General features: G+C 37.1%; 2 protein-coding genes and 1 pseudogene across 5 annotated transcripts; all 3 read right to left on the bottom strand.

The window, feature by feature from the left end:
• Positions 1-40,088: 40,088 nt before the first annotated feature.
• Positions 40,089-42,704, bottom strand: LOC131159974 (cytochrome P450 CYP72A616-like). The gene is made up of 5 exons (XM_058115236.1): positions 42,211-42,704; positions 41,816-42,036; positions 41,302-41,546; positions 40,797-41,160; positions 40,089-40,688 (listed from the first exon to the last, which is right to left on the bottom strand). The coding sequence occupies exons 1-5, from the start codon at positions 42,485-42,487 to the stop codon at positions 40,263-40,265; spliced, it is 1,533 nt and encodes a 510-aa protein (XP_057971219.1). The 5' UTR covers positions 42,488-42,704; the 3' UTR covers positions 40,089-40,262.
• Positions 42,705-54,279: 11,575 nt separating this feature from the next.
• LOC131160961 (cytochrome P450 CYP72A616-like) lies at positions 54,280-55,512 on the bottom strand (annotated as a pseudogene).
• A 4,432-nt stretch (positions 55,513-59,944) lies between these two features.
• On the bottom strand, positions 59,945-62,944 carry LOC131159973 (cytochrome P450 CYP72A616-like). Of its 4 annotated transcripts, none has more exons than XM_058115234.1 (5): positions 62,615-62,906; positions 62,220-62,458; positions 61,177-61,421; positions 60,645-61,008; positions 59,945-60,536 (listed from the first exon to the last, which is right to left on the bottom strand). In XM_058115234.1, the coding sequence occupies exons 1-5, from the start codon at positions 62,889-62,891 to the stop codon at positions 60,111-60,113; spliced, it is 1,551 nt and encodes a 516-aa protein (XP_057971217.1). In that variant the 5' UTR covers positions 62,892-62,906; the 3' UTR covers positions 59,945-60,110. The 4 variants fall into 4 exon arrangements, with proteins under 4 accessions (XP_057971217.1, XP_057971218.1, XP_057971216.1 ...); XM_058115235.1 differs by having other exon boundaries at positions 62,220-62,440; XM_058115233.1 differs by having other exon boundaries at positions 59,945-61,008; positions 62,220-62,440; positions 62,615-62,944.
• Positions 62,945-72,089: the final 9,145 nt, after the last annotated feature.

Here is a 72,089-nt window from a genome sequence, read left to right as displayed (position 1 = left end):
CACATTATACTTGAATATTGAAGCTCACTGAAATACTGATTTTGATCAACATATAATTCAAGAAACTAATTGATTGTGTTATGAATACTGAGTTTTTGGAAACACATCTGAGATCAATCTTGTGAAGTTTTATCTTTGATATATTCGAAAGAGAAAATTTGATATGAATTATTATTTGCTAAAGTATGTTGAATACATCTTTATATTATTGGTTGGCACAATGTTCGGTAAAACCTATGTTGATTGGTTGTATTGAGTAATCATAATCAAGTTAATTTGAAAAGGGATTGCGTGACTAAAATCAAAATTAAAAAGGATATACTTAACTAAAGAGTTTAAAAATAAAATTTTAAAACCCAATTCATCCCCCCACCCCCCCCGGCTTTTGGGAGTACACCTTACTTCTCAATTGGTATTAGTATTCTGCTTGGATTCTTCATCCTTTTTTTTTTTTTATTTGTGGCATTTTAGACTTGGTCATGTGTTGGCCTCTCATTTAAAATTTTTTGTATCTAGTGGTGTTTTGTGTGACTTATAGAAACATGATATTTCTGATTGTAGTAGTTGAAAATTGACAAAGTTTTTTGTATTACCTTTTAATCACAACATGTCTAAGTTTGTTGCACCTTGTAATATAATTCACTCTGATGTGTTGGGTCCTACCCCTGTTGACACAAAAGGGGGTTCTAGATACTATATTTCTTTTATTGATGATTATACTCGGTATTGTTGGGTCTATTTAATGAAACATCGATCTGATTTCATCTATATCTATATTTGTTGACCTTATAGGTCACACCCAATTTTGATAATGACAAATACTCTAGTATTTGATGGCTTTCAAGTTTGTGTGCAGGTTTATATCAGTAAATTAATGGCACGCGAAGTAAAGCCTGAAGACCCTGAAGATGACTTATTGTTGTAATTTATATTATTTGCGTCTGTAATAATTTATATCGGTTTGTAATAATCTCTGCATGTCATGCATATAGGTATTTGTAAGCTTATAAATGCCATAGGCTAACCATAGAGACCAAATGACCTTAGGGCACCCTTCGGTCGACCGACGGCAGGTTTTTTGGTGTACTTGAAAAAACCCTACGTCCTAGCACATATGCACAAAATAAGTCCCTATATCACTTGCATAATCAGAGGAATCAATTGGTTTAAAAATGGACAAAATAGGCAAAATTTGTGAGAGGTCGGGTGACCCAACCCGTCGTGTTCAAAACACCTCGGGCGCCCGAACCGCTGAGAAGTTAGTGGGTTGACCTTGTTTCGGGCAACCGACCCAGAAATGAGCGCATCACCCTCAGGCGACCGAACCCATCTCAGTGTGCTTCTCACCAACTCAGGCGACCGATCATTTTAGTTCAAAAAGGACCCCGGGTGATCAAACACATGGATTCGGGCAACTGAATATTTAACCGGGCACTTGAAGTTACGTAGCATGGCTACTGACTTTGATTCGGGCTGCCAAACTTCTATCCGGGCGATTGAACTGTTTAAAAATGCTTTTTTAATTGATTCTATTCGGGCACCCAAACCTCAAACTAGGCACCCGAACTTCTCGGGTTAAATTAATTTTTACTGGGGTCATATTTAAGTAAATAGGGTTAATTTTTGCTAAACTTTTTTAACAAATTTAAGAATACCCTATGTGTCCCCCAACGGTCATAATGTACCCATTCTCTATATATAGGGATTTACTTGCAAAAATTAGTGGTGATTAGCAAATAGGATTAGCCAAAGATTCTCTCAAATTTCATAAACCCTATTTGTTCATTCCAACCCCATAACACTCAAATACCTTCATTCTCTTGAGAAATCTTACTTTGTGAGTGTTTATTTATTGCTTAGTATTGCTTATACTCCCATTGTTCTTATTGATTGATTGTTATTGTTTTTGGGAAGTCAAGCAAGAGTTTTCCCACAGATTTTTATTTGATAAATCTAGTGTTGGGAAAAACTCATTAGCTTAAGGATCTTTGCATTGTCATTGCAAAGATTCCTACAGCTTGATTTTTGTTGTGCAAAAATATTTTCAAGCAAGCAAAATATTTTCAAACTAGTAGTGTGCCTATTTCATTGAGAAAAATCTCATTGAACTAGTTTGATTATCTGATTCATATCTTTGGAATATTGATGTGCTATTGAAATAGTTTTGATTCCAAGATATTGCTTGTTGTGAACACTCTTGAACATTATTGTGATCATATCTTATTGAGTATTATTTGCAAAATATATACACATCACTGAGCTTACATTTACCTACATTGTTGATGTGCATTTGATTGATTAAGTATACTGCGCGTATCTGGGTACACATCTGCTTCACATGAAAGCATAATCACTGTACCATTTCAGTGTATTTCAAATACTGTTGTATTTCCAGGCACGGGCCTAAAGAGGGAGACTAGCCCTTTGAAATAGTCCCGAATTGGCTTAGACCCAGTTAGGAAAGCTAGCTGCGCCATCCTGTTGACTCACTCGAAAAATGAGCAGCTCGGAAGCTATCCCAAGTATAGGAGTTCTGTTATGTAATATTAAGCCCAAGGGCTAGATCGTCTCCTCAGAGAATGCGTTTAATCTCAGATTTTACTTTCTTCCAATCGAAATTAAAAATGCACTGAACTCAGTTCAGATTCGGGTTTTCAAGATTGTGAAGACTTAAATGAAAACACAAATTAAAGTCCTAAAACTATCACGCATGGAATTAAATAACAAAAATGAAAACCCTAGTCTACTTAAGGAAACACTAGATCATATTAACTAAAAATGGAAATTTTAAACATGGAATTAAAATAACAATAATGAAAACCCTAGTCTACTTAAGGAAACACTGGGACACGCGTTAATTAAAAATGGCAACCTAGAACATGGAATTAAAAACACACAATGGAAACTAAACTAGACACATACTAAAAAAAAACCGAACCTACTAAAAATCGAACCTTTAGCATAATTAAGAGATCAAATCAAGACTCACAATTTAAATGCAAACATGAATTCAACGGAAATTTAAAAAACGTAAATAATAATGGAACACAATAAAAACACAACCTTTACTAATCATAGACCCTAACTAAATCGAATTTTGACAAAAAAAAATATATGAATTTAATTAAGAATGCTAAATTAAAATAACTATCAATTAGATAAACAAAGAGATTAATTTAACAATAATGAAATACCCAACATTACTCAACTTAAACAAAAAGAAGGAAAACTCCAATAACATTAAAAAAAAAAACTAAACTTTCTTCAATATTCCAAGATTCAAAGAAAAGTAAATAAAAGAAAGAAAGAAAGGAAAAGAGAGAGAGAGAAACAAATCCACGGAGCCGTGAAGTTGCTGCTGTGCTGGAGAAGTTGCTGCTGCGCTTTGGTGGTCCTGCTATGGAGTCGGCTAGTATTCTGCTATGCTTGGGGACTGCTGAAGATGGTGGAGGAGGCTGGCCGTACTGCAAGAGGGCAAAGGAGGCCAAGAGAAACAGAGGAAAGGGGGAGAGTGAGGGAGGAAAGACAAAGGGAAGGAAGAGAGACAAGGGGAGAGAAGCAGAATTGAAAAGAACAAAAAAAACAAACTAAAGAAGAAGAATAAGAAGGAGAAGAGGAGAATGGGGAGCCATGGGGGCTGCCTACGCAGGAAGAGAAAGAGAAGGGTTAAATAGGATAAAGGGGGAAAGCCCTAGACCCGAATAGGAAACCCGAATTGCTATATTTTTTTCATTTTTTTCATTCTCTATTCATCGCAAATCTGACTCTTTTGAAGCCCATAGATCACAAAACTCAAAACACAAAAGTTGTAGATAATCCTTTTCTCTTTCTCCAGAAATTTGAATTGTCTCGATCGAAACTCGGAAGGAAAAGTTATGCACAAAATACAAACAGGTATTGGTTTTGATTCCCGGGAATTTTCCTGCGACAAAAAATTAGCAAATTCTCATAAATAGTGCAATAAAATTCAAGAATGATGATTTTGACACTTTATTAAAATATTGAATAAATTTGGACATTTAATTAAAAATATAAACGGTAAAGCCCGGGTTAAGCGTCCAATTACGTAGTTTCGGCGCGTAATCACCTGTTAAGGCGTGTAGGTTGAGGTTAGCCCCGCTAATTGACCTAATTAAGATTGAGGTAAGCCCTGTGTTAATTGAATTGGTTGTATTAGGTGCCGCTCCATCCGTTAAGTGAGCCAATAGTGGAATCCTCGGGCTTGCGAGCTAGAGGCGGGGACGTAGGAACAGTTAGCCAAACCCCGATAACATATCGTGTGTCTATTTATATTTCCGTACTTTATATTTACCGCATGTGTATGTTATTGTGTGAATGATGCGCGTGATTTAAATTCTGCATATTACACTTATCTGCGCATTTAGGTAGACAGACCTAGGTTGCGAATGTACTATTGATAAAACTAGTTAACCTAGGAGAAAAAGTTTAAATACCCAATTCACCCCCCCCCCCTCTTGGGAATACACCAAAGCTAACAATATTGCATTCCGATCATTTGTTCATACTCAACACTCTGATGTAGCTATGTGTTTTTGTTTCGATTGGGTGGGGAGTATACTTCTAAGGTACTTTTTGAGTTGCTCATTTTTGATAATACTGTTCATCAATCTTTTTGTATTGACACTCATTAACAAAATGGTGTTGCCGAAAGAAAACATTGCAATATTGTTTAAATTGCTCGCTCTTTTCTCTTATTTGCTAAGGTTCCTAGTGAATTCTAGTAGTTCTTATTGCGGTACACTTGATTACTATAATCCCCAAATCCCACAATTCTTGTCTCTCCCCTTAGGAAAAATTATATGGGTCCCCCCCCCCCTGATTACTCCTCTCTAAATGTCTTTGGTTGCCTATGTTTTGTCCTTCGTCCCATTGTTGAGCGTACTAAATTATCGCCATGTTCTGCCATGTGTGTCTTCCTTGGTTATGGAGAGGTATAGAAAGGTTATAGGTGTTTTGATCCTGTTCCTCCTAAATTATATGTCTCTCATCATGTTGTCTTCCTCGAACACATTCCTTTCTTTACCCTTCATACAAGCACTCCTTATATGGTGCAGCCAGACCTTATTCATATTGACCCTTTCTCTGATGATGAAAGTGGTGGCGATGGTGGTGGTGATGATGATGCCCCCTCTTGCGATCCCCCAAGAATATCATGTGGTTGTGGATTCTCATCAATCTCTGAAAACTAAGGTGTAGTCCCAAGAGGGGGGGTGAATTGGGTTTAAAAATTTTCTTTTAATTCTTTTTAAGAATCCTTAGCCTCTTTTACTTATTTTAATGAATTCCTAACTTCTTATTGATTTATCCAATACACAACAAATACTTAAGTCTTTATACAATTCTAATCCACAACCATACAGCAACAAAGTAACCAACAATCAAACATTCAATCAATCAACCATTCAATTAAGAAAACTTTAAAACAATTCTTAGTTTTTGTTAACAACCATGTGTATATAAATTTGATTTAAGCCCTGTAGTAATGAAAGTTGTTTCTTCAATGCAAACCACAACTCAAATTCCCAACAACTCAGAATTTAAATAAACCCTTAGTTAATTTGCCTTTGGGTGTTTACCAATCAACGTACTCTCTTTGAGGATTTCAGAAAGTATTGATTAACCAACGTACTCCTTTTTAGTTTCCGCAATCCCAAAAATAATTTACACTTTAGTTTATTTAATTTCCAAACTTTGTAGTATTTATGATTAAGAATTTAAAACATCCATGCAGCTTATATGTATGCTGGAAATTAAAGAGAGTAAAGGGAAAGAGAGTGAAACCACGATTTTTAGAAGGTTCGGCTTATCCCTAGCCTATGTCCTCGCCTTTGGCAAATCACCAAAAGATTCCACTAAACCAGTTCCTTTCTGGGTGGAACAACACCGTTACAAGCGATACCCCATGCTCAACACTCCTTCAATAGGCTAGAGTAGTCACCTCTCCAAGCTATACCCTATGTTTGATCCAACAATGATTCAAAAACCTAAACCGTCTACAAAACAAAAACAATATTCAGTGTACAAAGACACTCTCAACAAAGCAAATTAGTACAACAATTCAGCACTATAATATACTTCAAAGTAAATAACAATATGGAATGAAATTGAAGCTCAATATAAAGACATCACTGGTATAACCTTTGAATGATTGAAAGATTCAGATTTTATTGCTCAATTTTGGTGGAAGAAGATAAGCAAAAACTCAGTGGAGAGAATAGCAAGATGTGAGCAAGATGGCCTTTTAGAATTGAGAGCACTTGAGAGTATTTAATTGCTGAATAATTTCTTGATATATGATCCTTGGGTTTAATCATGTATTTATAGAGTTAAAAATCATAATTTTCGTGTTGTCCAAGTTGCTTGGAGTATCCCTCAAGTTTTCACGAAGTTTGGAGCTCAAGAAACCAATTTTGGAAATTTTTCCCGGCTGTTAAAATTTCAAATTATACAAAGGTTAGGCTTATGTAAAAAATGGTTAGGCTACTGCCCAGCTTTTTTAAAGAGGCAGTAGGGTGTCAAATGACTAGTAGAACACATACAGGCTTCTCAGATTGCCTTGTCAGGCTTCAGATTGCCTTGTCAGGCTTCTGGGAGAACAAGGTCAGGCCGCTGTCTTGTTGTCAGCTTCGAGTACCCTTTAGTGTTTTGGTCATAACTTATTCTACATAACTCTAAATTTTACGTTCTTGGTGTCAATAGAAATCTAAAAGAAAATCCCATAACTTTAATGTTGATCACTTTTTAAAAGAAGGAGTGTGTCATAGATAAAATGCCCATCAATGCGGATATATAAAAATTAACAGCATTTGGAAAATCCTCTTTTTAGTGCTTTTCATTCCAAAATTGATTTTAACCTTTTTGAAATAATTGTTGACCGTATAAAAATATTTTCCAAGTATTTTAAAAGGTATCTAGTTACAAGTAATTAACCTAAGAGTTTCATGCATCCATATTGAAATTATTTGAAGTATTTATATAAAACTTCCTTAAGATTCTAAATCCTTCAACTCTTGAAGTCTTAATGTATGTCCTTGCTTTGAGTCCATTTTTTTTCAAGCTTTCAATGTACTTAAGGCTTTTAGCAAGTTCGCTTTAATTTGCATGCTCTCATAATCTTTTAAGCTTTATTAAATCATCTTTGAATCCATGCCTTAAGCTTCATATGATCATCCTTCTTTGATGTATAAGCTTTCAATGGTTCCTTGTGAATACTTGACCTTGCATTTTCATAGTTGAGTCCTGAAATGTCATCACTTAACCAAATATGTTAAGTTCCTCTTGTTTGTTATCATCAAAACAAGATTTTAAGCCTTATAAGGCCAACAGTTTCGCTATCCCAAGCGTGCTCCTAAGTCCACTCAGTTACCATATTTTGCTTGTTCTTGTTATTTTGGTTCTTTCACTTCCTTTTTAGCAGTTATTCACCTACTTTGTGAGCCTACCTTATACAAGGAGGTTGACTCACTCGAAAAATGAGCAGCTCAGAAGCTATCCCAAGTATAGGAGTTCTGTCGTGTAATATTAAGCCCAAAGGCTAGATCGTCTCCTCAGGAAATGCGTTTAATCTCAAATTTTACGTTCTTCCAATCGAAATTAAAAAGGTACTGAACTCAGTTCAGATTCGGGTTTTTCAAGAGTTGTTCAATTTTACGTTTGCCGAATTAAATGACACGTAATTTAAAAACCCTAAAACTAACATGCACTAAATAAAAGAAAACAAGAATAGAAACCCTACGTCTACTTAAGGAAACATTGGGACACGCACTAATTAAAAATAGAAACTACAAATAAGGAATTAAAACACGCTAGAATATAAACTCTAATCTACCTAAGGAAACATTAAAGCACGTGTCAATTAAAGAAGGAAACTTTGAATATAAATTTAAAACACGCAAAGGAAACTTAACTAGATATGAATACACACAAAAAAACGAACCTTTAACAAGGAGAACCTTGAATTAAAACTAAATTATTGATGAATTAAACGAAAACAAGACACGATAAAAACACAGACTTTGATAAAAACCGACCCTAAACTAAATCAAGTTTCGAAAAATAAAAATTAGATCTTGAAAAGATGACTATTCTAATTTCGTTAGAAACAAAACACTTCCTTTTTTTTCTTTTCGTATTTTATTATTTTATTATTTTTTATTTAAGAAACAAAATCAAAATTTAAAGTAAGTGAAGATAAAAAAAACAGGACTAATTTAAATGCCTTAGATCTAATACTAACTTTAATTAAGAACAATAAGAGTAAACAAAAAAAATACACTTCAATAAAAAAAATTAAGTCCCTTAACAAATACTCAAATCCCAAGTCTCAAATAAACTTAAACAAATAAAAAAAACGCATCATTCATTGCAACTGAAAAAAAAAACAGCAAAAAAAAGAAAAGATGAGAGTGAGAGAGAGAGCAAAACAGAGTGTGGTTGCTGGAGTGAGTGAGCAGCAGCAGCAAGGAGGCTCTCGGGTTGGCCTTGGAGGGCAGCACGCAGCAATAGCAAGGAGGCTCTCGGGTTGGCCTTGGAGGGCAGCACACAGCCACAGCAAGGAGGCTCTCGGGTTGGCCTTGGAGGGCAGCACGCAGCAACAGCAACAGTAAGGCTTCTCTCGGGTTCAGAACAGCAACAACAATGGAGGACAATGGCTTCTCTCGGGTTTAGAACAGTAGCAGCAATGGAGGACAACTGGGCTGTTCACAGGCAGCAGTAACTGTGGCTATGGCAGGAGCAAAGAGCAGTTGTAGCAGCAGGGGAAAGCAGATTGAGGCCGACTAAAAGTTAGAGAGAAGAGTGAGGCTGAGATGGAGAGAGGGGATTCGGGTAAGGGAGAAGAGGGATTGGAGAAGGGAAGGAGAAAGAGAGAGTTGAGAGAAGGAGAGGGAAAGAATGCAAGGAGCAAAGAATTGAAAAAAAACAACGAAAAACAAACTAAAATGAGAAGAAGAAGAAGAAGAACAGAGGAGCCGTCCAGCCTTGGATGGAAGCAGCGCTGGGGGGTTTAAAAAGAGAAAGAAAAAAAAAAAGAAACCCTACCCAATTAGCCAACCCGTCCCGGCTATGCATGGCCGGGTCACATCAACTATCTAATTTTTTTAATTTTTTAATTTTATTTGTTCTCTGTTCGTCACAAATTCTGCTCTTCTGGAGCCCATATCTCACAAAACTCAAAACATGAAAGTTGTAGATGATCCTTTCCTCTTTCTCTGGAAATTTGAATCGTCTAAATCAGAGCTCGGACAGAAAAGTTATGTACAAAATACGAACAGGTGTCGGTTTGGATTCTCGGGAATTTTCCTGCGACAAAAAAAATTACCAAAACTATATAAATAGTGCAATAAAGTTCAAGATTGATAATTTTGGCACTTTATTAAAATATTGAACAATTTTGGGCATTTAATTAAAAATATAAACCGTAAAGCCCGGGTTAAGCGTCCAATTACGCAGTTTTGACGCATAATCAGAGGCTGCTTGTGATCCTCTTGGTAACAGGCTATGGCTGAGGAAATTTCTGCATTGCATAAAACTTATACTTGGGACTTGGTGTCACTCCCTCCTAGTAAGAAATCAATTGGTTCTCATTGGGTTTGCAAAATCAAAATGAAGTTAGATGGTTGCTAAGGGTTTTATCCAAGATTATGGTATGGATTATGAGGAGACTTTTGCCCTGGTTGCCAAGATGCAAATGTTCGTGCTTTTGTTACTATGGCTTTTGTTTGTCGGTGGGCTATTTTTGAGTTTGCTATTAAAAAATGCCTTCTTGAATGGGGATATGAAGGAGGAAATTTATATGGTACCTCCGCCTGGTGTCTCTCATAACCCAGGTGAGGTTTGTAAACTCTAGAAGACTTTATTTGGTCTTAAACAAGCCCCTCGAGCTTGGTTTGAGAAGTTTTCGATAGTTGTCACTTCTCTTGACTTCTTTTCTAGTGCTCATGATTCAGATTTATTTGTTAAGCATACTTCTACTGGTCGTATCATTCTTTCTTTTTATGTTGATATAATTATTATGGGTGATGATGTTGATGGTATTGTGGACTTGAAAAAGATGTTGGTTCAAGAGTTTGACATGAAGGATTTAGGGCCACTCCACTACTTCTTGGGAATTGAGGTAGCCTACTCCCCCAAAGGTTACTTGCTCTCCCAATCGAAATATGTTGCAGATATTGTTGATCGCGCTCATTTCACTAATAGTCCGACTATTGATACTCCTTTTGAGGTTAATGCCCGCTACACTCCCACTGAGGGTATTTTCCTACCTGATCCTACCTTGTATAGCACTATTGTTGGTAGTTTGGTCTATTTGACTATTACTTGCCCAGATATTGCTTATGTTGTCTACATCATGAGTCAGTTTGTTGCTTCACCTACATCTGTGCATTGGTCATCAGTTTTGCGCGTCTTGCGATATCTTCGAGGCACTCTCTATCAAAGTCTTTTATTCTCTTCAACCTCATCCTTGAAGCTTTGTGCCTACTCTGATGTGGATTGGGCTACTGATCCTATTGATAAAAAATCCACTACTGAATTTTGCATATTTTTAGGTGACTCCCTTATTTATTGGAAAAGAAAGAAGCAGGCAGTTGTTTTACACTCTTCCATCGAGGCTGAATATCATACGATGACGTCTACCACGACTGAGCTTGTTTTGCTACATTGGTTGTTGTCTAATATGTGTGTTATATTTTCTAATCATACTCCTCTATATTGTGCCAATAGGAGTGCTATCTAGATTGCAAGTAATTTAGTGTTTCATGAACAGACCAAGCACATTGAAATTGATTGTCATGTCATCACACAACACCTTCAGCAAAGGACTATTACTTTGTCCTTTGTTCCTTACTCCATGCACGTTGCTGCATTCTTTACGAAGTCCCACCTTATCCAAAGCTTTTGTTTTTTGGTTGAAAAACTCTTGATACTTCTTGTTGCTACATCATGAGTTTGAGGGAGAATATTAGTGATAATAATTATTTGTGTTATATCAAGGTAGAATAGCCTTTTTCCCCTTTTATTCTTGTCGTCTATGTAAGCCATTTTTATCTCTTGTAGAACTCTAATGATCAAGGCATATGCATTTTCCAAAGACTCAATTAAATAAATATCTAACTCCCAAATACATCCAAAGATTCAATGGAAAATTGTCTTCTAGGATCTTGGAGCCTTTTGTGGAGAAGTGTTGAGTTTGGTGTGATCCCAAGAGGGGGGGGGGGGGCGGTGAATTGGTTTTTAAAATTTTTTTGGCTAATTAAGCATTTTTCCAATTCACCACTAATCATATCTTGTTCATTCATAATGCAAATGTGTATGTAAAATAATAGAAATGTGAGTGCAGGCATACACGTGTGCAACATATCTCATTTAAAATAAAGGTGTGCATGCAACTAATATGACAATAAATAAATAGGCATACACAAATTGAATTTAAAATGCAGGAATTAAAATAAGATAGGGAGAGAGTGACACAAGATATTTGTTATCGAGGGTCGGCCAAACCAGCCTACGTCCATGCCTTGGGCATACCCCCCTAGGATTCCATTATCCCTACTCACTTAAACGGGCGGAGCAAAAGCCATTTACATCCTTTCCTTACGGGGCTAGGAAAATCCCAGCTCAATTACTAGGCTGAGCCAAACTAGTCTCACTTACTAGGTTGAGACTCCCCAGTTCAATTTTCGGGCTGAACCAAATCGGTCTTATTTACGGGGCTGAGACTCTCCAGTTCAATTAACAGGCTGCACCCAACTGGTACATGAAAAATATTTTTGTACATGAAAATGCTTCTAAAACATACAAGCAAAAATATAAACATTAAGCTCATAAAAATATACACTCCAATGATATGAAATAATGCTCAAGGAGTAAGGGTGCTTTCAAAATAATTTTTGTAACCTTTGAATATAATATATATGATATGCATCTCAAAGATTTAAACCCTAAACCAAATATTTTCAATAAAACAGAGGAGAACCTAGGGTTTGAATGTAAACAAAATCCCTAAATAATACTCTATTGTTAAAATGATTTTCAAGGGTAAATGAAAGAGAGTGTTTGGAGAGTATAAAAAATTTTAACCCCAATAAAAGAGTTTTGCAATAAAAATGTGTTTTGGGGGAACTTTGATTATGATAAAATTAGAGAGAAAAGTTGGATAATCAAAGTTGCTAATTTTGACAAATGAAGGGGTATTTATAGTTTTTTCTAAAAATTATGACCGTTTGGGACCTATTGGGAATATTGGAAATGTTTTAATTGGGTTTTAACCTTATTTACCCTGGTAAAAAATTGGAAACCCAAGAATTTCAGTTGATCGAGCTATAGGTTCGGTCGCCCGAACAAACACAAAAGAAAAAGACAATTTTGAATTTATGGTGCCTGAAAAATGGTTCGGGTGGCAGAACTAGGCAATTTTCAAAATGTTCGAGATTCGGTCACCCATCCTTAAGTTTGGTCTGCCGAACTTACATTTTCGATTGTCCGAGGGTATTATGAACATGTGGTTCAGGTACTCGAGTTGTTGGAAAAAGTAAGGGCTTGAGTTCGATCGATCGTGAATGCTACGATCATTTGAGTTTGGTCGCCCGAAGTCACAACTATTAGACTAGTCCATGGTTCGGTCGACTGAGGCAATTTGACTTGCTTGGTTCAGTCGCCCGAAACCCTTTCAATTTTCATCCTAAATTATATTTTACCCATGTTATTTTCCTTAAGTCAAATGCAGGGTGCTAGGGTCTCTCTAAGGTCTAGGCATTTTAACTTAGCCCAAAAAACCTGGTGTTGGTCGACTGAAGGTCGATCGAAGTCAACCCTAAGGTCTATCTACGGTTCTATCTGAGCATTAAGATATATCATGCATGATGTATGTAGTTATTATAGACCAACATATAAATATAAATGCAATACAAATAAACACACAAATGTCTTCTTCTTCTTCTTTTACTCTTTCGTCTTAATGGAATATGCCAAATAATGTGTTCTTTGAGCTCCATCTAGCTTTCATCTCATACGTCTTATGTGTGTGTTAAATTATAACCTGTTCAACCACTAGAACCATATATAAGTGACTTGCAGTTTGTCATTATCAAAACCAAGGATTAGACTCAAAAAGCTAACAAGAAGATTATGAAGAAAATTGGAGGGAGGAAATTTAAGTTGCTCTCGCAAGGTGGAAGATTGATCTTATTAAGACATGTGTTTTTTAGCATGTCGATACATTTGATGTTGGTTATTCATGTTTCACAGGTCACGGTTTCTCGCATCAACTCTCTTCTTGCTAATCTTTTATGGGGAGAGGTGAAAGGTAAAAGGAAGATTCATTAATGCTATTGGGAGAAAATTTGTAAACCCACCTCAGAATGGGGTATGGGCTTGAGAGATCTTAAAGAAGTCCAAAAATCGCTTCTCATGAAATTTGTCTTCAGACTGCTCACTTCTAACAATCTATGGTCAGGTTTTTTTCAGGACAAAATATTATAGAAATTATCATTTCTTAATAAGGAATGGGAGATCAAATGATTCTTGGTTCTGGAAATCAGTGATGGCCACTGTTTTGGAAGTTATGGATAATGTTAAAATTTTGGCAAGAGGTGGGAATTCTTCTTTTTGGTTCGATATGTAACTTACATCAGGCCCGTTAGCAATGTGCATTGAGGATATTTCAAATAAGGAGCTGTGTATTAAGGATTGCTAGCTAAATAACAACTAGAACTCTAATTTATTAATGGAATTGGTTGGGGCCGACATAACAATGGAAATGTAACGACCTGAAATTTCATACCATTTTTTTTTTCATACTGGTAAAATAAAATACTCTGGTACTCCTGATAATATTTTCTATAACCTCTCAGGCCCCATATGGGCACTAAGGAAATTCCTGTTTACAGAGTAACATACCTATGCAACGGAAAACATAAAGTCATACATCCATATAAACAATACCAAAATCCAGAATTATCCCAAGTTATACATATATAATTACACAAAATCCCAGTATATTCTACCCAAAATTCTTGGAATACTATTCAAAAACACAATTCCCTAATAACACTTACCCTACAGATAGGGTAGTGTGGTCGACCTCTCTACCTACAAGTCTGATCTGCTCGCTTAGCTGGATCACCTGAAAAATGCTGATATACTGGGATGAGACAATGTTCAGTAAGAAGAAATATGTTATTACTAGTGTGTGGCAACTAAGTTTACATAAATAATTTACCGATAAATAACTGAACTGAAATATCATGTAAATACTGTGTATCTCACACCTATATGGCTTAAAACACAATAGTGTTAGCTGAGTTTTCTATTTATTCATACTGCTAAGAATATAATATTTATCTGTTGTTATTCTGTAAATTTATATATATATATATATATGTATATAAAAAAAACAAAAAAAAAAGACAAAACAACCAAAGCTTCTTGAAGCTTAAAAGCTTCAGGAAGCATCTCAAATATCCAGAGACGCCCCCCCCTTTTTCCTTCTTCTTCTTTTCTTCTTCTGCGCAGGACACACACTCTCTCTCCTCGTTCTCTCTCCCTCTCTCCTCTGTTTCGTGACAGATTCTCGCCTGATCAGAAATCGGAAGATACCGTTGGACTCCATTCTCCACTGCCATCAATTCTACCGGAGCGGATTGGTGGTAGGAGTGGCATAAGTGTATCTCCTGGGGTAAGCCAAATTCTTCTTTTTTCTCAATTTCTTACAAATTATAAGCTCGATTGACGATCGGACACCACCACGAGAATCTATGGATTTTCTCTACAAGTCTAGCTGGATGAATTTCTCGTGGGGTCGTCGTGGGCAAAACCCCAAATTTGGGATATGGGGGTTATTAAGGGGCTTATTTTTAATTAATTAGTATTAATTTAGAAATGCTAAAATATTGAGCATCTGGAGTTGAAGTAGGATTTCTGAAATTTAGGGTCCGGGTGAGTGTCGCAGATGTAATTTTGGGACCCACAGACATAATTTAGAAAACTAAGTGGGGGTGTTAAATGTTAGTTTAAATATTAATTTGGGGTATATGAAGTTTAGGAAAGGTTAGATGAGTATTATTTTAGTGAAATAAGTTAATTAATTTAGAAAAAATGTAAATTGCAGGAGTTGAGTTTCGAGCACCAAGGGCGTAGGATTTGGGTGTTAAGGAAACTCTCAGTAAGCCAGGTAAAGGGAATAAATTAAAACAGTATTTTTAGAATTACTGTTTAAATTAATATGTGAAAATGAGCATATGGTATTTTGTCTAGAAATTATTATGATATAAATATTAGATAAATTGTATGGCATTTGAGTAATTTTAAATTGTGTTATTTTGGAGTATGAAATTAATATTTTATGAATAATAGGTGAAGACTGTGTGGCATATGATGTATGTTGAAAAATGTGAAATATAACGATGAGTACTTTCTGAGAAAATATTGAAATGAGAATTATTGATGTGATTAGTGAAAAATAATGAAATATGGTATTTATATGTGAGTAGAAATGTTTTGTCTGAAAAATGAGTTTTTGTGAATTACTGAGATGAGTATTTTGAGAAATGTTGAAATACGTGAATTGCGATGTATATTATTATGAGATGATGAAATGTGTACAGAAAATGATGAAAACATTTATGTTAAAATGAATTGAGATATACTGATATGAGATTAATGATATATATTGATATGAAAATATTGAATTGGGAAAATGAGAATGTGAATTCTGAAACGTATATACTGAAATATGATTGAGGATATGTCAATACTGCATAATAATTTCAGGTAGGTGGTATTCCTTTCCTACAGATGTCGTTGGGGAGGTATGCTCAATAGGGAGATTGTGTGTGTGACATTCCTTTTGATGCCGTTGGGGAGGTATGCTCAGTATGGAAATTGTGTGTGTGAAATTCCTACTGATGTCATTGGGGAGGTATGCTCAGTATGGAGATTGTGTGTGTGAAATTCCTACCAATGTTGTTCGGGAGGTATGCTCAGTATAGAAATTTTGTGTGTGAAATTCCTATTGATGTCGTTGGGTAGGTAAGCTCAGTATGGAGATTGTGTGTGTGAAATTGCTACTGATGTCGTTGGGGAGGTATGCCTAGTATGGAAATTGTGTATGTGAAATTCCTACTGATGCCGTTAGGGAGGTATGCTCAGTATGGAAATTGTGTGTGTGAAATTCCTACTAATATCGTTGGGGAGGTATGCTCAGTATGGAGATTGTGTGTGTGAAATTCCTACTGGTGCCGTTCAGGAGGTATGTTCAATATGGAAATTGTGTGTGTGAAATTCCTACTGATACTGTTGGGGAGGTATGCTGAGTATGGAAATTGTGTGTGTGAAATTCCTACTAATGCCGTTGGGGAGGTATGCTCGGTGTGGAAATTGTGTGTGTGAAATTCCTATTGATGTCGTTGGGGAGGTATACTCAGTATGAAAATTGTGTGATGAAATTCCTACTAATGCCGATGGGGAGGTATGCTCAGTATAAAAATCATGAATGGGTTAAAAGTTGGAATTATGTGATCTATTGTATTTTGTAAAGTACATAAATGTGAATTTATGTATACATAAATATATAATGAGTTAGAATGTAAAATAATTATGAGATATGAAAGAGTGTGTGTTGTATAACATAAATAATGGAAGCGAAGTAAAACTCTCCGTCTGAGTGCTTACTGAGTAAGGTGAGGGCCCTGATAGGTATCAGATGTGGTCATTCCTGGTAGCATAACATGTTAGGGCAGAGGGAAGCTACCTGTATGGGCGGGTAATCTTTCCTATTCTCAGGAACTTCATGTGTAAATATATGTTGGAAATCATTGAATTTGGGCAATGGTTTTAAAGCTTATAAAAGCTTGTGTTGTATATCTATATGATTGTGAGAACATATTTATCATTATATTTTTCTCAAATGAAATGTTGATTTGAAAAGTAAGTGTATTATAACTGAACTCATATGGCCATACACTTTAAATAATTTATTCCTTCTTACTGAGATGTGTCTCACCCAAATTATCTAAATTTTTTCGAGAAAAGGGATAGGCCAGGTGTTTGAGCTCTAAGACCATAGGGAGTTGGGACCCTGACACACAGGGTGAGTTTCTAGACTAGGGGAGGTGTCATTCCCCTAGAGTTAAGTTGTGTTTGAGTTTGTGATGGTGATATATATATATATATATATATGTTGATACTCTGGGTATTGTATTTTTACTTTTATGTATAAACTGTCTTCCGCTGTTAGGTTGTATAAATGAAATAACTTTTTACCCGGTACCTAGCGTGGGTCGGGTCATATGAATGATAATAGGGTTGTTTACGTGACCGATTTATGGATGTTGTTGATGGCGAGTGAGCATTTAATTATTATTTATTGTTGGAAAAAAAATTTGTACAAAAATTGGGGTGTCACAGTTTGGTGTCAGAGCCTAGGTTGCTAGGTTCTGTAGACTTTAGTAAACGGCAGAATACAATACCAGAGTGTAGGAGTGGATTTTGAGGGAAATAGGAGATGGGTAGATTGAAATGTGAGTAAGTGATTGTTAGAGGATGAGGTGAAAGTTTTGGGTTCTATCTTGTGGCCTAGAGACAGGAGTACCGAGGTTATTTCTATGTTTTTCCTGGGGTGACGATTTCAGGAAAACCATGGATACTATCATTAGGTCTTGTTTCTGAGTGGTAGGACTGAATCTTAAATGGGGATTATGGGTGTGGTGATAAATGATTGTAGAAGAGTAATTTATGAGGCATAGCAGTGTATTGGTTGTGTGATAGTAAGTGTGTGCTGAGATTAGTTGTTCCCTTTGCAGGATGGATTCGAGGAACAGTAACACGAATGCGGGAGGTGATGGAGTAGGACCTTCTAGTATGGGTGGTGCAGACCTTGATGTAGTGTTGCATAGCATCACTCAGCAGGTGATGACTGAGATGGCCAGAAGTTCGGGGGAGTGAAGCTGCACGATCTAGCAGTTCATGCACATACGACCCCCATCTTTTGCTAGAGGGGCGGACCCACTGGTAGTAGGGAATTGGGTTCAGTGCATAGAGGATATACTGACAGTCCTCTCATGTACAGACGAGCAGAGGGTGTTATTTCCCACATTTAAATTTACTGAGGAAGCAAAGCGCTGGTGGAGGTCAGTGAAATTACTGGAGGAGCAGAGGCCTCACCTTATAGCGATGATGTGGATTCACTTTAGGGAGATTTTTTTTTTCGAGCGGTACTTTACCACTACAGTCAGGAGTGCAAAGGCGTCAAAGTGTTTGTATCTGACACAGGGGCCTTTAACGGTGCAGTAGTGTGCAGCAAGATTTGTTGAGTTGTCTTAGTTCGCCCCGTATCTGGTGCCAAATGAGGAGAGGAAGGCGAGGAAGTTTGAGGAGGGCCTGAGGCAAAACCTGTATGAGTAGGTGGTAGGTTTCCGAGCTCAGAGCTTCTCAGAGATAGTGGACAGGGTTGCGGTAATTGAGAGCGGCCTATAGGGAGGCGCAGTAGCACAGAGCCAGCTCTGACACGAGTTTATGCACTGACGCTAGGAGATGCTAAGGCGGTAGGAGATGTGGTGATTGGTACTGTTTCATTACTGTCATTTAAAGCTACTGTATTGTTTGATTCTGGGACGACTCATTCTTTTATCACCCAAGAATATGTAAAGTTGTGTGGGTTTGAACCTCAATAGTTAGATATAAGTCTGTTTGTTGTTACGCCGACTGGGGCTGTAGGGATATGCAGAAAGGTACTTAGAGACTGTCCAATGGGTATTCAGGGGAGGTCTTTGTCAGCGAATCTGGTGGTTTTAGACATGCATGTGTTTGAGATAATCTTGGGTATGGACTGGCTAGCTGCCCACTATGCTAGCGTTGATTGCCATCAGAGGGAGGTAGCATTCAGACCTCTGGAGGGACAAAAGTACATATTTGTGGGATCACATGTACGCACCCCACCTCAGTTACTATCTGCTTTTCAAGCGCATATATTGCTATCAGAAGGCTGTTAGGGATATCTAGTATGTGTGAAGGCAGTATCAGAAGGAGAGCTGAGGGTGGAGGATATCTCAGTGGTGAGGGATTTTTCCTGATGTATTCCCCGATGATTTGTGGGGACTATCTCCTGATCCTAAGGTAGAGTTTGTTATTGATCTGGGATTTTTCCTGATGTATTCCCCGATGATTTGTGGGGACTATCTCCTGATCCTAAGGTAGAGTTTGTTATTGATCTGGTTCCGGGGACAACATCGATTTCGAAGGCTTCGTATAGAATGGCAACGACAGAGCTGAAGGAATTGAAAAAACAGTTGTAGGAACTGTTAGATAAGGGGTTTATTCGGCCTAGTGTGTCGCCTTGGAGAGCACCAATTTTGTTTGTGAGGAAGAAGGATGGGTCGATGAAGTTGTGCATTGACTACAGGGAAATGAACAAAGTAACTATCAGGAATAAATACCCGCTCCCGCGTATCGATGATTTGTTGATTAGTTACAGGGGACACAAATCTTCTCGAAGATAGACTTACGCTTTGGGTACCATCAGGTGAAAATCAGGGCGGTTGTTTACACATTGAAGATTCGGAGGCACTATCTATATCGGGGTAGGTGTGAGATATTTATTGACCATAAGAGTTTAAAATATTTCTTCACGCAAAAGGAATTAAATATGAGGCAGAGGAGATGACTGGAGCTAATAAAGGATTACGACTGCACTATCCGCTACCACCCAGGAAAGGCTAATATGGTCACTGATGCTTTAAGCCAGAAATCAGTGGATTCATCTGTGTCTGTAGTGGAGATTCAGCATCTAATCCAGATGGATCAAGAGAGGCTCGGTGTGGAGTTGGTAGAGGATGATCACCATGCATTCATTGTTGACTTGGTTTTGCAGCCGACTTTATAGGAGAGGATTACAACCTAGAGAAATGATGCAGAACTAGTGGAGCTTATGGGGAAGGTACAGGATGGTTAGGAAATGAAGTTCAGTATCTTAGATGATGGAGCCTTGAGGTTCCATACCAGGTTATGCTTTCCTACCGACCATGAGATCAAGAAGGTTATTTTGGAGGAAGCACATCGATCCTTGTATACTCTATATCCAGGTAGCACTAAAATGTATAGGGATCTTTAAGAGTCCTTCTGGTGGTGCAACATGAAGAGGGAGGTAGCCCAGTATGCGGATCAGTGTTTGACATGCCAGCAAGTGAAAGCTGAGCATCAGAGACTGGTGGGATCATTGCAGTCACTCCATATTCCTGAGTGGAAGTGGGAGCATATAGCGATGGATTTCGTCATAGGATTACCGCCAGCATTGCATGGATAGGAGAATATCTGGGTAGTGGTAGATTGATTGACAAAGACTGCCCACTTTTTGCCGATCAGAGTTAACTACTCCATGGACAGATTGGCTGAGTTATATATTCAGGAGATAGTTAGGCTTCATGGCGTCCCAATGTCCATAGTTTCAAAAAGAGACCCACGGTTCACATCTCGTTTTTGGAAGAGTCTGCAAGGGGCCATGGGTTCTCAATTATTGTTCAGCACAACTTTTCATCCTCAAATAGATGGGTAGGCAGAGAGAACAATACAGATTCTGGAGGATATGCTGCGAGCATGTGTGCTGGACTTTGGAGGTCGTTGGATACAGTATTTGTCACTAGTCGAGTTTGCGTATAACAACAGCTACTAGACCAGCATTAGGATGGCACCGTATGAGGCGCTATATGGTAGAAGGTGCCGATCCCCGTTATATTGGGATGAGATTGGGGAGAGACAAATATTGGGGTCAGAGCTAATACAACAGACTAAGGATAAAGTTAGACTCATCAGAGACAGGATCTGAACAGAACAGAGCCGGCAAAAGAGTTACGCAGATACTTGCCAGCAAGAATTGGAGTTTGACGGAGGGCATCACGTGTTTCTAAAGGTGGCACCGCTGAAAGGGGTTATGAGGTTTGGGTGGAAGGGTAAGCTGAGCCCTAGGCATATTGGGCCATTTGAGATTCTTGAAAAAGTGGGTCCAGTTGCCTATTGGCTGACATGATCACCAATCCTATCTAGGATCCATGACGTGTTCCACATTTCTATATTGAGGAAATACGTCCCATACCCCTCCCATGTGATCAGTTATGAAGCACTGGAGTTGAGAGACACTTTAGCTTATGACGAAGTGTAAGTGCAGATTCTTGACTGGAAGGAATAAGAGCTACGCACGAAGAAGATTCCACTAGTAAAACTTTTGTGGTGCAATCATGCCGTTGAGGAGACTTCCTGGGAATTGGAGGATCAGATGCGCCAGAGATATCCACACTTATTCAGTGGAGTTTAGAGTTGAGCTAATCAAAATAAAGGGAAAAATACTGTATATTTTTATTTGTATAGTGTAACGTAGGATAAATAGAGTTTCTAGTTTTGAAACGTGAATGGCTTTGGGAGAATTTTGAATAGTTGTAATCTCCCAAAACCCTCGTTGTAACCACGGTGTTCCTCCGCCATAAGTGAGGGTAGTTAATAAAGTTGGAAATGTTTTCTCTAAGAATGGGAAACAAACGAATAGCAAATTTCGAGGACGAAATTTTTATAAGGAGGGGAGAATGTAACACCCCAGAAAATGATAGGCCTGGGAATGAAAATAATAATAATAATAAAATAAAAATTAATTAAATAATTATTATCATTAATTAAATAATAATACTATAATATACATTAGATATATATGTATATATATATATATATATGTAAAATTTAAAATATTAATATATATATGTGTATAAAAACAAAAACAAAAACAAAAAAAAGACAAAACAACCAAAGCTTCCTGAAGCTTAAAAGCTTCAAGAAGCATCTCAAATATCCAGAGACGCCTCCCTTTTTTCCTTCTTCTTTTTTATTTTCTTTTCTTCTTCTACGTAGGACGCTCTCTCTCTCTCTCTCTCTCCTTGTTCTCTCTCCTTCTCTCCTTAGTTCTGTGATGAATTCTCGCCCGATCAGAAATCGAAAGATACCACTGGACTCCATTCTCTGTTGCTATCATTTCTACCGGAGTGGATCAGTGGTAGGAGTGGGGTAGGCGTATCTCCTAGGGTAAGTCAAATTTTGCTTTTTTCTCAATTTTTTACAAATTATAAGCCCGATTGACGATCGAACACCACCACGAGTGTAACGACCTGCTTAATAAATTGAGTATATATTATTATTATTTTTTTATACTATAACATTCTACATGCTCTGATACCATGCTGGGGGTAAATCCAGCCATAAGCCTAAGCAGCAAGAAGCGGAAATCATATAAACTTAACCATAAACCATTACATACAATACAAAACCAATACCAGAGTACTACCATGTTCCCCAAAATATACACATATCACTGAATTCCCAATTTACCCTTATCTAATTAGGGCAAATACAAAAATCCACCACTGTACTCACTTTGCTGTCAGGGCACTACAGACGCCCCTCTACCTGTGAGCCTGATCTGCTCGCCTACCTGGATCACCTGAAAAATGTTTCAACACTGGGATGAGCCAACACTCAGTAAGAAGAAATATGCTATTACTAGTGTGCGGCAAATGAGCTACTATATATATCATGAAATTTGTTTTCATATAAACATGAATAACTGAACACAAAGTACAGTACCAATAATAAAGTACACCACCCCTTTTCCATGTTGCTTAACATAGCAGTATTATAGATTATAATTCAAAGTTCTTCTAGTGTACATAAATATGGTCCCTGTTTCTGTAAATCTGTACGTATGTAATAGTAACTGAAACTATTCCCTGTGGCTATCTATGTCATGACTTGCCCCCTCATGACAAGGATATGCGGCTTGTAGGCTGGATTTACCCTGATTGGCCAACCAGGAATAAATTACTGAACTTCGTCAGTCGACCTGCCTACCTCAACTCATATCTGGATGGGGAGCCTAACCTCTTCAAGGGCCTAGGTGGTCGACCTTACCACGTATTATCTGAATAGGTGGTTGCACTCATAAAGTAACATAATATCTGTAGCAACGGTACCGTGCTCTGTAGTTGCAAGTCCAATAGGGTCTGATATCATATAATATATTTCTATACATATCTAACTGATTTACCATGATTCTGAAATAATCGTAATAACCATGATGCTGCATAGCTATATTGTAATTCATATGTCGTAATACTGAGAACTGTATAATCATAACACTGAACTGCATAATCATAATTCTAGAATTCATCTAATCATGGTACTGAGATCCGTATAATCATGGTACTAAAATCCATAAAATCATGGTATTGAAATTCACATAATCATAATACTGAAATTCGTAAAATCATGAAACTAAATTCGTAAAACGTATCTCCATACCATATTCATATTCACAAGCCACACCATACTAAATACATAATTTTCATACTTAAATAAACTGTATAATATTTCTAAAAATACCTAACATAGCATATTTCCCTTACCTTAACTTTGAAAAGCCCATATGAGATATTAGCCTAACACCTGCAGGGCCTTCTACAAAACACCTTGAAACCAACATATGCCAGAACATAATATCATTATTTTTCTGCTTACATTATTTCCTATGACTGCCATAAGGCCAAAAATAGGTTAAAAGGCCTTACCCTGAATTTGGGATGAAATCCAACTCTATTTTCCCCATGATCTGCTCTGGCAGACTTGTAAAGAACTCCGTCAGGAGCGTCGTGGTAGCTTCGGATCGTCGATCTGACGACTGGTGAGGCCGGAATAGAAGAGAGAAGGGAGAGAGTGACGTAGAGAGAGAGAGAGAGAGAGAGAGAGAGAGAGAGAGAGAGAGAGAGAGAGAGAGAGGCGTGGTGAAAATGATAAAAATCCTGAGTTTTCACTATTTATAGGGTCAGGTTTGTCGATGAGACACGTCACCTCATCGATGAGTTTTTCATAAAATTCGTCGACGAAGCCTTGTATTCATCGATGAAATTCAGAGCAACCGGAAACCTCTCTCGGTATTTTCTCATCAACGAAGCCCTGTATTTGTCGATGAAACCCTGTATTCGTCGACGAAGCCCTGGAAATTTTCTGAAATTTTTATTCCCCTCAAAATGCAATTGCGTTCATTGACGAAGTCTACGACTTCCTTCTGTTTCTGTATTTATTTTCTCTCCCTCTTATTATTAAAATGCTATTATTCTTCAGGTCACTACAACGAGAATCTAGTGATGATTCTGTACAAGTATAGTGGGACAGGTTTCTTGTGGGGTCATCGTGGGCAAAATCCTAAATTTGGGATATAGGGTTATTAAGGGGCTTATTTTTAATTAATTAGTATTAATTTAGAAATGCTAAATAATTGAGCATCTGGGGTTGAAGTAGAATTTCTGAAATTTAGGTCCGAGTGAGTGTCGTAGGTGTAATTTTGGGACCCACAGACCTAATTCAGAAAACTAAGTGGGGGTGTTAAATGTTAGTTTAAATGTTAATTTGGGGTATATGAAGTGTAGGAAAGGTTAGATGAGTATTATTTTAGTGAAATAAGTTAGTTAATTTGGAAAAAATGAAAATTGCAGGAGTTGAGTTTCGAGCACCAAGGGCATAGGATCTGGGTGTTAATGAAACTCTCAGTAAGCCAAGTAAAGGGAACAAATTATAACAATATTTTTAGAATTACTGTTTAAATTAATATGTGAAAATGAGCATATGGTGTTTTGTCTGGAAATTATTATGATATAAATATTAGATAAATTGTGTGGCATTTCAGTAATTTTAAATTGTGATATTTTGGAGTGTGAAATTAATATTTTATGAATAATAGATGAAAATTGTATGACATACGATGTATGTTGAAAAATGTGAAATATAACGATGAGTACTTTCTGAGAAAATATTGAAATGAGAATTATTGATGTGATTAGTGAAACATAATGAAATATGGTATTTATATGTGAGTAGAAATGTTTTGCTTGAAAAATGAGATTTTGTGAATTACTGAGATGAGTATTTTGAGAAATGTTGAAATACATGAAATACGATATATATTATTATGAGATGATAAAATGTACACAGAAAATGATGAGAACATTTATGTTAAAATGAATTGAGATATACTGATATGAGATTAATGATATATATTGATATGAAAATATTGAAATGGGAAAATGAGAACGTGAATTCTGAAACGTATATACTGAAATATGATTGAGGATATGCCAATACCGCATAATAATTGTAGGTAGGTGGTATTCCTTTACTACTGATGCCGTTGGGGAGGTATGCTTAGTAGGGAGATTGTGTGTGTGACATTCCTACTGATGCCGTTGGGGAGGTATGCTCAGTATGGCAATTGTGTGTGTGAAATTCCTACTTATGTTGTTGGGGAGATATGCTCAGTGTGGAGATTGTGTGTGTGAAATTCCTACTAATGCCGTTGGAGAGGTATGCTCAGTATGAAAATTGTGTGTGTGAAATTCCTACTGATGCCGTTGAGGAGGTATGCTTAGTATGCAGATTGTGTGTGTGAAATTCCTACTGATGCCGTTGGGGAGGTATGTTCAATATTGAATTGTGTGTGTGAAATTCCTACTAATGCCGTTGGGGAGGTATGCTCAGTATGGAGATTGTGTGTGTGAAATTCCTACTAGTGCTGTTCAGGAGGTATGCTTAGTCTGGAAATTGTGTGTTTGAAATTTCTACTGATACTGTTGGGGAGATATGTTCGGTATGGAAATTGTGTGTGTGAAATTCCTACTGATGTCGTTGGGGAGGTATGCTCAGTGTGGAAATTTTGTGTGTGAAATTCCTACTGATGCCGTTGGGGAGGTATGCTCAGTATGGAAATTGTGTGATGAAGTTCCTACTAATGGCGTTGGGGAGGTATGCTCAGTATAAAAATCGTTAATGGGTTAAGAGTTGGAATTATGTGATCTATTGTATTATGTAAAGTACATAAATGTGAATTTATGTATACATAAATATTTAATGAGTTAGAATGTAAAATAATTATGAGATATGAAAGTGTGTGTGTTGTATAACATAAATAATGGAAGCGAAGTAAAACTCTCCACCTGAGTGCTTACTGAGTAAGGTGAGTGCCCTGATAGGTATCGGATGTCGCCATTCCTGGTAGCATAACATGTTAGGGCAGAGGGAAACTACCTGTATGGGCGGGTAATCTTTCCTATTCTCAGGAACTTCATGGGTAAATATATGTTGGAAATCATTAAATTTGGGCAATGGTTTTAAAGCTTATAAAAGCTTGTGTTGTATATCTATATGATTGTGAGAATATATTTATCATTATATTTTTCTCAAATGAAATGTTGATTTGAAAAGTAAGTGTATTATAACTGAACTCATATGGCCATACACTTTAAATAATTTATTCCTTCTTATTGAGATGTGTCTCAGCCAAATTATCTAAATTTTTTCGGGAAAAGGGATAGGTCAGGTGTTAGAGCTCCGAGACCATAGGGAGCTGGGACCCTGACACACAGGGTGAGTTTCTGGACTAGGGGAGGTGTCATTCCCCTAGAGTTGAGTTGTATTTGAGTTTGTGATTGTGACAACCCGAATAAAAATGGAATTTGAATAATTAAGAGGAAGGAAAGGGGAACAGTAACAGAAGGAGGAGGTTGACTTCGTCGACTTACACTTTGGAAGCAATAACCAAGGGCAATTAGCAACAGGGCTTTGTTGACGATTACAGGGGATTCATCGATGAGGGATTAGTAAAATTTGTCGAAGAATATGGGGGATTCATCTACGAATAAATACCAAGAGAGGTTTTGAGCTAACTGACTTTCTTCGACGAAATTATTAAAGAATTCGTCGATGAATGATGTGGCTCATCGACGAATTCCCCTATTCTATAAATATGAAAAATCCGATTTTTATCTTCCTTATTAAGTTAACTCCTCTCTCTCTCTCTCTCTCTCTCTCTCTCTCTCCTCCCTTCGGTTTTCTCTCTCTCTCATTCTTTTTGGGCCAAATCTTCGCCAGATTGAAGATTTGAGGCTGCCACGACGCTCGTGGTGAAGTTATCTCCAAATTTTCCGTAGCGGATCGTTGGTGAAAGCAAGTTGAAAATCATCCCTGAGTTAAGGTAAGGCTTTTTAAGCCAAATTTGGTCTTGCGATAGTTATAGAAAATGATATACGCATGGAAATACTGAAGTTTAGTACAGGGGATTTTCACTTTCGGGGTGTTGGTCAGTAAATCCTATGGGTGTTAAACTGGAATATTTTGGGGACCTTCTCAGTAGTCAGGTAAGGGGATGTATATTATTATAGAATTTGATTTCAGGGAAATGAATATATTTATATATGATTTATATTTCGGAAAATTCTGTTAAAATGACGATATATTGAATATGTGAAAATCTGTTAGTGTGGCATGAGTATAGAATGCTATGACATACTGTTTCTGGAATTGTGATTATGATACGGATTTTTATAATGGGAAAACCGGCGAACGGGCTGAGATTTTTATATTTGCCAGCGTACGGGCTGTGCTATAATATGTTTGCCGGCGTACGGGCTGTGCTATAATATGTTTGCCGGCGTACGGGTCGTGCTATGATGTGATTTGCCAGCGTACGGGCTGTGCTGTGATATGTTTGCCGGCGTACAAGCCGTGCTATGATATGATTTGCCAGTGTACGAGTTGTGCTATGATTTACCGGTATATGGGCTAGGCTATGATAAAATGTGTAATACCAGCGTATGGGCCGATGATTTTCATGATATTCGTGTACATGCAAAATGATATGATTGATGTGAAAATTAATGATATGAAATATCCATGTGTCACAGTTTTAATATATATTATATGGTATTAGAACTTGGTTGGCTTGGTCTAGGCTAGCACTTGCACGGTACCATTGTTATGTGTCCATGGTCTTCGTGAACATGATATTTGTGTTAACGCCGCTGTACGGAGTAATGTGAGATTGGATGGTCGATGTGGTTATTAATAAGTGTGTGTGATCACCCCTGGTGCATGGACCAGGTTAGGCAGACCCATCAGACTTACAGATTATATGTTTGACTTGGCAATGGTCGGCCAATCATTTTCAGGTCCCGCCTTCGGGCCACACAACTCAGTCATGTGGGGGTAATACATGACAACAGTCAGCTAACCTACTAAGAATGTTTTATGTTATTACTATTATATGAGATGAGATTTGTTTATGAAAATGCAGTATGTTCTACCATGATTTGATATATTTATATGTTTTCCCAGATTTGACAAAACAGTACTGAATATATTATGTATGGTATATGTAGAACACGAAATACTCATGTTGCCACACACTGGTATTAGTTTATTTCCCTTACTGAGAGGTGTCTCTACCAATCCTCAATCTGACCTTTTACTGCAATCTCTCCCAAAGGCATGGTACTGGTATCTACCTCGTCAAACCGGCCTCCTCAACCCAGAAACTAGGGAGCCTGCAATCTCTCTATAAGCACGGTAGACAGAATCCAAACACTATCTAAGATATGTGATTGCACTCTGATATGAAAATAGCAATGATACCGTGCTCTGCTAACTGAATCTGTCTGAAGTAATTAATCTGACTGAAATAATTTATCAGGGATCTGATACTGTATAATACTAATATATAATTATCTTGCTGTTTCATCTTGATTCCAAAATAACCATAACACTATAAATCTGATATGAAATGCTGTCATATTTGACCAAAATAATTCTAATATCTTATTTGTAATATCTAACTGAATAAATTTTAATATCTGACTGAAAAATCTGAGTGTTATGGTTTTAAAAAATCATGAAATTATGAAAATACTATGAAATATCTATCTGTAAAATACATCAGTCTATAAAATACATCTGTCTGTAAGATATACATTTATCTGTATAATATCTTTCTCTATATACAATATAATTCATAATTCTATAAAATCTAATAAAACATAATTCTGTGCATAAATACTGGTAAGTCATAGAATTCTGAAAATTGTATAAACTCTGTACTAAACAAATATCTACTCAGGCCACACAATTATTAAAATACATGTTCTGAAATCCATAAAGTTATATAATTAATATTCCATACCTTGTTAAACAAATACCATATTTTACTGATAAAATTCCTGAATTTCTTAGCATAACATATTTCTCTTACCTAACTGGCTGGGAGGCTCACCTCCAACTCTACTCTCATACTCTTGGCGTACTATCTCCAAAATCCTACAATAATGCGTATAAACATATTTCCCAGTAAAACACTGAATTTCCCAGAAAATCATCATACTCATATTTCTTGAACTTGCCTATTCGAAATTCCCAAACTATAATTTACCCGGGCTCCTAGAAAGATATATGTTGGGGTCCTAAACTTATGCCTATAGGGTTCAAGAAACACCCTAACCCTGAAAATACAACACATTCTAGTTTTATTTCATAAAACTCTAGTATATTCCCATAGAACATAAAATCTAAACTTAAATAAGCCTGATAATACTGAAAATACCTAAATAATCTACTTACCCTGATTTTCGGATGGTTCCAAAACTTCTCAAATCGTAATTCTGCTCCGGCTAAGTTGTAGAGAATCTCTCCAAGATCACTGTGGTAGCTTCTGATTGTCGAACCAGGGAGATTCAGAGCTAGAAATCTAGAGAGAAGGCAGAGGGACTGAAGTTTAGAGAGAGAGAGAGAAAGATAGAAGAACAACTGAATTTTTTTTTTTCAAAATCTGATTTTTTTGCTTATATAGATGGCTGGCCACGTGGCCTCGTCGATGAGCCATGTTGCCTCGTTGACGAGATCAAGAAGGAGGTTCATCAAAGAACACATAACCCTCGTCGACGAATCTTAGGACCTGAAATCAACCCCCCTTGGTAAGTTCTCGTCGATGAGACTCGTGTCCCCATTGACGTGCCCAAAAAGTCTGCTCGTCGATGAACGTTCTACGCTCGTCGATAAGACCCTACTGAGTCCACCTTTCAAATTCTCTTTTCTCTCCTTCCTTTTATTATTTAATTTCTATAATTATCCAGGTGACTACATAAAATCTTGCATAATGTGCCAGCTGATAAAAGTGGTTAGGATATATTCATCTAGAAGCCTACCCCTGACGACAATTTCTTTACAAAAATGGCATAGGAGGCAATGAGGAACAGAAGTGATAATTTTGAGTGGAATGAGTGGTTTTGACATTTTCTATTGCCTAAAATAATCTCAATGTGCTTATGGAAAACCTTGTTTAGATGCTTGGCAGTAGATGATAGAATTTAGGCAAAAGGAATATCGATGGCTTCAGCTTGTGATTGCTGCATGCAGAGAAGTCAAGAAAATATTGATCACATTCTTTCTTTAGGTGAGGTGGCTTCAAAGGTTTGGCGTCGGGCTAGTGTGGTGTTGGGGATTCCTTTTCAATGGTTCCTTCCCTGGAAAAATAGAGTTGCAAACTAATTCCACTATGCTTGAAAATCATTTATTAAAGGTATTTTAATCGGTCTGATTCTATATTTGATTACGTGGTGTCTCTGGAATCGAAGATGTAAAACGAGAATGGAAGGAGTTTACTAAAGTGTGGATCAAACGTGGAGAAGTGTTCGATACTGTGTTAATTCTTTAGCTGAGAGCTCTAATTCTTTTCAAAAATTGAAGATATCAGACATTATGATTTTGAAAGAGTTTCAAATTCAACATCAAGGAATTTGTGCCAGGCCTAGAAAAATTATCTCATGGGTTAAACCCCCAGTAGGGTGGATAAAACTTAATTGTGATAGGAGTTGTAGGTGTTGGCCTTACAAGGCTTAAACTCTTGTTTTGATGATAACAAATGAAGAAAAGGTTTGATGACATTTTGTGTTCAAGTAATAATGTTTTTTAGGAAATTTAAAAGTATGAGATATATCTTGAAGAGATCAAAAAGGGAAGCTCAAAGACATCTGAAGATGGAATGAACTCAAAGCTTCAAGAGAGTCATGAAGTTTCAAAGAACAAGAAATGTTAATTTTGTTAGGAAATCTTCATGTAAGTACTTCAAAGTTAAAAATGTCATTATGAATGAAATGAAGCTCATTAGGGGATAAATATGGACTTAGAGATTTTATTTTAATATCCCAAGAAAATGTTTTCAAGAGTAAGAAAGCAAAGAAACTAAAAGTCTTTGAAAAAGAAAGAATGAAAGTAGTTGTGTACTGCCTAGGCGAACGAGGTTAAAACCTCAGGCAACTAAAGATTTTTGCTGAAGAAAATTAAGCAGGCAGTGTACCTTTAGGTGCCTGACCCTGTGTCTTTAGGCTCCTGAACGTACCTCAGGCTACTGAGGTTGGACTTCAGGCAACAGAAGTACGGCAACAGGAAGATTTTTTAAACCTTTCTTTTTCAAATTTGATTGACTTGCACCCTAATATTTTTGAAACTTTGAGGGAACTCTAAGGAAACTTAGGGAGCACGAATGAAAGTATTTTTGAAGCCTATATATACATGGTTTATGAGAATCAAAATACACCAAGCAATTGAAAATTCGTTCAAGATATCTTTCAGTCAAAGCTCTTGCTATTTTGTTGCTAAAGTTCTGAATTGTTGCGAAATTTCTGAAAAGTCTCTAAGCTTTTACAACTTCTCTGAAGCATTCAATTTAAGTTCTTGATCCACATCAAAGAGAAGTAATTCGGTGATATTCACATAGAGCTTCTTACTTCATCTTTTTGATATTTTGATTTTGAATTATATTAGTTTCTAACGTGTACAAATCAGCTCTTTGGGTGAGCATTATTTGTACGCATCTATTTGAATTATTTCTTGTAGATTGATGATTCCAAGGGTTGTTTGGATCGTTGGCTAAGCGATAGGACATTGCTTTGAGAGGCGGGCTCTAGCCTGTGTAAGGAGTGACCGGACGAGGGGATATCGTTTGGAGAAGGCGGGCTCTAACCTTAACCAAGGAGTGCTGTAAAGGTATTGTTCCGCCCATTAAAGGAACAAGTTTAGTGAATCCTTTGGTGGTTTGCCAAAGGCGAGGACGTAGGCTGGGTATAAGTCGAACCTCATAAAAATCTCCGTCTCACTCTCTCTTTTCCTATTCTTTATTTTCAGAGCATATTTAAATTACGTGGTTGGTTTAATTTGACAATCATATATACTACGTAATATAGAAATCAAGTAAACTTAAAGTTTAATTTTGATTTGGGTTGTTGATACCGAAAGGGAGTACGTTGGTTATACCATATTTTGCGGAAACCATACGGGAGTACTTTACTTGGTTAACACCCCAACGATAAATTAACTGAGAGTTTAATTGAGTTCTGAATATTGAGAAGAGTGTGAATGTGTTGTTGAAAAACATATTGAAGAAGTAAATTTATATCAGCTAAAGTATAAATTATAATTCAACTACAGGGCTTATAATTTCAAATCCAGGGCTGATAACAAAAGATATATTGCGATTGAATGGTATAAAGCTTGAGATTGATTAGATAGTGTTTGTATTCCAAAAGTGCTAAATCTTGAATTTTACATCAATCTTATTATGCTGAAGTGAATTTATATTTGGCAATCAAATTGGGTGTATTGATTTGAAAATTGTGATTAATTGATTGATTGTTTCTACTTTCAAAGTGTGGTTGAAGATTGAATGTTTGATTGCGTTTAATTGATTGGTTGTTTAATTGTGTTATTGATTGGATAAAAGAACTAAGTTCTTAATTGATTAAAGAATTAAACAAATAAGTCATGAACTGGTTAAAAGAAATAAAATAAGTTTAAGAATTCTAAAAGGAATTAAAAGAAATTTTTTAAAAGCCAATTCACCCCCCCCCCTCTTGGGAAGTTATTCCTAATTTCAATTGGTATCAAAGCGGGGTTATAGCAACTCTTAACTAGATTCTATAAAAATATCGTAATGACTAACTTAGGCTTAGCTCCCTTGGGGGAGGGACAATCTTCAACTAGGCTTCTTATCTTTTGTGGTTTGAACTACACGTTTTGGAAAAAGATAATGCAAATCTATCTCCAAATGATGAATTGGAAAGTATAGGAAGTTGTTATAGATGGAGATCAAATTCCCACTAAGATAGTAGATGGAAAACAAATCCCAAAAGAGAAGAAAGATATGACCGATCAAGATTATAAAATGCTCCAAACAAATTTTAGTGCTATAAATGCTTTATATTGTGCTTTAAATGCTAATAAATTTAATCGATTAATGGCTTGCAAATCAGCTAAAGAGATATGGGATAAGCTAGAAGTAACATATGAAGGAACAACGGATGTTAGGGATAATAGGGTTGATATGCTTACAAGTGAATATGAAGCATTTAGAATGAACCCTGATGAATCCATATCCAACATGTATACTAGGTTCACTCATATAATAAATTCCCTAAATGCCTTAGGAAAAACTTACACTAGTCATGAGATGATAAGAAAAATTATTAGAGGGCTGCCACCAAAATGGGAACCAAAAGCTACTGCCATAACTGAAGGAAGAAATCTGAAAAACACATCCTTAGATGAGCTTATAGGTTCTCTACTTGCATATGAAATGGCTATGAATGAAAAGAATGGAAAATCCAAAAATCAAGATTCAATAGCCTTCAAAGCCTTAAAAGAAAACTCAAGTAGTGAAATGGATGAAGATGAAGAAGCCTTCATATCTAAAAAGCTAGCAAGGATACTAAGAAGGAGAAACAAATTTAAGAAAAGAAATCAAGACTCTGAATCAGAAGAAGAAGAAGTTAGCAAAAAGAAATCAAGGAATAAAACATCTAAATGCTATAATTGCAATAAAGCTGGACATTTAAAACCGGAATGTCCACTATTAAAGAAAGATTCTAAAAAGAAAAACAAGAAGGTCATGAAAGCCACTACTTGGGATAGTACAAGTAGTTCAGAGAATGAAATAAGTGACCAAGAGGTTGCTTACACGTGCTTTATGGCATGGGATAACGAAGAAAGCTCTTCAACTAAATCTTCAAATACCTCATGTAGCAATGAATCAAGTGATGAGGGTATGCCATCTTATGATGAACTTCAAAATGATCTATTCAAAGTACATAAGATGCTGATGAAAGCAAATAAACAAAACACCTTATTGAAGAATAAGAATGAAAGTTTAGTGAAAGAGTTAAAGAATGCTGAAAGAGATAAAGACTCAAAACTCAAGCAATTAGAACATAAGTATGAATCAACAATGAAAGAAATAGAATCCAAAAATCTTGTTGAAATAGAAAACAACTTGAAAATTGAGAAACTAGAAAGCAAGAATGACCAAATGATAGAAGACTTTTGATCCTTATCCTCTACCGTATATGAGAAAGATAAGTATATTTCTGAATTAGAGGATAGAATCAGAAAATTATCTCTAGAATTAGATAAATCTTAGAAGAAGGTTGATTACAAGAAAGACATAGAGTTAAATGATCTTATGAATCAAATCAAAGATAAGGATAAAATTATTTACAATTTCACAAAAGGAAAGGAAAACCTTGATAAGATGATTGACTTACAAAGAATGTCTCTAAATAAAGAAGGCATTGGATTCAATGGAATTGAAAATAAAAAGAAAAAGAATTCTTACATGGGATATTTCTCAAAAGAATCCAAAGACTATATTTGTTCATCTTCTAATGCCTACACAAACACCATGTGCTATCAATGCAAGAAAAAGGGACATACAAAGTTTGAATGTCCGTTTAAGAGGAAAGGTGTTAAAACCAAACAAGTATGGAAAATAAACAAAATATCTCTTGAAAAATCATATGGACCCAAGAAAATATGGGTACCAAAAATGAAATAATGACTTCACACATATATAAAATAGAAAATGGCATTGTTGGCCAAAATCATAGGATGACCTTTTACAAAGCTTAACTTAAGGAAATATATATAGAAAATATCAAATCTGAGCTTATTATATAAGCACCTTGATATTACATGCTACATGCTTACTTGCCTACATATGATGTGTTGATATGCTAACTTGACTTGATTTATATTGAAAAGTATAACTCATTATATTAAAAAATTGAAAATGAAATTATTGAGCTTAAGCATAAAATTTTGTTATAAGGATAATTCTTGAATCATTATACAATAAGGGAAATAAGTTAGAAAGGTTCAAAACAAAGAAATAAGAAAAATTCAGAAGTTGATGCACTTCGGTTGACTGAGTAGACAACTTCAGGATCCTAAATGTACCTCAGGCACCTGAACTACAAAGCTTAGGCGACCGAACAGCTACTGCCTGTTGAAATTCCACCCGGGAAATTCTTCAGGCGCCTATACTTATTCTCAGGCGCCTGAAGTCGCGAAGTTCTTATATTTAAAACACGCGAAATCCTATTTCATTTACACTCCAGGCTCTTGAACTAAAACCTACCACTCACCCGAAGTTCCAAACATCTTACCTTCTTTGATCACTAGCACCAAAATCTTAGTTTTCAAGCTTCTAAGTTCGATCATACATACTCTAGGGTTTGGTAAGAACCATCTGCTGTTCAAAGAAGCCTCACAATGCCTTGAACTAAGCAAACGAAAAATCGCTGCTCATCCTCTGGTAAAGATGACTGAAATATTGAACAATGGTTGGTATCTTCTCAATCTAAACATCGTTATAGGACTAGACTTCTTACAATTGAACCAGTCTTTGGTAAGGTACTTGATCTCCAATTTTTCAAATCTGAATTTCCTGAGATTTTGTCTTTATTTCAAAACATTGGATGGAAAAACTTCATTGAGTATCAAGCCAAGGGAATTTTTCCTAACTTGATAAAAATTTTCTATGCAAACATGACTCTTGAGGAAAATTCTTTATCAACTAAAGTGAAGGGTAAGAAGATAGTGCTTTCATCTGAATCCTTAGCATCCATTCTGAATGTCTCTCCTAGAAATTTTGAATGCCTAACATTAGGACAATCATGGATGCTTCAACAAGACTTTACACCTGAAGAATTTTTGCCATTAGTTATGGAGAATGAACCAACTTACTTTGGGCATCCACCATTGTATAAGCAACTAAACCTGATAGCTCAAATTCTCTAGAAAATTATCACCAACAACATTCTACCACAAGCTGGATCCTACGACCATCTTTCTTATGCCGATTGTTTTGTTATGTGGTGTTTGTTAAAAGGAAAGAAACTTGACTTAGCCAACCTTATCATAAAATGGATGTGGGCTAAGCTTGATGCATCCCGAATTACCCTTCCTTATGATGGAGCTCTCAGTCTTATTTTTTCAAAATTAAGTATTGCCTCACCGACAGACTTGTTCATCAAGAGGACTAGATATGAACTCTTCACCTCAACTACTCTCAAACAGATGGGATATGAAAAACGAAATCAGGAGTGGTTCTTTAAAGGGGGAAGACAACGAAGAGCAGCTGCTGCACCTCCTATTTCATGTCGGACTCAGTCACAAGAATCTGTAACCAAAACTCCTTCTTGGTTCATGCCATTCTATAATGTATTCACATCTTTTAGCTGAGATATGCGTGATGGTCTTAAATCCATAGATCAGCGTCTTACGCGCATTAAGCAGGCACAAGCTAGTTCCTCACATGGTGATCTTATGGGCACTAGCTCCATACCCTGCAGTGATGATTCAACTGAGGCATCTGAAGAAGAGGAAGGAGACGATGAAGAAGAAGAAGAAGAAGAAAGGAAAGTATGTTTGAGCAAAGACTATGAGTCTTTTTATGTATTTGGTTCTAGCTTTGAAGTTCTGAAACTTTGAAATGCTTTGTTATCCATTTGATGTATTACAAGTTCTATTATTAATGATAAATTTGCAAAACTTTGAAACTTCTAAACTTTATGAGAAATTCTTGAAGTATGCTAATTGTAAGGGGGAGTGTTAAGATTTATGCATATAATTCTTTGCTCTTTGAATTCAAATTATGCACCCTTTTTTATGATGTCAAAGGGGGAGAGATTGTTTAGAGAGAGCAAAAACTTGAATTAAAGCTGAGTGGAATATTGAGCTGAATAGAATATTTGAGATTAGAATATTTGAAATTGTTGAGTTGAATTGAATATGCACACATTATATGTTGACCATATACTATGCTAAATGTTCATAAATTTGAATCTATGCTTATTGTAAAGGGGAGCGTGTTAAGTTTTTATAAATTTTTACTCCTTATTTGTCATCATCAAAAAGGGGGAGATTGTTGGCCTTACAAGGCTTAACCTCTTGTTTTGATGATAACAAATGAAGAAAAGGTTTGATGACATTGTGTGTTCAAGTAATAATGTTTTTTAGGAAATTTGAAAGTATGAGATATATCTTGAAGAGATCAAAAAGGGAAGCTCAAAGACATCTGAAGATGGAATGAACTCAAAGCTTCAAGAGAGTTATGAAGTTTAAAAGAACAAGAAATGTTTATTTTGTTAGGAAATCTTCATGTAAGTACTTCAAAGTTAAAAATGTCATTATGAATGAAATGAAACTCATTAGGGGATAAATATGGACTTAGAGATTTTCTTTTAATATCCCAAGAAAATGTTTTTCAAGAGTAAGAAAGCAAAGAAACTAAAAGTCTTTGAAAAAGAAAGAATGAAAGTAGTTGTGTACTGCCTAGGTGAATGAGGTTAAAACCTCAGGCAACTGAAGATTTTTGCTGATGAAAATTAAGCAGGCAGTGTACCTTCAAGCGCTTGACCCTGTGTCTTCAGGCTCCTGAACGTACCTCAGGCTACTGAGGTTGGACTTCAGGCAACCGAAGTACGACAATAGGCAGATTTTTTAAACCTTTCTTTTTCATATTTGATTGACTTGCACCCTAATATTTTTGGAAACTTTGAGGGCACTCCAAGGAAACTTGGGGAGCACGAATGAAAGTATTTTTGAAGCCTATATATACATGGTTTATAAGAATCAAAATACACCAAGCAATTGAAAATTCCTTCAAGATATCTTTCAGTCAAAGCTCTTGCTATTTTGTTTCTAAAGTTCTGAATTGCTGCGAAATTTTCTGAAAAATCTCTGAGCTTTTACAATTTCTCTGAAGCATTCAATTTAAGTTCTTGATCCACATCAAAGAGAAGTAATCCGGTGATATTCACATAGAGCTTCTTACTTCATTTTTTTGATATTTTGATTTTGGAGTATATTAGTTTCTAACGTGTACTAATCAGCTCTTTGGGTGAGCATTATTTGTACACATCTATTTGAATTATTTCTTGTAGATTGATGATTCCAATGGTTGTTTGGATCGTTGGCTAAGCGATGGGACATTTCTTTGAGAGGCGGGCTCTAGCCTATGTAAGGAGTGACCGAACGAGGGGATATCATTTGGAGAAGGCGGATTCTAACCTTAACTAAGGAGTGCTGTAAAGGTATTGTTCCGCCCGTTAAAGGAACAAGTTTAGTGAATCCTTTGGTGGTTTGCCAAAGGCGAGGACGTAGGCTGGGTATAAGCCGAACCTCGTAAAAATCTCTGTCTCACTCTCTCTTTTCCTATTCTTTATTTTCAGAGCATATTTAAATTGCGTGGTTGGTGTAATTTGACAATCATATATACTACGTAATATAGAAATCAAGTAAACTTAAAGTTTAATTTTGATTTGAGTTGCGGATACTGAAAGGGAGTACGTTGGTTATACCATATTTTGCAGAAACGATACGGGAGTACGTTACTTGGTTAACACCCCAACGATAAATTAACTCAGAGTTTAATTGAGTTCTGAATATTGAAAAGAGTGTGAATGTGTTGTTGAAAAACATATTGAAGAAGTAAATCTATATAAGCTAAAGTATAAATTATAATTCAACTGCAGGGCTTACAATTTCAAGTCCAGGGCTAACAACAAAAGATATATTGCGATTGAATGGTATAAAGCTTGAGATTGATTAGATAGTGTTTGTATTCCAAAAGTGCTAAATCTTGAATTTTACATCAATCTTATTGTGCTGAAGTGAATTTATATTTGGCAATCAAATTGGGTGTGTTGATTTGAAAATTGTGATTAATTGATTGATTGTTTCTACTTTCAAAGCGTGGTTGAAAATTGAATGTTTGATTGTGTTTAATTGATTGGTTGTTTAATTGTGTTATTGATTGGATAAAAGAACTAAGTTCTTGATGTTCTTGATTGATTAAAGAATTAAACAAATAAGTTACGAATTGGTTAAAAGAAACAAAATAAGTTTAAGAATTTTAAAAGGAATGAAAAGAAATTTTTTAAAAGCCAATTCACCTCCTCTCTTGGGAAGCCATTCCTAATTTCAGTAGGGGCAATCCAGCACTTCAGGAGGTAGAGGAATCATTCGGGACTGCCATGGCATGGTGAAAGCGATTTTTTCAAACTATTTTGGCAATGGTACGAACAATAGTGCGGAATTAAAAGCAATTATGAAAGGAATTCATTTATGCAAACAATTACATTATTTTAATGTGATTATTGAAAGTAACTCGAGAATTGTTGTTGATTGGTTTCGGAAATGTAGATGTACCTTGTGGTATTTTTGGGAGGACCTTGTGGGGGAGCTAGAAGGAGTGAATTTCATGGTGATCCATCAATATAGGGAAGGAAATAGTGTAGCTAATTTTCTTACTAGAGAAAGAGAAATGGGAAACAATGTCATCTACGAAGGACAACACCTTTTACCACATTCTATGAAAGGTATCCTTTTGATGGATAGGTTGGGTCTCACTTTCCTTCGTCATTAGTTCATCCTCTCGATTTTATATGGTTGGTATAGATTTTTTGATTTTAGTTTATTTTATTATTTTTGTTTTTACTAGGCCTATGTAGATTTGTTTCTTATTTAACTTTGTTTGGATTTGTAATTCTGTTTTGATTGGATGTTGGTGTTGTTTTTGAGAGACCTTTAATGTCTCTTTTATTTATAATCTTTCAATGCTTGTCATGTAACGGCGGTATTTTTCTACCAAAAGTGAGGGTATATCAATAAATAATTAGAAGTGCCGCCCTCCTTTAGTTAAAAAAAAAAACATGAAAAAGTTTATTCCTTTAAATTTTCCTTTCCCTTTCTTTTTCTAATATTTTTCCAAGTTTCAAATGAGGAAGGTTCATTTTTAATTTCATTTGAGTCATTTGATTAGTTTTCACTTTTTGAATACATGTTTTAAAAAAAAAAAAAAATTGTAGAATTTATTTAATTAGTATTATGAATTTAGCAATGAAACACTCTTGAGATATCTTGCAACCGTTGAACAAAAAGGAAAAATCACCGTTTTTCCCCCTGAAATACAGAACCATATAGTTTCCAAGAAAATCGAAGAACAATATTTTCCTGCTAATTGACAACACCTTGGATATAGATGACGTTCCTGTCACGTAAACACCTCAGATTTGGTGTAGTATTATTGGAGCTCCATGTTGTGGTTGAAGAGTAATGACAGTAAAAGGAGCATGAGTGTAAGTGGGTGAGAGCTCAAACCAAAAATGCTGCAAAATCATGGCCAATGCTATCTTTGCTTCCATCATTGCAAAGTTTTGGCCAATACAGACTCTGGGTCCCCATCCAAATGGGTAGAATGCCTTTTGATCCTTGGATGCCTTGGAAACCCCTTCAGCAAATCTCTCTGGTTTGAATTCTTCAACATCGTCACCCCAGTAGTCTGGGTCATGATGAAGAAGCAGCACAGGTAAGAAAAGGTCGATCCCTTCTGGGATGGACAATCCCCCTATATTTGTTCTTTGATGAGTCTGTCGTAACAAAAATGCCACCGGTGGATATAGCCTTAAGACTTCATGTACTACCATGGGGACCTGCAAATTACCTCCATAAGCAACTACTAGCTTCTAAAATGATGTGGGTTCAAGTGTTCGTGTTGTTTCTAGCACCTTTGTGCGTAGCATAAACGGAAGTGTACTTACAATCTTGAGATGGTTTATGCCTCCAACATCAGGATTTTTCTGCCCCCAAATCTGCAGAACCTCTTCTCTTGCCTTCTCTTGCCAATTCGGATGCATTGATAAGGCGATGATCGTCCATGTTAGCAGGTTAGCAACAGTCTCTTGGCCAGCCAAGTAGAATAACCTGCATTCTTCAATCACATCCTCAATTGTCATCTCATTATCCTTCTGTTCTTTGCATTGTAACAGCAAACCCAATAAATCAGTGCTGCTTGATTCTGTGTTTTTCTTTGCCTGCTCTTTTTCTCGAATAATGCCCCTTATTGTCGTTTTGATCTCATTGTCTAGATAATATCTCCTTCTGTTTTTCTTTGTGGGTATGAATCTAAAGTGAAAAAAGCATATAACGGAAGTATAATATAAGGAGTAAGGTCGTGTTTCAAAGAAAAGTCGGGTTTTGGAAGTTAAAATTATCTTCACAAAATGATGACTCTTAAATTGAAGTTAGAAGGACTGAGCAGTGCACCTGAGACCAGGAAAATAGAAGGCTGCGAAAGCTTCCATCGCCAGCGTTGCCTGCTCTTTCTGGAATTCAAATATCTTCTTTCCGGCTTCATAGCTACTTCCAAAGGCTGTTCGAGCAATGACATCACCGGTAAGATTTTGCAATTCTAGCGCAACATCCAGTTCGCATGATCCTTCAGGACTAACCAGTTCGTTCCACCGGTCAATCATGTTGCAGCAGCTGGTTGAAAAGGATGGCCCCATCCCCTGTTAAATACAACTTTAGAACTCCCAAGTCATAGGAGGCATCATGATTATTGAAAATATTTAGTTTCTAGGAAAACCCATATCATTCCATTAGTATTCCATCCCCTGCTCAACAAAAATTGACAACTGCTGCTAAAAATTTACACTTTCTACTGAAAATTAGTGTAGAGAAAAAAAAAAATCCCCAAAAGACTTTATTGAATAAATGATAAATTGTAGTGTCCGACATGAATATTAATCCTTAGGATGAAATTGTGAGAGGTACGTGCCTTTAACTTGCCATGGTGAAAGGCAGGAGTCATCAATGTTCTGCGCTTTGCCCATTTCTCCCCGTCCAAGGCAAAGAGGCCCAGATCGATTATCTTAAGAAGAGGGTTCTGTTTTTGCTTTTGGATGTGGCCGTCCTTCTCTGTTAATGCTAGCCTGATGAGCTCTGGGTCCGCAATTATCAGCCTAGCTCTCGTTCCAAACCATTCTACACAAAATTTTCCTGTTGCCATGTATATTTCTTCAATTTTACATTAAACCCATTGAGAAGTCAATCTTAGGAAAGAAATTTTTGTACCCTGCTGATGTATCCTAGAAACTTGAGAACTCCCAGAAAAGGAAAAAGAAAAACAGAACATGTATTTTGTTGACTGAGGGATTTTAATCAGTTGCTTACCATATGTTTGAACCATATGATGAGTGAATGGAAGCACCCGTGATGCAATCTTGTGATTTAGGCTAATGGGTTTGGACAACGCTTCCCTGTTTAATCTCAGGAAGTCTTTCTTGTCACCATAAAAAAGCTTGTAAGAGGTACATCTTATCCCCTGCTGTCTTAAACGCTTCTCCAGGTTTTTGGGTCCCCACCAAATGGTGTAAACAGCTCTCAGAACAGAGTACAGAAGCAGTATTGCAGTGGACAAGAGCAGACTCCTGAGCATGAGACCATCCATTTTCTCTTCTTCTTAAGCTCGATGGAACCAGTTTTGTCAGGCTTGCTAGAGGCAGGGTGCTTAGGAATTCATTGCTGCTCTTCCCTTGTCATTTGTTCTGTTAAAATATTTGTCTTTCTTTCTTGCGGGTAAAGTCATGCTAAAAGTCGTCCGCTGCCTTTCGTTTTCTACGTTGAATGGAGACTAACAGTAGATGGAGACCAGCCGCCCTCCACCAACCTTGGCCACATGACCGACATTAAGCCACAAATCTTTAAATTTTATCCCTTTTTTTTTTAATTACGCACTGGATTTCTACGTGTCCATTTTAAGATCCACGTGACTAATCCTGCACCCCTTGAACCCAACCCCACAACTTCAAAAGGAGGTAAATTTCAGGAATTTAGGGGTGGAAACGAACACAGAAGGGTTTGAACACCTGACCTCGTGAGAGGCACTCCCGTAACCCGCACTATCACCTGAACCACACCCTGAGGGTTAAATTTTACCCCCCATTGTATTTATGTGTGGAAGTGTGTTGTAGTGTAGAGTTGTGTGCCGTTGTGTGCGTGAGAGAGAGAGAGAGAGAGAGAGAGAGAGAGAGAGAGAGAGAGAGAGAGAGAGAGGGAGGGAGAGAGAGAGAGTTGAGTTGAAGGCACTATCCTTCTCCTCCTTGTATTATTCTCTCGGTTATAGTGAATTGGTGTGTGCTCCATGGACATAGGTCAAGTTGGACCGAACCATGTAAAATTTGGTGTTCAATTTTTGTTATATATTTTTGCCCGTGTGTGATTGTTGCTTTTAAATCCACCCCAACAATTGATATCAGAGAGAGGTTGGAGCAAAATTGCTAGATTTAAGCAAAATTTCCAGATTGCAGTTTCTGTCCAGTAGCTCAAAACTCAGTTTTGAGGCGACCATCGCATTCCTCTCATTGAGACGAAGCCAACGATGGCAATCGGAGCTTGAACAGAGCTCGGACGACAATGCACGCGCTTGCACGTGCCACCAACGACTAGGCGGCATTCCCACACACCCCTTGTGCCCTCACGCGCCGGTAGGTGATCAACAAGTGGTCTCATACGCTCCCACATGCCAGCGATCAGTCGGTGAGCATCTGGAGGTTGAAGACGCTGACATTAATGAAACGTCAACGCACCATGTCAGGTGGTGGCCCCATGGTGCCACGCCAACAGGGGACCACACTCGGCCACATCAGCAGGTGGGCCGCAATACCACATTAGCAGGTGGGCCCTACAGTGACACATCAGCAGACGACATTAGTAACAACATGAGAATATTCCGTTAGTTAAGGGAATATTCCGTTAAAGTTGACCATGTTTTGACCAGGTTTGATTAGAACTTTGACCGAACTTTTCGGAGCCATTTCAGATCTATTTTTCAAAAAAATTGAACCATTTTAAAGGTTTTTGACTGTTTCGGATCCAACCGTACTGTCCATTTGAGCTAATTCCATATCTAGATTAGTGAATTGAGATGTCCAAAAAAAAAGCTCATAGATCGAGATGTTTGATAGCACCAACTTCGGTTTCTGGAAAATGCAAATTTAGGACTACTTGTTTGGTAAAGAGTTGCACTTACCATTGAAGGAGAAGCCAGAATCCATGAAGGAGATCAAGTGAGAGTTGCTTGACCAAAAGGCTCTCAAAGCTATCAGAATGACATTGGCAAAGTATGCTGCCTTCAATATCAAGCACTTATTAACCACCAAGTCTTTTATGGATGACCTATCCAATATATACGAGCAGCCATCAGCCGCGAATAGGGTACATCTAATGAAAAGGTTGTTTACCATGAATATGCCTATAGGTGAAAGTTTTAGCAGACAACTGAACAATTTCAACGAGCTGTCAGATCAACTCGCCTCGGTTGAAACTACATTTGATAGTGAGATCTGTGCCCTATTAGTTCTTAGTCAGCTGCCTGTGAGTTGGAAAGGTATTTTTTTCGTGATCAGTAGCTCCGTAGGAAAATCAAAACTAAAATACAATGAGGTCATCAGCATGATTTTGACAGAAGAAATCAGAATGTAGTCAAATAATGTCTTCACTTCAAGTTCAGCCTTGAACATAGATAGTCAAGGAAAAGGAAGTGGGCATGGATGATCAAACAATCGTGGTAGATCTAGGACTAGATGGTCTAGATCCAGAAATCCCAGAGGTTCGCATGGCACAAAGAACGTTGAGTGCTAGAACTGTGGAAAGGTCGGGTATTTAAAAAACCAGTGCAAAGGACTAAGAAAGGAATCTGAGACGAAAGATGCATTGATATCCTCTTTGGAAAGCAAGCAAGACTCTTGTGTCTTAGATTCTGCAGCCTCATTTCATGTCATTTGCTGTAAAGATTGCCTAGAGAAATACACACCAGGTAGTTTCGGTACGGTGTACCTTGGCAATGACCATCCTTGCGACATAGCTGGCAAGGGAGTTGTGAAGATCAAGATAAACATGTCAATATGGAAGCTGAAGGATGTCAGATATATTCCATACATGAGAAAGAATTTGATCTCAGTTGGTCAACTGGCAGATGAGGGATACACGATAACATTCATTAGCGATAAATGGAAGGTTTCAAAAGGTGTACTAACAATTGCGTGAGGTATGAAAAGTAGAACACTTTATCTAACCTCCAATGCTTCCATGTCTATTTCAGTTGCTGTAGAAAATGACGACAGCAACATCTGGCACCAATGACTCGATCATATGAATGAGAAAGGACTCAGGGTGATGCACTCAAAAGGGAAATTAAGTGGTCTACGGTAGGTCGAGATTGAAATGTATGAGGATTGCATATTCGGGAAATGTGGTCTCCTGAATACTTACTGGAAAATTCCGAAGTACGCTCTTGCATCTAATCACAGATCCTATCAGCATGCCCACTGACAATTCTATATCTAATGGTCGTGTCTCTATTCCAGTAATTTTCACATACCCCGCCAATATAAAAGAGTGTTTGACACCTGTATCAAACAAAACAATCATTTTATATGGAAATGCAGTAAGAGTACCTCTGACAACGTCCCCAGCCGTCTCAGCGTCTCCTAGTGTCAACGCATAAACCCTCGCCGGTGCAGTGTTCTTCTGCTGACCATCATGGGGCTCCTGATATCCACCCCAAAATGGTCTGGGAGCTTGTGCATATCCCGACGGCATCTGACATGCTTGTGCCATGTGACCGGGTCTCCCACAGCGATAGCAAACATTCTCCCCAAATTGACATTCACTTGGGTGTCTTCGGCCACACCTAGTACAAGTGGCGAGAGGCTGACTGCTCTAGAATCCCCTGTGCTTTACCATTTGTCTCTAGCCTCCACCAGATCTACCTCCTCTCCAAGGGCCTCGACTGGGACCCACCTGATAACTCGAGGGTGCAGCCCTCTTCTTTTGACTCTGTGCCTCCATCTCTCTAGATAAACTCTCCTCCGCGATAGTGGCCCTGTCAACCAACTCTGAGAAATCCTAGATCCTCAGTACCGCCACCTGCTTGTAAATATCCCGCCTCAAATTTCTCTCAAACATTCTAGCCTTCTTTGCTTCATCTGGGAGAATATAAAGGCAAAAGCGAGAGAGCTCAATAAATCTCGCCGCATATTGTGGGACAGTCAACGACCCCTGGGACAAACTCAGAAACTCCTGTACTCGAGCCTCTCTGACCGAAGCAGGATAATATCTATCAAAGAACATGTCCCTGAATTGGGCCCAGGTCATCTACACTGGTATAGCTCTCTGCTCCTCCAACAACCTGGTGGTTGTCCACCATCTCTCAGCCTCCCCTGCCAGCCTATATGTAGCGTACATAACTATCTGCTCGTCAGTGCAGTGAAGTACTGTCAGGATCTTCTCCATTTCCTGCATCCAATTCTCAGCAATTACAGGGTCAGTCGCTCTAGAAAGAAACGGCGGATTCATCTTCATGAATTTCTATATGGTACATCCCTGAGCTGAGGATGGACCGCCTTGCTCTCTAGAGCTTCGCACTATCTCAGCTATAACTTGTTGAGCTACACTGCGTAGTATAGCATCTGAATCCCCAACAATTGCGCCAGAAGGACCCGCTCCATCATTCCCACTGGCGTGAGCACTATTGTCCCCTGGGTCCATCGTGTAAACACATAGAACACAGTTTCATAATTCTATCTTCCTATAGACTCAACTTATTCAACTAAAACTCCAAAACCTCTATTAACTATCCGTCTTGTTTCTAATCCCAAAATCCACTTCTACAACCTAAACACATGACTCGTCGACAGCTTACTATGGTTTTCTTGAAATCGTCACCCTAGGAAAAAAACAGAAACAATCACGAAATCCTATATCCAAATCACAGAACAAAACCTCAAAATCATTTCCTATATTTTGGTATTATCTTCCGCTGCACTCTAGAGTCTACAGAACCTAGCAACCTAGGCTTTGATACCAAATTGTAATGACCTCAAAATTCTTATCATTTTTTTTTAAAATATATACAATAAACATTCCTACGCAGCGGAAATACAAATTATAAAACCATTTATACGTAAACTATACAATACCAGAATCTAGAATATACAAACCATACAAAAATGTCCCTCCAGAGTCATCTATCAAAAAACATACACCACTCTGACAAAAACTCACCCTATAACCAGGGTGATCTGGGCTACACTCTATTCGCGAGCCTGATTTGCTTGCCTCACTAGCTCACCTAAAAAATGGTAAAATAATGGGGTGAGTCGATGCTCAGTAAGTGGAAATGTGCTATTGCTAGTGTGTGACAACTAAGTTAAGGATACTTTTAAAAATAATAACTGAACTGCAATGTAATAAATCATCTATAAAACATATCTTTCTTTCACAATTCAAAACATATTGTATCGTCTGTTTTTCTACTTTTCATACTGATAATATCATACTATACTCATTATATACTGTAAAACTGTAAACATATATATACATATATATATATATAACTGTGCTTTTATCCCTGAGACTCTGTACGTCATGATTTGACCCCTCATGACAGGGTTGTGCGGCCTGTAGGCGGGACTCTATCTGGTCAGCCCTCCAGATAAGTCATCATACTCTACACTACCTCAGCCCGGCCAAATTGCATCCTCTTCTAAGCTCGGGACTGGTTACTACCTCGTCAAACCGGCCCCCTCAACCCAGTGTACTGGGCAGCTGCATACTCTCCAAGCACGGCTGACGGTACCCACATACTATCTGAGATATGTGGTTGCACTCTATCTGTATCTAGCAACTGTACCGTGCTCTATAATCTGTATCTTTCTGTGTATCTTTCCTCAGGGATCTGATACTATATACATATATACATATATACTCTTTTACTGTTTTCATCATGTTTCCAAAATTACTATAACACTATCTTTATGTACTATATATATATATATATATATATATATATATACTGTAAAACTGTATACTACATCTGTAGCATCTTGATGCTACCTTTGTATCTCTGTCTGTATATTACGGTAATAGGAAACATGACATACTAAATTCTGTATAAAGCTGTGGTATAAATACCGATCTGAATAATACTGAATACATGTATATGTATATATATATATGTGTGTGTGTGTGTGTGTGTGTGTGTGTGTGTATCACAGTTTCAAGAAACTATTCTTATAAAACTGTAAATGTATGTACATTCTCTATATAATCTTTGTGAATATATATATATATATATATATATATATATATATATATATCTGCATCTATATATTCTGTATAATTTCATATATTGAGAAAAACCATATAAACTGTAAATACTGTCTACTTCCATGCATTATGTATAGTATGATATATATATATATATATATATATATATATATATATATATATATATATATATAGTATTAAAGCTATATAAATTGTTTCATCTCATGAAAGATCACTTATGCCACACAATCATTGAAACTCATACTCTAAAACAAATATTGTTTCAAACTCATATTTTGAAAATTCTGTATAGTAAATGGTGTAGTTAGGCATCTATAAAATCTCTAATATTATTACAAAAACTTCTAGCATAGCATATTTCCCTTACCTCAATTTTGAAAAGCCCCTATAAAAATCTGGCATTATACCTGCAGGATTCCTAACTCAACATTCTGAAAACACAATGTCCCAAAACAAAACATCAGTATTTCTTAGTCTACATCATTTCATATAACATTCAGAAAGTCAAAAACTCAATAAAAGACCTTACCCTGAATTTGGGATGAAATCCAACTTTATTTTCTCGACGATCCGCTCCAGCAAACTTATAGAGAATTCCACCAAGAGTGTCGTGGTAGCTTCAGATCGTCGATCCGGCGACTGGTGGGACCGAAAACGAAAAGAGAAGGGAGAGAGAGTCGTAGAGAGAGAGAGAGAGAGAGAGAGAGAGGGAGAGAGGAGAGAGAGAGATTTCTTAAAAATGAAATAATTCCCGGATTCTCGTATATATAAAATAGGGGATTTCGTCGATGAGCCTGTTCTTCGTCGACGAATCTTTCACAAATTTCGTCAACGAGATTTTGTATTCGTCGACGAAATTCAAGCTGCCTCAGAACCCCTCTCGGTATTTTCTCGTCGACGAAGCCCTTTGTTCGTCAACGAAATTCTGAAGACCTTCGTCGACGAGACCCTGTGTTCGTCGATGAAGTTTGGCAATTTTCTGAAATTATGATTATTTAATATTATCTCCAAAATGCAATGTCATCGACAAAGTCTACGGTCTCCTTCTGTTTCTGTATCTATTTTCCTCTCTCTTTAATATTTGAATATCAATATTTTCTAGATCATTACAATGATAAGGTAACGCCTCAAGCATAACTATTGTGAGGATATTCATATTTATAGAAATATTTACAACTGTATAAGTTAACGTTACAACAAAATAACAAATGTACAATTCATAATTTAAAAAACTACTATACAAGTGAAGAATCCTCTTGATTGTCTTCGAATTCTCCTCTACTATATTCTACTCTAGTAAGGAGACTAAGGTAGAAGAGCACCTTGCATATCAATCCCTTGAAGTGGGCTCCTTTAAATTGAAAGCACTTATTGAGGTCTACAACATTTCCACTTGACTTTTCAAACATAGGCTTTGTATTTTTTTAATCTCCTTAAAAATTGTTTGGAATATAGTAAAAAAAAAACTTAAAACACAAATCAAACAGTAGCATGATTCACAATTAGATTGAGACACGGTGTGATACCCCGTGGAAGGTTTAAAAGTATTAGATGTTGTTACCCACATCAACAAGGTACACCTTTCTTTTCGGAAGCTTTCCCATAAGAACTCCACAGTTAAGCGTGCTTGGTTTAGAATAATCTTGGGATGGGTGACCTTTAGAAAAGTTTTCTCAGGAAGTGTATGAGTGAAGACAAAACACATTGAAAAGGATACATGTTAATCTGTGGGGCTAGTCATTAGTCTAATATGGTCCGCCTTCCTATTGTCTAGTCTAGGTTGTAATAACCCTAAAAAGGGTTATAGAAGATTAGTGAAGTGATTTAAAAAAAATAAAAAATAAAAAATAATAATAATAATAAATTAATTAACTAATTAATTAATCAGATTTAAAAGAAAAAGAAAAAAATTAAATTAATTAAAATTTATTTTTATTTTTATTAATAAAATATATTATTATTAATATTAATTAAATATATTATTATTATTATTATTATTATTATTATTATTATTATTATTAGTTATCTTGAAAGCTGAAGGATTCTTCTTCTTCTTCTTCTTTTCCTTCTTCTCTCTTTCTTTTCTTTTCTTTTCTTTTCTTCTTCTCCTGCAGCGCAGCTCTGAACATTCTCTCTCTCTCTCTCTCCTCTCATTCTCTCTCCCTCTCTCCTCGATTTCGTGACAAATTTTCGCCCGATCGAAAATCCGAAAATACCACTGTACTCCATTCGCCGTTGCCGTCATTTCTACCAGAGCGGATCAGTGGTAGGAGCGGCGTAGGTGTATTCCTTGGGGTAAGCCATTTTCTCATTTTTCTTTAATTTCTCGCAAAATATAAGCTCAATTAACGAACGGACACCACCACGAGAATCTAGGGATGATTCTCTATAAGTCTAGTGGGACGGAATTCTCGTGGAGGTGTTGGACCAAAACCCCAAATTTGGGGTGCGGCGATTGTTAAGGGGCTTATTTTTAATTAGTTAGCATTAATTTAGAAATGCTAAAATATTAAACATTTGGAACTGAAGTAGGATTTATGAAATTTAGGGCCCGGGTGAGCGTCGTGGGTGTAATTTTGGGAGCCGTAGGTAAAATTCAGAAAATTAAGTGGGGGTTTTAAATAATAGTTTAAATATTAATTTGAGGTATATGAGGCCTAAGGAAGGCTAGATGGGTATTATTTTAGAAATAGATTAATTAATTTGGGAAAAATGTAAATTTACAGGAGTTAAATTTTGGGCGCCAAGGGCGTGAAATTTTGGATTCTAGCGAGACTCTCAGTAAGCCAGGTGAGGGGAATAAATTAATTATTATTTGAATGAATACGTGAAATTGAGCATATGATATTTTGTCTGAAAATTATTATGATATAAATATCAGATAAATTGTGTGGCATTTGAGTAATTATAAATTGTGATATTTTGGAGTGTAAAATATAATAATGTGTAATTTCTGAGAAAATATTGAAATGAGAATTACTAATTTGATTAGTGAAAAATAATGTAATATGGTATTATTATATGAGTAGAAATGTTTTGCCTAGAAAATGGGATTTGGTGGATTATTGATATGGGAAAATAATGAAATGTGGTATTTATTTGTGAGTGGAAATTATTTGCATGAGAAATAAGTATTTTGAGAAAATGTGAAAAATACATGAAATGTGATATATGATATTACGAGATGATGAAATGTGCACAGAAAATAATGAGAATATTTATATTGAACTGAATTGTGATATACTGGAATATAATTGATGAAATGCCAATACCGCATAATGATTGCGAGTATGTGGTGGTAAACCCTGTTGGATGGTTATGATATTCAGCATGGTACCGTTGTGAGTGGTGTTAGTGCAACCACACGGACTCTTGGAGCATGTGGCGTGACAGTCGACTGTGCCATTGTGTAGGGTTGTTGGGCCCCCTGAGTCCGGATCAGGGTATTAGGCCGGCCAGTTGTACTACAGACGCAATATATGATATGATATTTTATCTAAGGCCACACAACGTTGACCATGGGGGGAAGCATGGCGTGTATAGAAAGATCCTCAGGGTGGCCATGAGTTACAGACGCGATGTTGGTATTTGATACCGAGGATACTCATGAGCCGAAAAGTAAAGTGGAAATGAAAAGTGAAAGAATGATAAAATTGGCTAAAATGAGAAATGAAAGAAAGAATGGAAACTGAGAAATAAAGAATGATAAAATTGAGAAATGGAACAGTGTGAGTTAATAATATAAATAATTAAGGCAAAGTGAAACTCTCTACTTGAGGGCTTACTGAGTAAGGTGAGTGCCTTGATGGGTATCAGATGAGGCCATACCTGGTTGCATAACATGTTAGGGTAGAGGGAAGCTACCTGTATGGGCGGGTAATCTTCCCTATTCTCAAGAACTTCACGAGTAAATATGTGTTGGAAATCATTGAATTTGATAAATGATTTAAAGCTTATAAAAGCTTGTGTTGTATATCTATATGATTATGTGTATGTGAATATCAGTGTATCTTCTCAGATGAAATGGTGATTTGAAAAGTAAAATGTATTATAATTGTACTCATTTGGCCACACACTGTAAATAATTTATTCATTCTTACTGAAATGTGTCTCACCCAACTAATTTAAATTTTTCAGGGAACAGAGACCGGCCGGGTGATAGAGCTCTGTGATAGTAGGGAGCTGAGAACCTGATACATAGGGTGAGTTTTTGGACTAGAGGATGTAATTCCCCTAGAGTTGAATAGTAATTTTTAGCATCGGAAGGTAGTGTGAATATTTGTATGCATGTTGATACTCTGGTTATTGTATTCTGACTGATGTGTATATACTGTCTTCCGCTGTTAGGTTGTATGATAAAATACTTTTTACCCAGTACCCAATGCGGGTCGGGTTGTATGAATGGTAGTAGGATTGTTGACGTGGCCGATTTATGGATGTTGTGGATTTATGACGTGATTATTTATTTATATTAAAAAAAATTTGTATGAAAATCGGGGCGTCACATAGGTGGAGGAGGAGAGACGCAGTGCTTCCTGGCAGACCTAGGTTGGGGCATTACAAAATGGTATTAGAGCAATTACCCAACCGAAAGTGTAATGAGATTCACATTGCCTAGGTTTGGAAATGTGGGTTCACAATGAGGAAATTGCATTTTGTAAGTGGGGCAGAATGTAATATCCCGTGAAAGAATGACTTAAAAGGATTAGATGTTATTACCCATATTAATAAGGTGCACATTTCTTTTTGGGAGCCTTTCCATAAGAACTTTACGGTTAAACGTGATTGACTTGGAGTAATCTTGGAATGGGTAACCTTCTGGAAAAGTGTTCTCAAGAAGTGTGTGAGTGAGGACAAAACAAACTGAAAATGACACATCTTAGTCTGTGGGGTCAGTCATTAGTCTGATACCACCCTCCTGTTGTCTGATCCAGGTGGAGGAGGAGAGACGTAGTGCTCTCTAACAGACCCAAGTTGGGGCATTACACACGGATCCCTCGCTCTCGTCAAGGAGATTAAAATCCTTTGTGGGGGTTTTTTTTTTTTTTTTTTGGCTTAGCCCACAAACTAGTGCAATAGAACTTCACTGCGCCTTGTTTCCCTCAATATACAATAGTTCGATTTGAATTGGGAGACTCTCTCCAATTCTACATGAATAGAAGAGTCTAAAACTCCATAAAGGGATACCTTTCTTAAGTTGTCAACTCTCTATACTTAGATGATAGAATAGTACGACAAGAGTTATGTGAAAAGAATTGCATACTATCTTTTAGTGCCAATGCTTTAGGGTTTATAGGCACACATGACCTAAAAACAAGATACTTAATATTTTGAATTTATGAAACACAAAAATAAAAAAACTCAATAAATAGATATCTAACTCTAGTATATATGCTCTTTCCAAAAACTCAATTGAATAAAAGTCTAACTTCAAGGTATATGCACTTTCCAAAGACTCAAATAAATATCTAACTCCAAAATACAAATCATTTCCAAAGACTCAATTGAATAAAGTCTAACTTCAAGGCACATGCCATTTCTAAGAAGATTAACCAGTTTTGATAATATAATATTAAAACAAACTAACGCCATCGTATTTTCTCTCTATATCAAGTGATATTAAATATGAAAATATGTTCTAATATGATTAAAAATTAATAAAAATGAAATGTTAATGATGTGTAAAATCAAATTTTTGTTCGTAAATTTAATATTTTTTTTATTTTCATTCTCAGTTTCCTAAATAACCAAATATGAAAAAGTTGATTCCATTAAATTTTCCTTTCCCTTTATTTCCCTAATATTTTTCCAAGTTTCAAATGAGGCCCAAAGGTTCATTTTTAATTTCATTTGAGTCATTTGATTAGTTTTGACTTTTTGAATACGTGTTTTTCTTTAAAAAAAAAAATTGTAGAATTTATTTAATTAGTAATATGAATTTAGCAATGAAAAACTCTTGAGATGTCTTGCGGGAGGTTGAAAAAACAAGAAGAATCACCGTTTTTCCCCTGAAATACAGAACCATATATTTCCAAGAAAATCGAAGAACAATATTTTCCTGCCAATTGACAACACCTTGGATATAGATGACATTCCTGTCACGTAAACACCTCAGAATTGGTGTTGTATTATTGGAACTCCATGTTGTGGTTGAAGAGTAATGATATTATAGGGAGCATGAGTATAAGAAGGTGAGAGAGCCCAAAGCAAAAATTCTGCAAAATCATGGCCAATGCCATCTTTGCTTCCATCATTGCAAAGTTTTGGCCAAGATAGATTCTGGTTCCCCATCCATATGGGTAGAATGCCATTTGATCCTTGGATGCCTTGGAAACCCCTTCAGTAAATCTCTCTGGTTTTAATTCTTCAACATCGTCACCCCAGTAGTCTGGGTCATGATGAAGAAGCAGCACAGGTAAGCAAAGGTCGATCCCTTCTGGGATGGACAATCCCCCTATATTTGTTCTTTGATGAGTCTGTCGTAACATAAATGCCACCGGTGGATATAGCCTTAAGACTTCATGTACTACCATGGGGACCTGCAAATTACCTCCATAAGCAACTACCAGCTTCTAAAATGATGTGGGTTCAAGTGTTAGTGTTGTTTCTAGCACCTTTGTGCGTAGCATAAACGGAATTGCACTTACAATCTTGAGATGGTTTATGCCTTCAACATCAGGAGTTTTCTGCCCCCAAATCTGCAGAACCTCTTCTCTTGCCTTCTCCTGCCAACGCGGATGCATTGATAAGACAATCATCGTCCATGTTAGCAGGTTAGCAGAAGTCTTTTGGCCAGCGAAGTAGAATAACTTGCATTATCCTTTCGTCATCCTCAATTGTCATCTCATTATCCTTTTGTTCTTTGCATTGTAACAGCAAACCCAATAAATCAGTCTTGCTTGATTCTGTGTTTTGAAAGCATAATTTCAGAAACAACAAACAAACAATTATTTACAAGTGGAAGAGAACAGTGATTTGACCTCCAGCCATAACTATTCAAGTCTTCAAGAAAATGATCTGAAATAAAAAAGAGAACTATGAGAAATAAAGAAAGAGATTTGGGAATTTTCTTAATTTTCACTGTGTTTCAGAAGAGTAGAAGGAGTAGGGTTTTTGGCCAATTCTACATCACCGAAAGTCAATATGTGACTTAATGGTTAATATAGACTGGTCAAGACCCCATTCACTGAGAGATTTCCTCTCACATTTCCTATCATCAAAGGATTGGAAGTTTTCAAAATCTCTCATTTGAATTTCAAGTCAGATTCAAAATCTTTTCAAACCAACGACTTAGTCTTAGGAGTTTTAGTCTTAGTATATCAAGTAGTTACCATAAAATCTCATCTCCCATATTTGATTTTTGAATAAAATAATAATGATAATAATTTAGATAATAGTATTTTCAAATAAAACAAGATGTGTTATGTGTGCCACTCAAAAAGGAAATATGGGCGCTAACATTCTCCCACTTGGCTCACATGATACATCTTAAAGACTTTATGGGATAAGAAGTTCAAAACTGAATATGAACACAAATGTAATGACCCGGAAATTAAAATTATTAAAATAATTAGGAAGTATAATAAATGAAATGGATTAACAGATAATGAGGGGAAAAGGAAAGAATTTAGAGGAGAGAATAGCAGGTCTCGTCAACGAATGTTATGTTTTCATCAACGAGTGTCCTTCTAGAGATCATGGACGAACTCCAGTTCTTCGTCGAGAAAGGAATCTCGAGAGAGTAATTTCAAACTCTGAATTTCTTCGACCAATGTATCTTCTCATCAACGAAGTCTCTTCAGTGGTTCATCGACGAACCCACGTGTCTCGTCGACGAAGCCCTGCTTATAAATAGAGTTTCTTTCATTTTCAGTGAGAAACTTCGGGATTTTTTTTTTTCTCTCTCTCTCTCTCTCTCTGAAAAACGGATCTCCACCCTTCTTTCTTCGATTTCGGGTTAGATTTGACCCGATTTGCGATCCGAAACTACCATGAGGTTTGTAGGATCATTTTCTGCAAGGCTGTAGGAGTCGATCGTTGGTTTGAGAGGTTTAGAAAACATCCTAAAATCAGGTTAAGTGAGATATTTTAGGAATTTCTTAACGAATATTGTTATTTGGAGCCTAGAAAGTATTAAATAAATATTTTTCCTAAGATTTGAGTTAGTTGGGGTTTATTTTAATTAAACCAGAATTTTTGAATTAGGGTCCAAGTGAAAGTCGTGGGTATCAGTTCAGGAATCCTACTCGCGTAGTTCAGAAGTCATGTAAGGGGAAATTGTATATTAAATTAGGTTTTCGTGAATTAAAATGGATTATGTTTTATTTAAGTATATATGTTTCCATGTGGGTATAAAATGTCAACCATGTAAATTATGCTTTCTGAGCCTAGGACTTTTTATATAGCTATGTATATGTGAAAATAAACTGATGAAAGTAAAAGGTATTTTCTGGGAAATTATGTAAGAAATGAGAATTATATTTTCAGTATTTAAATGTTAAATGTACATTGACTTATTTTACAAGGAATATATATGAGTTTTATTGCTAAATTGTGTGGCATAAGTAAATGTAAGTTCTGTGCAAATGTACATTATTTGTATGAGATGCAGGCTAAGCAAGTAATGCATTGAGAATAAAATATGAAATAAACTATGTTGCTTGTGTATGTTAATTCAACTATGTAAATGTATGATAGCTGAAAGTCGTGTTAGAAGATTTTAGCGCATTTTTATGTGGACTAACTGATGACAACTAAAATGAGCCGTGTTAGTAGATTCTAGCGCATTTTTATATGGACTAACTGATGATGGTTAAAGAGCGGCTGTTGTGTAAATGAATGAAATGTAAATGGAATAAAATGGCAATGAAATGACAATGGAATGAAATGTAAAATGTGAACGATGTAAATGTGAAAGAGTCACTTAAAGTGAAATGCAATGCAATGTTTAAATTATGAACATAAGCAAAAGTGAATGGTTGAATAATGACAGAAAGAATAATGTAGTATGATATTAGAAGTATTTATGCTCGTAGAACATATTACGATTGGGCGAGACATTCTCTTCGTCCGAGGGCTTGCTGAGAAAGGCGAGTGCACTAGTAACTTTAGATGTAGCAGTAGCTGCATAACGTACTAGGGTAGAGGGCACCTACTTGTTTGAACGGGTAGATTTCCCTATCCTTGGGGCCTTCGTTGGTAAACCTTTGTTTAAACTGTGTGAGTACGAGATCAATCTAATACTTGAGGGCTTACTGAGTAAGGTGAGTGCCCTGGTATGCTTTAGCAGCGACCCTAGGGTTGCCTAAGTATCAGAGCAGGGGGTGCTACTTGTATGGGCGGGAAATCACCCCTATTTTCAAGTAATCTCGTGAGTTAAATCTTTTGCATGTGATTAATTAGGTTTAGAGAATGATTTCAGTGTTTATAATAACATTTTGCAAATGTTATTAAAATGATATTTATAAACCTTATGTTAGCCACACGCTGTTTTAATATATTGTTTCTTCCCTTACTGGAATGTGTCTCACCCGAATATGACTATTTCTTTTTCAGGACATCCTCGAGGTTGGGCTCAGAGAGCTCGAGGGTTTATAGCATTTTTGAGGATTATAAGGAGGAAGAGTATATTTTTTATAATACTATGGGGTAGTATAAAGTTTAAGTTTATGTTTTTATGTATTATGTTTTAAGTTCACTAAGAAATGAATGAATGTGAATACTGGTTTTGTAGAACGAGTTTTTGGAGGTATATGGATTTGTGAATACAGGTGGATGAATGATTAATATGGATTATAGATAAAAATAGTAAACTCTGGTATTATATTTATGGAGATTATGTTTATGTTTTCCACTGCACATATTATGGATTATGAATTATCAGGATTTTATCAGGTATAACGCATCGGATCCAGGTTTAAGGGTTCAGGGCATTACAACAAAACTACTTTAACTTTTATAGAAAGATAATACATGAATCATGGCAGTTTTGTTTTTCATTTTTTTATGTAGTAAACAATTCCTTCCATGTATCACAATGTATGAAATTTCTTAATAAAACTTTATGTGATAACTCTTTATGCATGACTTCCTATAATTATCTAGGTTACTATATGAAGTATTGCATAGTGTGCCAGCTGGTAAAAGTGGTCAAGATATATTCATCTAGAAGCCTACCCCTGACGGCAATTTCTGTACAAAAATGGCATGGGAGGCAAAGAGGAATAGAAGTAATAATTTTGAGTGGAATAAGTGGTTTTGACATTTTCTAGGGCCTAGAAGAATCTCAATGTGCTTATGGAAAGCCTGGTTAGATACTTGGCAGTAGATGATAGAATTCAGGCAAAAGGAATATCGATGGCTTTGCCTTGTGATTACTACATGCAGAGAAGCCAGGGAAAAACTGATCACATTCTTTCTTTAGACAAGGTGGCTTCAGAGGTTTGGCGTCGGGCTAGTGTGGTGTTGGGGATTCATTTTCAACAGTTCATTCCCTAAAAAAATAGAATTGCAAATTGGTTCCACTATGCTCGAAAATCATCTATTAAAGGTATTTTAATCAATTTGATTCCGTGTTTGATTACGTGGTGTCTCTGTAATCAAAGATGTAAAGCGAAAATGGAAGGAGTTTACCAAAGTGCGGATCAAACGTGGAGAAGTGTTCGATACTATGTTAGTTCTTTAGCTGAGAGCTCTAATTTTTTTCGAAAATTGAAGATATCGGACATTACAAATTTGAAAGAGTTTCAAATTCAGCATCAGGGAATTTGCGCCAGGCGTGGAAAAATTATCTCATGGGTTAAACACCCAACAGGGTGGATAAAACTTTATTGTGATGGGAGCTGTAGGGACAATCCGAGCACTTCAGGAGGTGGAGGAATCATTCGGGATTGCCACGGCATGGTGAAAGCGACTTTTTCAAGCTATTTTAGAAATGGTACAAATAATAGTGTGGAATTAAAAGCAATCCTGCAAGGAATTCGTTTATGCAAACGACTTCATTATTTTAATGTGATTATTGAAATTAACTCAAGAATTGTTATTGATTGGTTTCAGAAAGGTAGATGTACCTTGTGGTATCTTTGGGATTTTTGGGAGGACCTTGTGGCAGAACTAGAAGGAGTGAACTTCATGGTGATCCATCAATATAGGGAAGGAAATAGTGCGGCTGATTTTCTCGCTACAGAAGGAGAAATGGGAAACAATGTTATCTACGAAGAACAACACCTTTTACCACGTTCTATGAAAGGTATCCTTTGGATTGATAGGTTGAGTCTCACTTTCCTTCGTCATTAGTTCATCCTCCCGATTTTTGTTTGGTTGGTTTAGATTTTTTTATTTTTGTTTATTTTATTATTTTTGTTTTTCCTATGTCTGTTTAGATTTGTTCCTTATTTAACTTTATTTGAATTTGTAGTCTTGTTTTGATTGGTTGTTAATGTTGTTTTTGGGAGACCTTTAATGTTTTTTTATTTGTAATTTCCCAATACTTGTCATATAACCGCGGTATTTCTTCGCTAAAAGTGAGGGTATATCAATAAATAATTAGAAGCGCTGCCCTCCTTTAGTTTAAAAAAAACAGAAAACATGAAAAAGTTTATTCACTTAAATTTTCCTTTCCCTTTCTTTTTGTAATGTTTTTCCAAGTTTCAAATGAGAAAGGTTCATTTTTAATTTCATTTGAGTCATTTGATTAGTTTTCACATTTTGAATACATGTTTTTTTTTTTTTTAAATAAATTATAGAATTTATTTAATTAGTATTATGAATTTAGCAATGAAACACGCTTGAGATATCTTGCAACCGTTGAACAAAAAGGAAAACTCAACGTTTTTCCCCCTGAAATACAGAACCATATAGTTTCCAAGAAAATCGAAGAACAATATTTTCCTGCTAATTGACAACACCTTGGATATAGATGACGTTCCTGTCACGTAAACACCTCAGATTTGGTGTAGTATTATTGGAGCTCCATGTTGTGGTTGAAGAGTAATGACAGTAAAAGGAGCATGAGTGTATGTGGGCGAGAGCTCAAACCAAAAATGCTGCAAAATCATGGCCAATGCCATCTTTGCTTCCATCATTGCAAAGTTTTGGCCAATACAGACTCTGGGTCCCCATCCAAATGGGTAGAATGCCATTTGATCCTTGGATGCCTTGGAAACCCCTTCAGCAAATCTCTCTGGTTTGAATTCTTCAACATCGCCACCCCAGTAGTCTGGGTCATGATGAAGAAGCAGCACAGGTAAGTAAAGGTCGATCCCTTCTGGGATGGACAATCCCCCTATATTTGTTCTTTGATGAATCTGTCGTAACATAAATACCACCGGTGGATATAGCCTTAAGACTTCATGTACTACCATGGGGACCTGCAAATTACCTCCATAAGCAACTACTAGCTTCCAAAATGATGTGGGTTCAAGTGTTAGTGTTGTTTCTAGCACCTTTGTGCGTAGCATAAACGGAATTGCACTTACAATCTTGAGATGGTTTATGCCTTCAACATCAGGAGTTTTATGCCCCCAAATCTGCAGAACCTCTTCTCTTGCCTTCTCTTGCCAATTCGGATGCATTGATAAGGCGATGATCGTCCATGTTAGCAGGTTAGCAGTAGTCTCTTGGCCAGCGAAGTAGAATAACTTGCATTCTTCAATCACATCCTCAATTGTCATCTCATTATCCTTCTGTTCTTTGCATTGTAACAGCAAACCCAATAAATCAGTGCTGCTTGATTCTGTGTTTTTCTTTGCCTGCTCTTTTTCTCGAATAATGCCCCTTATTGTTGTTTTGATCTCATTGTCTAGATAATATCTCCTTCTGTTTTTCTTTGTGGGTATGAATCTAAAGTAAAAAAGCATATAACCGAAGTATAATTCACATACAAGTTGAATGAACTTAGCTGTTAAGGAGTAAGGTCGTATTTCAAAGAAAAGTCAGGTTTTTGAAGTTAAAATTATCTTCACAAAATGATGACTCTTAAATTGAAGTTAGAAGGACTGAGCAGTGCACCTGAGACCAGGAAAATAGAAGGCTTCGAAAGCTTCCATCACCAGCGTTGCCTGCTCTTTCTGGAATTCAAATATCTTCTTTCCGGCTTCATAGCTACTTCCAAAGGCTGTTCGAGCAATGACATCACCGGTAAGATTTTGCAATTCTAGGGCAACATCCAGTTCGCATGATCCTTCAGGACTAACCAGTTCGTTCCACCGGTCAATCATGTTGCAGCAACTGGCTGAAAAGGCTGGCCCCATCCCCTGTTAAATATAACTTCAGAACTCCAAAGTCATAGGAGGCATCATGATTATTGAAAATATTTAGTTTTTAGAAAAACTCATATCATTCCATTAGTATTCCATCCCCTGTGTTGTGAAACTAGATATTGTTCCACCTAACTTTACCACAGTTACAATTGTACAAGTAAATAGGGAGTGAATAATTGTGTAAAATTACACCAAGTAAATTCCCAGGGAAGTGGGGGGTCACAACAGACCGCTTAAATCCCTCTTTCCTAAACAGAATTTTCCTTAGACATGTAATTAACATAATATATTGCTACAACTATATCCGACAAAAGTTAACTATTGAATAGATAAAAGGAAGAACACCAGAATTAACGAGGTTCGACTAATTGTGCCTACATTCTCGGACACTATCAATCAATATTTCTCTACTGTAGAAATATTACAAAAATGAGAGAGAGAAGAGAGAATGAGCCTAAGAGAGAAGTAGGCAATTTTTAGGGATGAGATTACAAATGGAGGTGATAGGTTTATATAAGTTAGGAAATACCACTATTACAACCACTAATCACCTACCTTAGAAAAAATAGCCCACCATTGAAGACTTCAATGGCAATGGTAGGCTTCTAAAATAAGCCATAATTCAACACCCTGTTCAACAGAAATTGAGAACTGCTACTAAAAATTTACACTTTCTACTGAAAATAAGTGTAGAGAAAAAAAAATCGCCAAATGACTTTATTGAATAAATGATAAATTGTAGTGTCCGACATGAATATTAATCCTTAGGATGAAATTGTGAGGGGTACTTGCCTTTAACTTGCCATGGTGGAAAGCAGGAGTCATCAATGTTCTGTGCTTTGCCCATTTCTCCCCTTCCAAGGCCGAGAGGCCCAGACTGAGAATATTAACAAGAGGGTTCTGTTTTTGCTTTTGGATGTGGCCGTCCTTCTCTGTTAATGCTAGCCTGATGAGCTCTGGGTCCGCAATTATCAGCCTAGCTCTCGTTCCAACCCATTCTACACAAAATTTTCCTGTTGCCAGGTATATATCTTCAATTTTACATTAAACCCTTTGAGAAGTCAATCTTAGGAAAGAGAAATTTTTGTATCCTGCTGATGTATCCTAGAAACTTGAGAATTCCCAGAAAAGGTGAAAAAAACAGAACATGTATTTTGTTGACCGAGGGATTTTAATCAGTTGCTTACCATATGTTTGAACCATATGATGAGTGAATGGAAGCACCCGTGATGCAATCTGGTGATTTAGGCTAATGGGTTTGGACAACGCTTCCTTGTTTAATCTCAGGAAGTCTTTCTTGTCACCATAAAAAAGCTTGTAAGAGGTACCTCTTATCCCCTGCTGTGTTAAACGCTTCTCCAGGCTTTTGGGTCCCCACCAAATGGTGTAAACAGCTCTCAGAACAGAGTACAGAAGTAGTACTGCAGTGGACAAGAGCAGACTCCTGAGAATGAGACCATCCATTTTCTCTTCTTCTTGAGCTTGATGGAACCAGTGTTGTCAGGATTGCCAGAGGCAGGGTCCAAAGGAATTCATTGCTGCTCTTCCCTTGTCATTTGTTCTGTTAAAATATTAGTCTTTCTTTCTTGCGGGTAAAAAGTCATGCTAAAAGTCGTCCGCTGCCTTTTGTTTTCTTCTATTGTAAGATGAATATCCAATTGCTAAATTTTGCTTTCGTCACTGTGAACAATAAACAATAAGATGTTGAGCCCGGCAGCACCACCCTGTAGCTTACGTTGAAAAAGAGTTGAGTTAAGCAATAGCCTCCTCCTCCTTGTATTATTCTTCCGATTATAGTGAATTGATATGTGCTCTGTGGACTTAGGTAAGGTTGGACCGAACCACATAAAATTTGGTGTTCAATTTTTGTTATTTATTTTTGCCCGTGTGTAATTGTTGCTCTTAGATTTACCCCAACAATTAATATCAGAGAAAGATTGGAGCAAAATTGATAGATTAAAGCAAAATTCTCAGATTGGAGCATATGTCCAGTAGCTCAAAACTCACTTTTGAGGCGACCATTGCGTTCCTCTCGTTGAGATGAAGCCAACGATGGTAATCGGAGCTCGAACAGAGCTCAGACGACAACGCACGCGTCTGCACGCGCCACTAACAACTAGGCGGCGTTCCCACACACCCTCACGCGCCGGTAGGTGATCGGCAAGTGGTCTCACATGCTCTGACACACCAACGATCAGTCGGCGAGCATCTGGAGGTTGAAGACGTTGATATCAGTGTGATGTCAGCGCACCATGTAAAGAGGTGGGCCCCATGGTGTCACGTCAACAGGGGACCCCACCCAGCCACATCAGTAGGTGGGTGTAGTACCACATCAACAGGTGGGCCCTACAGTGCCACATCAGCAAACGGAGTTAGTAACAACATGAGAATATTCCATCAGTTGAGGGAATATTCCATTAAAGTTGACCATGTTTTGACCAGGTTTGACTAGAACTTTGACTAGACTTTTTGGAGCCATTTTAGATCTGTATTTTGAACAAATTGAACCATTTCTAAAGTGTTCGACCGTTTCGGATCCAACCATGTTATCCATTTGAGCTAATTCCATCTCTATATTGGTGAATCAAGATGTCAAACAAAAAGAGGTCATAAATCGAGATGTTTGACAGCACCAACTTCGGCTTCTGGAAAATGCAAATTGAGAACTACTTGTTTGGTAAGAAGTTGCACTTACCATTGAAGGAGAAGTCAAAATCCATGAAGGAGATCAAGTGGGAATTACTTGACCGAAAAGCTCTCAAAGCTATCCAGAATGACATTGGCAAAGTGTGTTGCCTTCAATATCAAGCATTTAACAACCACCAAATCTCTTATGGATGTGCTATCCAATATGTACGAGCAACCATCAGTTGCGAATAAGGTACATATAATGAAAAGGTTGTTTACCATGAATATGCCTATAGGTGAAAGTTTTAGCAGACAGCTGAATAATTTCAACGAGCTATTAGATCAACTCGCCTCAATCGAAATTACATTTGACAGTGAGATTAGTGCCCTATTAGTTCTTAGTCAACTGCCTGCGAGTTGGAAAGCTATTGTTACTGCGATGAGTAGCTCTACAGGAAAATCGAAGATGAAGTACGATGAGGTCATCAACGTGAATTTGGCGGAAGAGATCAGAATGCAGTCGAACAATGCCTCCACTTCAAGTTCAGCTTTGAACATGGATAGCTGAGGAAAAGGAAGTGGGCATAGGTGATCAAACAATCGTGGTAAATCTAGGACCAAGCGGTCTAGATCCAGAAATCCCAGAGGTTCCTAGGGCATAAAGAATGTTTGAGTGCTAGAATTGTGGAAAGGTCAGGTATTTCAAAAACCAGTGCAAAGGTCCGAGAAAGGAATCTAAGGCGAAGACAGAAGCAAATCTCGCCTATTCCTAAGAAGAGAAAGATGCATTGATATGTTCTTTGGAGCGCAAGCAAGAGTCTTGGGTCTTAGACTCCGCAGCCTCATTTCATGCCACTTGCTGCAAAGATTGCCTAGAGGAATACACACTAAGTAATTTCAGTAAGGTGTACCTTGGCAACAATCATCCTTACGACATAGTTGGCAAGGGAGTTGTGAAGATCAAGATAAACAGGTCAATATGGAAGCTGAAGGATGTCAGATATATTCCAAACTTGAAAAAGAATTTGATCTCAGTTGGTCAATTGGTAGAAGAGGGATACAAGACGACATTCATTAGCAATGAATGGAAGGTTTCAAAGGTGTACTAAAGATTGTGAGAGGTAAGAAAAGCGGAACACTTTATCTAACCTTTAATGCTTCCAAGTCTATTTTAGTTGCTATAGGAAATGATGACAGCAACATCTAGCACCAACGACTCGATCACATAAACAAGAAAGGACTTAGGGTGATACACTCAAAGGGAAAATTGAGTGCTCTACGATCGGTCGAGATTGAAATGTGTGAGGATTGCATATTCGGGAAATAGAAAAGGTTCAATTTCCAGACAAACACCTGTGCCCCAAAGAAGGAGAGACAAGAACTAGTCCACTCAGATGTATGGGGACCAATGCCCTTCCCATCCATTGGTGGAAGGAATTACTTCATCACATTCATTGACGATCATTCTCGAAAGGTATGGGTTTACTTTATAAAGTATAAGTCGGAAGTCTTTGATGCTTTCAGGGTATGGAAAACTATAATTGAAAATGAAATTGATTTGAAAATCAAGAAGCTGATAATAAACAGTGTTGGTGAGTATGAAGACACCAGTTCAAGAAGTTCTGCTATGAGCACGGTATCAAGATGGAATGAACTATGCTAGGTATGCCTCAGCACAATGGCATAGCCGAGCGAATGAACCAAATGTTGACTGAAAAAGCTAGAAGCATGTGTATACATTCAGGCTTACCATTGCAGTTCTGGGGAGAAGCAATCGGCACAGTAGCATCCTTGATTAATAAGGGTCCATCAGTACCATTATACCACCGTATACCAGAATAGGTATGAAGCGGAAAAGAGGTGAACCTTTCACATTTGAAAGTTTTTTGTTGCGTTGCATATGTACATATCAGTGATCATGTCAGAAACAAGCTTGATCCTAAGTCCCGAAATGCACCTTCGTTGGCTACGGTGAAGATGAATATGGGTATCGCATTCAGGATGATGAAAACAAGAAGTTAACAAAATAGGAAACTAGTTGAGTTGCCCAAAGGTAAGAAGGATCTTCACAACAAGTGGGTGTACAAGATCAAAGAGAAGCATGATGGCTCCAGGAGGTACAAGGCCCTGTTGGTAGTCAAAGGCTTCGAGTAGAAGGAAGGAATTGACTACGCCGACATCTTTGCATCAGTTGTGAATCAGACAACCATCAGATCAGTCTTAAGTATTGTTGTCTCGGAGGGCCTACATCTCGAGCAGTTGGATGTGAAGACAATATTTCTTCATGGTGATCTTGATGAGGAAATTTACATGCACCAGCCAGAAGGATTCTCAGAGAAAGGTAAAGAGAATTTGGTGCGCAGGTTGAAGAAGAGCTTGTACGGTGACAAACAAGCTCCTAGACAATGGTACCGAAAATTTGACGACTTTATGCACAGGAATGTTTTTCTAAAGTGCAACGCCAACCACTGTTGCTACTTTAAGAGGCATCAGTATAGCTATATCATTCTGTTGTTATATGTGGATGACATGTGACTCACTCGAAAAATGAGCAGCTCGAAAGCTATCCCAAGTACAGGAGTTCTGTCGTGTAATATTAAGCCCAAGGGCTAGATCGTCTCCTCAGGGAATGCGTTCTAATCTCAAATTTTACGTTCTTCCAATCGAAATTAAAAAGGTACTGAACTCAGTTCAGATTCGGGTTTTCAAGGTTGTTCAATTTTACTTCTGACGAATTAAATGACACGTAATTTAAAAACCCTAAAACTAACATTCACTAAATTAAAAAACAAGAATAGAAATCCTAGTCTACTTAAGGAAATACATAAACATGCATTATTAAAGATGGCAACTACAAATAAGGAATTAAAACATGCAATGGAAACTCAATCAGATCCAAACACAGACTAAAAACTAAACTTTTAACACGAATCAAGAACGCGAACTAAAATTAAACTATCAATCAACCTAAACGATAACGTGACACAAGAAATAAAAAACACGAACTTTGTATTTTATTTTAGTTTTCTATATTTTTTTTATTTATTTTTATCTTAGACTTCATTAATTAAACACATAAAATCAATAAACTTTAATACTAAAAAGAACTATAATTGAAATAGCATCTAAATAAATGATAAAGGAAAAAAAAAGAATAAAAAACAAGTCTTTAATAAAATCCAATGAGTAAAAAAAAACAAAATAACAATTAACATGAAATAAATAAATAAATAAAAACAAGAAGAAGAAGGAGATGAGAGAGGGAGAGTAAAACAGAGCCTGTGCTAGTGTTGGTATTGTTCACGGGTTGCTGTGGAGTTGGCTGCTGCTGTGTTGTGGACTGGTGGAGAAGTGGCCGAGAGGTTGCAGGCTGCTGTTGTGTGGAAGGCCGAGAGCCTGGTGGAACAGGGGTTGTGCTCTGCTCGGCCTGGTGCTGGAACAGATGGATGGAAGAGATGCTGCAGGTGGCTCGAGAAGCTCGGCTGTTTGCAGGAGGAGCTGTGGCAGCAAGAGGTCTCAGCTGGTGTTGCTGTGCTGGAAGCCGGAGATGGGGCTGCTGCTGTGTGTTCTCGGGTTGGAGAAGCTGCAGGCTGCTGCTGCTGTGTTCTTGGGTTGCAGTAGGGGACTGTGGAGATTGGGATGGAGCAAAGCCGAGGCTTGCTGTGCTGGTGTTGGCCGAGGCAGCAGGTAAGGAACAGGGCAAGGGAGAGACTGCAAGAGATTAAAGAAAACAGGGGAAGAAAGAAAGGGAAACAGAGAATGGCAACGCAGCAATTGAAAGGAAAAAAAAACAAAACCAAAGAAGAAGAAGAGAAGAGGAGAAGAAGAAGAAGAGAAGAGGAGAGCCGAGGACCCCCGGGGCTGTGCTAGAGGAGGGGTTTAAAAAGAGAGAAAAAAAAAAGAAGCCCTACCCAGATTAGCCAACCCGACCCGGCTATGCATGGCCGGGTCACATCAACTATCCATTCAAGTATATATTTTTTTAATTTTTTTCATTTTATTTGTTCTCTGTTCATTGCAAATTCTGCTATTCTAGAGCCCGTATCTCATAAAACTCAAAACACGAAAGTTGTAGATGATCCTTTCCTCTTTCTCTAAAAATTTGAATAGTCTTAATCGGAGCTTGTACGGAAAAGTTATGCACGAAATATGAACAGGTGTTGGTTTTGGTTCTCGGGAATTTTTCCTGCGATAAAAAATTACCAAAACTTCATAAATAGTGCAATAAAGTTCAAGAATGATAATTTTGGCACTTTATTAAAATATTGGACAATTTTGGACATTTAATTAAAAATAAAAATCGTAAAGCCCGGGTTAAGATGCCCAATTACGCAGTTTTGACGCGTAATCACACCCCCCAACTAACGTTTTGCTAGTCTCTAGCAAATGACGTGAATGAATCTCAGGGCGGTGTCTACAACTACATACTCCAGTAATCATGAAATAAATGCACATGCGATATAACTATACTACTTCACATACAAGAACATAACTGAATTTCACACAAGCTCATTCATATTCAATGCACACGACTCCAAAGCACGTCACTCATGCAAGTTTCATCATTTATATGTCATTTAAAAGTAGTATACTCACATGAAATTAATCAATGGCACATTTAGAGTTAATGCAATCATATAAGTTCGAGTATAAACAGGTAAACTCTCGAGGTGTGTGTGATATGTGTGACTCAGTACACCTAGGATGCCAGTGGACACTTACAGAACGGTCGCTTTGACTCGGCCTAACTGGTATACCCTCAAAAACACTCAAAGAAAATGGGTTCACTCATCATATGTGAGGAGGAGTGTCGTGATCAAACATCCCACATATTAAAAGGAACAATGCTAAGTATATGGAGTGGACTAGTCTGGAAAGGATCTAGCCTATCTATGAGGTGTCGGGTCCTTCACCCTAGCATCTTCTCACCTACTCGCCATATCCAACCGAGACCACCCTAGATCAACTTATTCACAAACTTATCGTGAATACATCTGAGGCATTAACCGGTTGAAGCATCTTCATATGTGGAAAACATGTGTCGTCCTTGACTTTTTGTGATATGTATTTAGCCGGCATTGACATTTCATTTCATGCGTATGTGTATTGCTAGTTCTTTTTTTCTACTCATTCTTTATTTTCTATCTTTTCTTGAGCAATAAGGACAATATTAACACTTCTTTTGTAATCTTCATACCATCAATGGGAATTGAGCTCGAATAGAAGTTCATGAATTAAGTCTATCTCTAGGGGTGGCTCAGCCTTCACATTTTGAGTAGGCTACAAGACCTAGGTTTCTATCTCCCCACTAGGTGTCACCTCTAGGCTAGCAAATCAAAAACAAAGACTAGTGTACAAGGAATCATCCAAAAATATAGAATTGAGTTCTGTGAACTCTGATTTGATATTAACGCTCAAAAGGAGGATAAATAGCTCAAGGATTTCTCACAAGGTGTCATAGTCTCCACGGGTGTTCTCTCAGTGCTCATAAGGAACCCTAAGTGCAATAAATCACGTGAATGTGTTTATTCAGCCTCGTGAGATGCCGTGTAAATACAGGAAATTATATAGTCAAACTAACACGAATGTACTACCAATCGATTCTTCATGGAGTCATAACGTCATATAAAGAGAAACTATGCATGGTTGACTCAAGTGTGTAATTCGTAAGTTATATGCAAGTATGCGAAGGGTATACAAAGTGTTAAGCATGATATAGTGCAATGTAATTCCTCAGTTTTCCTCCTTTCTTTCTCTCTCTTTTTGATTTTTTGATTTTTTTTGATTTTTTATATTAAAAACTTGGTACGTGTACGTGCACAGTGTTACATGCGAATGTTCACCCCCCAACTAAAGTGGAACATTGTCCTCAATGTGAAAGCGCAGGGGAAATAAAATTGTGCACTGTAAACAACTAATGGAAAAGTACTACTGACTAACGTAATAAGAAAGAAAAGGGAAAAACACAACTAAAACAAATAAACGAAAAAAAAAATAAAAATAAAAATAAAAATAAAACAGTAGCATAGAAAGGTCAGAGGACTCCCCTAGGGTCTTGCAAAAGCAAGACCTCTTTGTCAACATCGAATGGGGTCATGAAAGGCTTGAGGCGCTGTCCATTGACGGTGAAGCGGTTGCCATTCTGCGGATTTACAATCTCTACTGCACCATGAGAATGAACTTTTTCAACAATATATGGACCACCCCATCGGGATTTCAATTTCCCAGGAAACACATGCAGTCGGGAGTCATAGAGTAGCACTTGTTGAGAAGGAAAAAGTTGTTTTTCTTTGATGTTCCTATCATGTAGCAACTTCATCCGCTCCTTAGCCAAACGAGCATTATCATAAGCGTCCCTTTGAGATTCTTCAAGCTCGCATACCTGCAATTTTCTTAAACCTGTGGCATCATCAAGTGAAAGGTTAATCTGTTTGATAGCCTATAACGCACGATGCTGAATTTCAACAGGTAAATGACACGCCTTACCATATACTAACCTGTAGGGAGACATCCCTAAGTTTGTCTTGAAAGCTGTTCGGTAGGCCCAAAGTGCGTCAACAAATTTTTCTGACTAGTTCTTACGGTTAGGACGCACGGTTTTCTCAAGTATCGTTTTGATCTCTCTATTGGCCAATTCAGCTTGACCATTGGTCTGAGGGTGGTAAGGGGCAGAGACTTTGTGGGTTACACCATATTTTTGCATGAGTTTTTCAAAAGGTTTGTTACAGAAATGGGACCCTCCATCACTAATGATTGCCTTGGGCATGCCAAAGCATGCAAATAACTCTTTGAGAAAACGTATGACAACCTTGTGGTCATTGGTTCGACAAAGTATTGCCTCCACCCATTTAGAAACATAGTCCACAGGGACCAAAATGTAAGAATGCCCAAAAGAAATGGGAAAATGTCCCATAAAATCAATACCCCAACAATCAAAAATCTCAAGAGTCAATATGGGGGACATAGGCATTTCATTCTTGGTAGTAATTTTTCCTAATTTTTGACAAGCCTCACATGCTTTACAAAAATTTTCAACATCTTTAAACATGGTGGGCTAGTAGAGTCCACTTTGTAATATTTTTGAAACAGTTTTCTTAGCAGCAAAGTGGCCTCCACATATCCCACCATGGCAAAAATGTATCACAGAATTAAATTCATCATCTGGAACACATCTACGCACTAATTGGTCAGAACAATATTTGAACAGGTATGGATTATCAAAATAATAATGTCTTACCTCAGTTAGGAACTTATGCTTGTCCTGAGTGAGCCAATGGTCTGGCATCCGGTCGGTGACGAGATAATTCACAATGTCGGCGAACCATGGAGCACGTGACATAGCAAAGAAACGTTCATCAGGAAATTCGTCATTCAAGGGAGGGGACACCAGTACCTTGGGTAGCTGCAACCAAGAAAGATGGTTAGCTACAACGTTTTCCGCGCCCTTTTTATCGCGTATGGTGATATCGAATTCCTGGAGGAGTAGAATCCACCTGATCAACCTGGGCTTGGCATCCTTCTTTGCTAATAAATATTTCAAAGCAGAGTGGTCAGTAAAAATAATGACAGGTGCACCAATGACATAAGAGCGAAATTTTTCTAAAGCAAAAACAACAGCTAGCAATTCCTTCTCAGTGGTAGTATAATTTCTCTGAGCATCATTCAAAGTTCGACCGGCATAATAAATAACCGACGGCTTGTTATCAATTCGTTGACCTAGAACAGCACCAAGAGCGTAGCCGCTAGCGTCGGTCATGATCTCAAATGGCAAGTCCCACCAAGGAGGTTGCATGATAGGCGCAATAGTCAAATGTCTCTTAGTGTTTCAAAGGCCTGTTGACAATCATCAGTCCACAAAAATTCAGTTTCATTTTGCAACAAGGTACATAATGGTTTAGCAATACTACTGAAACCCTCAATAAAACGTCTATAGAACCCGGCATGACCAAGGAAGGAGCGAATATCCCGGACTGTCTTAGGGACAGGTAACTGAGAAATCAGTTCTACCTGGGCCCTATCAACTTCTATATCACG

This window comes from Malania oleifera, chromosome 7, assembly GCF_029873635.1.
Source record: "Malania oleifera isolate guangnan ecotype guangnan chromosome 7, ASM2987363v1, whole genome shotgun sequence".
NCBI lineage: Eukaryota > Viridiplantae > Streptophyta > Magnoliopsida > Santalales > Ximeniaceae > Malania > Malania oleifera.
The sequence above is the reverse complement of the archived record's forward strand: the minus strand, read 5'-3'. Positions and strand labels throughout refer to the sequence as shown.

Excerpts from the sequence above, each read along its gene's own strand:
- LOC131159974 (XM_058115236.1), bottom strand. The coding sequence starts at position 42,487 with ATGGATGGTCTCATGCTCAGGAGTCTGCTCTTGTCCACTGCAATACTG. Across the intron at positions 42,037-42,210 it reads TCATATGGTTCAAACATATG|GAAAATTTTGTGTAGAATGG; the intron begins GTAAGCAACTGA and ends ACATGGCAACAG. Across the intron at positions 40,689-40,796 it reads GCATAAACCATCTCAAGATT|GTCCCCATGGTAGTACATGA; the intron begins GTAAGTACACTT and ends GGTAATTTGCAG.
- LOC131159973 (XM_058115232.1), bottom strand. The coding sequence starts at position 62,891 with ATGGATGGTCTCATTCTCAGGAGTCTGCTCTTGTCCACTGCAGTACTA. Across the intron at positions 62,459-62,614 it reads TCATATGGTTCAAACATATG|ATATATACCTGGCAACAGGA; the intron begins GTAAGCAACTGA and ends GTAAAATTGAAG. Across the intron at positions 61,009-61,176 it reads TTCTATTTTCCTGGTCTCAG|ATTCATACCCACAAAGAAAA; the intron begins GTGCACTGCTCA and ends TTTTTACTTTAG.